General features: G+C 54.4%; 1 protein-coding gene across 1 annotated transcript; it reads left to right on the top strand.

The window, feature by feature from the left end:
• Positions 1–40,820: 40,820 nt before the first annotated feature.
• Positions 40,821–69,799, top strand: H6PD (hexose-6-phosphate dehydrogenase/glucose 1-dehydrogenase). Its single transcript, XM_028108617.2, has 5 exons — positions 40,821–41,076; positions 48,905–49,541; positions 50,637–50,754; positions 62,011–62,280; positions 63,460–69,799. Exons 1-5 carry the CDS (start codon positions 41,072–41,074, stop codon positions 64,821–64,823), a joined length of 2,394 nt encoding a protein of 797 aa, XP_027964418.1. The 5' UTR covers positions 40,821–41,071; the 3' UTR covers positions 64,824–69,799.
• The last annotated feature ends 336 nt before the right edge of the window (positions 69,800–70,135 follow it).

Raw genomic sequence — 70,135 nt, 5'->3', positions numbered from 1 at the left:
GGACCATCTTAGTCACACCCATGGGGCCCCTGCCCTGACCAACCACCTACACTCCAGGCTCCAGCACCCAATACCATCTCCAGTTGGGTGTCCAACAGGCAACGTGCTGGAGCCAAAACACAATTCCAGATCCCCATAAAGCCCTGCAGCCAGCTCCCCCGCTGCCGATTAATGATTCACCCATCTGCGCAAGCCACGGACGTCGGAGACATCTTTGTCTCCTCCATGGTGTGTCCTATCTCCCCGTGTCCATCCAGCAGTAGACTCTGTCGGTTCTGTCTTCCAACCCTCTGCCTCTATCCCCACGCTACAGTCCAGTCCAAGCCCCTGCGGTTTCCAGCCAGCCCAAGGAATAGCCTCCAGCAGGTCTCCCTGCTACCACTCTTGGCTCTGGATATTGTTTACACAACAGCCAGAGTGATAGTTTTATTTATTTATTTATTTATTTACTTTAAAGATTTTATTTATTTGACAGAGAGAAAGACAGAGGCTCGATCCCAGGACCCTGGGATCACCAGAATTTTAAAACGTTTAACATTTCTAAGTCCCAGGGCACACAAAGCCCTAGATGATCTGGCTCCTGCCTGACTGCACCTGCTACACTCACCTCCAGAGTCAAAGGCTTTCTTGCCAATTTCTCACAAATGCACCAAACACAGGACCTTAGTGCTTGTGACCCTTCTGCCCAGAGACCCTTCTCCTCGCCTATTCAGGTTTCTCCTCAATGACTTAAACCCTCCCTCCCTCCCCCATCAACACTAACAACCCCTTCTTGGCACTCTTCACCTTCCTACCCCTTCATAGCATTTATCACAACCTAAACGTTTCCAATGTTCATTGCTCGCCGGTACCACCTGTTTCCTCCAACAGAAGATCAGCTCCACAAAAGCAAGGATTTGCCTTTTGGTTCATTGCTGTACTCCTAATGCCAAAATAACATTGGCATATAGCAAGGACTCAATAAATATTTGCTGAAGGAATGAATGAATGAGTCCTGTGTAGCTGTTCTCTTAGAACCTATGTCTGATCTCCTGTGGCCCGAGGTTGGGCAGCCTACAACCAGGGGCAACATCCACTGCATCGTTCATACTTTCATCTTCCTACACGTCCTAGCCCAGGGACAAGGGCAGGTACAGGGCCAGGATGGCAATCCGCTTACACGACCAATGGGAAGTACTACCTAGCATGCGGGGATGGAAGGACCTGGGGGCCGGTGTATGTTTAGGATTATTGATTAGTGATGTGCACCAAGGGCATGGGGTAGGGAGTAAAAGTACAGTCTCGTGGCTGCCACATCTGTTAACCAGGGGATCCCTTCAGGCCAGACAAGACAGCGGGATAGGCAGGGCAAAGCAGGCCAGTCTTGGCCAGTCCTCAAGTTTGGGACGCTCAGGAGACAGGCAACTAACCCACATGGCAGCAGATGCCAATGGGCCCCAGGGTCCCCGCTGACGCTGCCCCATCAGCCCTCTGTCCCTGGACAGACCCTCAAGGAGAATGTTGGCGAGTACAGGAACCTCGCCTCCTGCCCAGATTCCCCCCCCCCCGCCACACACGCACACACACACACACACCCCCAGCCGACCATCTCAGCCGTTACTGCACAGCACTTATGCACATGCCACATGCCCGGATGCGGAGACTCAGGGGTGTGGCCCTTTGTCCCAAAGGCATCTCAGACTTGGGGGCAGAGGCAGAACTGGCCCCACATACAGCGGGCCATTCTGCTCCCATGATGTGGCTCTCAGCATCGGCTAAAGGGTTCCAAAGGCACAAATCCAGGAAGCCCAGCCACTCCTTGCTGCAGGAGACCAGCACGAATATACCCGGAGGGCAGAGGCCCTGGGTCTTTCTGCACAGCCATGCTGTCCCCTTGCTCCCTGTGCCCGAGCAGGCGCAGAAATAGTGAAGGTACAGGAGCATGGTTCCTGTCCCTGCTACCAGGCCACAGCCACCCTAAGCTGGCGGGGGGGAGGGGTGGGGTCCTCCACACTGCCATGTGCTGACCCAGTCTCCATTCTGACCTGCAGCTCCCAGCTGGGCCCGGCTCTGGCCACTAGGGGTTGGAGAGGAGGAGGGCTCACGTTCACCTTGGGGACCCGAAGGAGACCCCTTCTCCTGTTCTTCTCTTTCAAATGCAAGCTGGCAGACCGGACCCCCGTTATAACATTACTGTAGTGACCACGGGGCTTTTCATACCCGCTGAGATCTGTCACGGCCACCCTGGGCAGCTAGCTGGTCTCCATGTCCCCACTTTCAGGAAACCGAGGTATTTGCTCCCATCGTAGGTGGGGAAGCAGCGGCAATAAAACCAGAACCCCCATTTGCACTCCCGGACCAGTGAGCCCTCCTGCAGCCACCACGGAGAGCGAGGAAGAAAGAAATCACCAGCCACGCAAAACGCAGAAAAGGAATCCTTTCTCTCCAGAGATCATGGAATCAAAGGCATTTTGTTGCTTCTTGGAAATTTTTCTACTTATGACTCGGAGACCACACAATTCAACAGGGTTCCCATTATTATTATTAAAGTTCCTGCCTCCTTCTTTACGAACTTTCAAACAGACTGAGAACACAAGCGTTTACCTGCGCTCACCGTGGGACGGGGCGAGCAAGTCGCGCGGGCTTCCAGCCCCCTCCTCCCCGGGGCTCGGCTGCAGGGCTCCCGCAAAATCTCGAAATCCCCCCGGATCTGCGCGGTCACTGAAGGAAGCAGCCCGGCTCTGAACAAGCCCAGGCAAGCCCAGGCAGAGCCCGCTTCTGGGTCCTCCTCCTGCGCGCACCACCCGGCCCCGGGGCGGGGGACGCGGCTCTCCAGCCCGAGACCCCCGGGGTCGGCTCGCCCCAGACGGGTGGGGCGCCGGCCTCTCCCGCACCTGAAAAGCGAATGGGCCAGGTGGCGACCGGAGCGGCGCTGGGGGCGGCGCCAGCCTGCGCGGGCTTCGGGGCGGGGGCGCTGCCGGCGCCGGGGTCACGTCGGGGGGTGGGGAGGGTGCGCGCCGCCCTAGTCCCCGGCCGGGCGCCCGGGAGGGGGACGGCGAGCGCTCGGGCCGTGGAGCCGGCCCGCCCACCGCGGGGGCCCGGGCGCGCCTCCCGGAGCCCACGTGCCGGGCTCCACGGCCGTCGCCACCCTTCCGGGGTCCCTCGCCCCTCCGCGGCGGGACCGCAGCCCGAGCGGGCCGGGGGGGGATTGTAAGAAAGCAAACAGAAACCGCGGAGCGCTCGCGATGCCCAGCCCACACGGCCTCTCCCCGGGAAGAGGGAAGAAGACACCCTCGTCGCGTCCCGGGCGCCGGCGAAAGAGGTGGCCCGGGTCTGGACCTGTCGTCGCCGACGCTGCCGGCCCGGAGAGCTCCGAGTTCGCACGCAGCCCGGGATTTAAGGAGACGGGAAAGGACTTCCAGGGCCGGGACCCGGCACCCCCGCCGCAAGCCACCGCCCGCCGGCCCGGCGCCCCGCCCCCACTCACCGCGCCCCCAGGTTCCGGCGCTGCGGGCCACTGGGGGGCCTGGGTCCGGCGCGGCCTTGGGCGCAGGAGACGGGGGCGCGCGGCAGGCTTCGGCTCGGCGGAGGGGCCGGGCGCAGGCTTCCCGCACCCGCCTTCCAGGGTCCGGGGGACGAAAGCACGGACGTGCGTCGGGAGCACGGAGTTGCGGGGAGGAGCCGGGCCGCCCGCAAGGTGCGCGCCTGCCATTTCTCGCGGTTTCCACGCTGCCCTGCGCCTGGGCTGGGACGCCCTCGCGGTTGGTCGGAACGCAAGTGCACGGAAGGCTCCAAGGATCCCCCTTCCTCTCTCGGCTGTGGGGAAGGGGATCCCTAGCCACTACCCCGCTCCCAACCTTCAGATCCCACTCAGTCCGACCTGGTCGGGACCTCGGGGCCTTTGGGAGACAAGCTGCCCGGGCGCTCCCTCTGCAAGTGTTTCTGCTCTGGGGGTTGTTGCAGGACAGAGATCTCTTCGTGAGAAGCAAACCGTCCTCGCAGACCCACACTCACAGCACTCGCAGGACTCCACGGGATGCTCCTGTGACCTACCCAGCAGGCACCGGTCTCTCCCACGCGGACGAAACTGAAGGGCGAAGGTCCTTTCGGTGATGCAGCGGCTCCCTGACGCGACAGCAGAAGCTCATTCGTCTTGTACTGGGGAGAAAATGGCCCTTGTGGGGACAACTGGGAAGCGGCTGCTGCCCAGGTGGGTAATCACATCTGGGCACACTGGAGGGAGCAAGTGGAGGCCAGGTGTGAGCTGCTCCATTTGATGGATGAGAATCCTGAGGCTCACAGAGATTAGTCTGTGTGGAGCCCAATGTCTCCCAGACTTTTCCAGAACAGTCCTAGAAAAGGAAAGAGCCAGCCAGCAGGTGAGAATGCCCAGGTGCAGGAGGATGGCTGCAGGTCAGGCCGACCTTGCCCACACCAGCGGTGCAGGGGAGGGGACAGTTCCCCACCCACCCTCACCCCAGGATGGCCATCACCATGGGGGCAGATGGGGTGAAGATGGCCTTCCCAGATCCTCAAAGTCTCAGGAAGATTCAGTTGAGGCCAGTGGCTCTGGAGGCAGTGTGCATGGAGATGGAAAGGAAAAGGGGGTTCTACTCCTGATTTACTGATGGCCTTGAGCAATCATAATAACAGCCTTGAGCGCTCTCAGGGTGAGGGGCATCATTGTGAGCCCTTCCGCAGGCAGACTTGTTCAATCTTCAGACAGTCCTGTGAGATTGGTACCAGTACTGCCCCCCGTTTCCAGGTGAGGACATCGGGGACCACAAAGGTAAACCTTGGCCACCACCACGAGGAGGAGAATGGGCCAGAACTAGGACCCCATGCATGCCTTTGAGACCCCCAACCTTACTCCTGAAGCACTTGCCATTTTGCCTCAATTTTGCAAATTGCTTAGCCTCTCCAAGCCTTGGTGTCCTCCTGTGCACAGACGGCATCAGGTTCACGGTAAGGATTCAGAAAATCCTGTGGAACCTCTGCTCCTCCAGACAATTGGATGCACAGCACTAGAAAGAATGCCTGCAAAATGCACTTTGGTGCGTCCCTAGCTCATCTAAGGGACCTCTGGGGAGTGTCAGGCCCTGAGGATGCATTAGCTCTCCGCTCTATGCATATAGACACCTGGGAGCACCCTGTTGGAGAGCCTCTGCCCTCAGTGGCCCTTTCTCTTCTTGCTTTCCTTGAACAGCCACTGAAAGGCCTTGACCCGGGCAGCCAACAGTTGAATGAATTCCTTTTGGAGACACCAGGTTCTGGCAACTAAAGAATTGGATTCTTACCCACTTTTTCATCCAGAGAGGCCAAACTATATCCGGGCCTTTTTTTTTTTTTTTTCCGTTAAGCTTTTTTATGTAAGTGAGGACTGTTTTACAAAGTAAGTATATGCCAAAGTCTATCGCACCATGCCCCCAGTCCTACCAGGCTCAAGGACGCCAAGTCCATCTGTATTTCCCCTAGGACCCACCCAGCACCCAGACATACACATACCCCTAACTTACGGAGAGAGGGGGGCTACGGAAGTAGCGTGGACAAGCTTTGAGGTAAGTCCCCGGCTGCGCCGAGTTGCATCCCCAGACATGGCTGTGAAACAATGCGCCCAGAGGCCTTCAGGCCTGAAATGTAATCACAGATGCCCAAGGAGTGCCGCTCTCCGGTCAACCTATGGATCGATCTTGTCCAAAACTGTGAATAGAAAAAAAAAAAAAAAAAAGAAGAAGAAGATAACAGTGTCCTGGGGTTAGATCATGGTGATGGCTGCACAGTTTTGGGAATACACTAAAACCTACTGAACGGTACCCTTATAAGCGGTAAAATTTATGGCAAGTCAGTTATACCTCAGTAGAAAAAGAAAAAAGGAGTCACCATTCTTCCTTACTGGCTAGAAAGATGCGGCAAGAACCCAGCCAGTCATTTGAAAGTCCTGGCACTGCTGATATTCACTAACTGCTAACTCCCCCAACTTAGAAGATCTAATCCAGGTTGGGGGTAACACAGGAGCGTCAGGCTGGGCTATGCCAGGGCCCTGGCTGTGACCCGTCTCGGGCCAAGTGGCCAGGAGCCTGGGGCAGCCTGTCCATTATGCCCTCGAAGACAAGATGGCAAGGACACAGGGCCCCAGACTGGACCCTGCAGAAGAAGGGGTTCCTGTGGGGGAGGGGCCTTCCCCACTGCAGCCCTGACATGAATCAGCGAGTCGCTTGGGAGAATACGTTGGAGGGGTCTGCGTGCGTGCTTGCGGCCTGTGGGGGTGTCCCGGGGAGCCCACCCAGCACTACAGAGCCCTGTGTCAGTTGGCAAGCACAATTTTCCAGGCCCCGTCTCTGAAAAAGGAAGCCCAAGTTGACTGGTTGGGTTGGTGAAGAAATCGCCACCGGATTAAAAATAGCAAATAAATGTAAGAAGTTAAAATGCTGTACAAAGGGGAGAATTACTTTGAAATGTTTACTCATTGCTGTGCTGACGAGGCATTTCAACTAAACATAGTTTTAAGTTCTGTTTATTTTCCATTTCCTAAAGTCAGCCTTTGGCTTATGCATCAAATCAACCTTTTTCCTAATCGAAGACAGAGAGAGGTCAGCTTATTCTTAGGAGCTCTCTATCTATGGATTGATCGATCGATCCGTAGATATTTAATACAGATGCTTACACCATACGTTATTTACTACTGTTTATCAGGTCCTTATTATATATGTTATACGTTGCTATGTGTTTTATAGACTTGGTCTCTCTTGACCCCCAGCAGCTCTATGAGATCCTTAATATTATGCCCATTTAGCAGGTGATAAATTGAGTCTCAGAGAAGCTTCTGTCCCACATCCTTGTTTAAGGTCATACAGCTGAAAAGTGACAGACCTGGGGCGCCTGGGTGGCTCAGTTGGTTAAGCGTCCATCCGACTCTTGATTTCGGCTCAGGTCTTGATCTTAAGAGTTGTGAGATCGAGCCCCACATCAGGCTCTTGCACTCACTGGGGAGTCCGCTTGAGATTCTCTCTCCCTCCCTCTCCCTCTGCTCTCCCCCCCACCCCCGGCTCTCAATAAATAAATAAATAAAATCTTAAAGAAAAAAAAGGTGACAGACCTGGGATTTGGATGTTTGCTGAACCCCAAAGGCAGACTTAGCCTCAGAACACAGGGGCACTGTCTAACAAAGGCTGCAGGGACGGGGCGGGGTGGGCAGAGGGAATCCTCTCCATTTTTATTGGAGTGAGTGAAAACTCCCCAACCCTAAGTCCAGAGAAGTGAGACTTGCCAAGACCTGTTTGCTCTGTCTGCAGCTTTCATAAATACACATAACTGGTACCTCCCATTTCTCCAACTCAAAGAGGAAAATAGGGCCAGTCTCTGTCTTGAGGATTCCCTCCACTCTCCCCCTCAAAGAACCCGGGGAGCAGCAGCTCCCCCCAGGGCTGCCAGTCCTGCTGACTGCCCCATCATCCCTCCAGAATAGATCCAGGACAGTCAGGCGGAGGGCTGCTGGTTTCCCCAGGCACAGTTGGGTGAGGTGATGGAGGAGGATGCCCCATGTCTTCGCCAGGGCTGACCCACCGCCCTCAATGTCTAGCTCTTTGGAGACACGAAGTCTTGCCAATCCACACATTGGGTTACTGAACAAAGACTTACACTGGGGGTCTCCCTTGGCCAGGCGTGGGCCCAAGTGCTTAACAGAAATGACCTCGTTTAATCCTCATAAAAACACTAGACTTTTGTCATTCCCATCTTACAGATGAAGAAACCGAGGCACGGAGAGGTTAGAAAGCTCCCCAAGGTCATGCTGCTAGTTTGGGATGTGAGCCCAGGTGGTCTGGCTCCAGAGTCCTCCGCAACCCCCTGTATGTGCTACCATAGCCTCCTGGGTATCGGGGTGCAGAGTCTACCCACTTCTCTGTGTTCCTCCCTGTCAACTGATCTCATCAGGGCCATCCTGGTCCATCCCAAACAGTGGAAAGGTCTAGATTCCCCCCTCTCCGTCCCCAAGGCTTACTGGCCCACTGCAGGCTTCCAGGCACCTTTCCAACCATCTTCACTCACCTCCACTGCGGGGAGCCACACAGATCTCCCTGGCTACAGCCCTTCCTCAGCCAGACGTTTCTGGTCTTACCCTGTTTCCTGAAGCCAGTGAGTGCCAAAGGGACCCTTGACTGGTTCCTCCCAGTTCAAGACCACTCCAAGACGGCTTCATGACTTCACTGCCAGAAATACGAACAGCACACAACACTGAAAGGGCAATTTCTCTGGTTAAATAAACCAGCTGCCACCCCGCAGCATACATGATAATATATATTACATAAGGTGTACCCGGCTGGCTCAGTCGGTAGAGCATGTGACTCTTGATCTCAGGATCATCAGTTCGAGCCCCACATTGGGTGTGGAGCCTACTTAAAAAAAACAAAAGGGGCGCCTGGGTGGCTCCGCCGGATAAGCATCTGCCTTGGGCTCAGGTCATGATCCCAGGGTCCCTGGATCGAGTCCCGCATCGGGCCCCCTACTCAGTGGGGAGCCGGCTTCTCCCTCTGCCCCTCCCCTTGCTCATGTTCTCTCTCTCAAATAAATAAAATCTGTAAATAAAATAAGGATAATATATATATATTATTATTATTATGTACATACTACCTATGGCTCCAGATTGATGGTTCTTAACCTTTTGGGGGCCCAATAATCCTTTGAGAATCTGATGAAAGCTATGAATGCTTTCCAAGGAAAAAAACCAACAACTCACCTCGCACAAAATTTTACCTACAATTTCAGAAGCCCTCGGCTGCCTCCTCCCCAGCCCTTCTGCCCCTCCAATTTTTTAAAAAGTTAAGAAAAGCACTGTGGTGCTGTCCAATAGAACGGTCTGTGATGGTGGGAAAGTGCCACGTCTCTGCTGTCCACTGCAGTAGCACGAGCCTCACGTGACCACCGGAATTAATTAAATAAAAGGTAACATTCAGTTCCTCATTGCGGAAGCACAGGGCTAGCGGCCGCCGTCTTGGACAACGCAGTTCTCGAGCCCATCCTGCAGAAAGAGGGTCATCCGGAGCATCAGGAAATGGCACAGCTGGGCTGCGCCATGGGTTGGCTTGCTGTCACTGGCTTACGTTGAGGGGCCTCCGGTGAAAGAGCCCGAGCACATGGCTTTCTCCCCGTGCTTCCTCTAAGACACTGTCCGTTATATGAAGCATACCAGGTATTAGAAGGAGTCTCCATGGCAATCCACTTTTGGGGCCTGGGATCCCCAAATGCAACATGGTAAGGTGACTTTTCTTTGGTCACTAAATTTTAGTCCTTTAAATTAGTTGAAGGCGGATGGCCTTTCCATATCAAGGCAGGCAGTGTGTTCTGATTATAACACAGCTGTGTGACTGTGAGGACAGGGACGGTGTTTAAAAGGTAGCAGGTGACTGAGTTTGGGCAGAAGATTTTGCAAGGTCTGATGGGTCCCTTGTGCTGAGCAGCCCGGCGCTGCGTGCCCAGCAGCTCCCAATAGGACCAGAAGTAGAGGTGGTCGGCCCCACACACTAGCGGGCTGGAGGCTGTCTCTCCGTAATCACTGGAGACGAGAGGACAAGCTCTCGTGCTCTGCAGCCTGCGACTGTCCCTACTGAGACCGAGGGCAGAAGGAACCGGCTTCCCCTGAGCCCGTGGCGTCCTCAGAACCTGAAGGCTGCCATGAGCCTGCGTCTGACAGATCCTCTTTCTTGCCAACCGCGTCTAGGGAGGCAGCACTGAAGCTTGCTTTTTTTCTACTCATACCTGGTCAAGGTCACCGATGACCTCTGTGTTGCTAAACCCCTTGGCCCCTTCCCAAGTCCCCATTTTGTTTGACCGATCAGCATCATCTGACACAGCTCATCCCTCCCTGATCCTGGAAACTCTTTCTTCCTTTCCGTTTGGATTTTTGGATGCCACTCTCTTGGTCCTCACCTCCTTTGCTGACCACTCTTCAGTTTCTTCTGCTAGCCCCACCCTCTTTCTGTTGGGGGACCCCAGGACTCAGTCCACTTACACTCCCTCCCTGGGTGATCTCATCCAGCCTCATGGCTTATCACTCTCATCTGTACGCTGCTGACTCGCAAACTATTATCTGCAGCCATGACCCTTCTGCCAACCTCCAGGCCCTGATAGCCAGTAGCCAATTCAAAGTCTCGTGGATGTGTAATAGGACTCTGAAAATGGGACACATCCCAAACTGAAGTCCTGACCCACACCTGGCCTCCCTAGGCTGCTTCTCCGAAGTCTCCCCCCTTTCTCTGTGCACGGGAACCCCATGCTTCCAGCAGGGAACCCCATGTTTCCAGCGCTCTGGCAAAAATCCTTGAGGTCCATCTTTGACCCCTCTCTCTCTCTTCCCCCAGCATCTAGTCCATGAGCAATGCCTGCTGGTTCCACATACAAACTACAGCCAGAATCCAGACCCTTCTCTGCGTCTCTCCTTCCAGTCATCGCTCCCACCCTGTCCAAGCCACTGTCATGCTCTTGCCTGGCTGACGGTCGCTGCCTCCTACCCGGCTTTACTGGGCCCTCCCTCCCCAAAGCCCGTCTTCAGCACGGCATCCAGGAGTGACCTATTTAGAACGAAATCTAGTCACATCTCTCCTCTGCTCAAAAGTGGCTCCCCGCCTTGCTCAGAGTCAAAGTCAAAGTCCCTACTGTGGCCTAAGAAGTTCAAATGAACCTGGCCCCAGCTGACTCCCGACCTCATGTCTTACTGCTCTCTCGCTCACTTACTCTGTTCCAGCCATACCTGCCTCCTCGCTGATCTTGGAACAAAGAAGTCCTCTCCCCTGCCCAGGAGGCCAGAGGAACCAGACCGGGGCCCTGCGGTCAACACTGTCACCACCTTCATCATCACTAATGAGAACCAGAGGCTGTAGCCAGTTAACCCGTGTCCATCCTGGTCCCCCAGTGAGACCTCAGAGGTGACAGTACTAAGGAGCACCCTGGGCCCTGGTTACAACACTCATCTCTTACAGCCAAAGGGCCGTGGAGGGACAAAGTGGCAATTCTCTCCTAATTCAGAAAATAGTAACATAAGCACTTTATTTCTGATGCAGATAACTACATTATTCTACTGATTAATCAAAAAGGAAAAAAAAAAGAAGAGTGACCGCATGCCAGTAAGAAATGTGGATTGTTCTATAGGAGAAAGAGTCATCCCAACCCATTAAAGGGCAGGGTGAGAGAATCCCACAGCTGGGCTTGACAAGGCAGAGTGGGAATTGCCGAGCATAGGCGGGACCCTGGTGAAACAAGGCAGCTGGTAAAAAGACGCGGTCATTGGTGGAATGGGCTGCCCACCAAAGGTAAATCCATCTAAAGGATAACAGCTCAACAGAAAGCCGGAAAGAAAGTCACCCACATCCCAGGATATATATGTGTTTCCCACATGAGGACCATGGGGATGACTCCCATGAATGGTGCGTTAAATGGAACCCCCTTTTCTCGACTCAGCCACACCAACACCCATCCTCAGTCGTTTGACGGATCCTGCCAAGTTTATGTGTTTGCGGTCATGGCCCCCACCATCGTAGTTAGCTGTGGATTAGCATCACCCATGGCTTTCTGTAAATAGGCAGAAGTCTTAGCGCAGCCCTCAGAAGACTGTGTGTGGCAAGCATCTGGACTTCTGGCTAGAAGAGATAAAGGCACTCACCGGACTTCTTTGCTGGAGCTGTGTCCCTCCATTTGCCTGGAAGGAATGCCTTGGGAGAGCAGTTGGGCTTCAGGGACCTGGAGAAGCAAAGACATTATGAAAACCAAAACAACGGCAGCCTGTGGGTACCTGGCAGGTTTGCTCAAGCGTCCTTCGCCAACCTTCTCTCCCAAGGGCGCTTTTGCTAGGAGGGACTTCTCCCTTGAGTTAAGGCACTGCAGTCCCCAGGAAATGTCTGAGAGCGTGTGTGCCTTCCAGAGACCTGCATGCACTGGTGTCCCCAACAGAATTTGCAAACTTCTAAGGTGAGAGAGAGAGAGAGATGGGTCAGACCTAACACAAGCATGGAGCTCAGGCTGCGAGGCTGAGCGGAGGCACCAAGGAGAGGCTCCATGGTGACCCGCGTCCCTTTGGGGTAGGCTTGTGGGGTGAAGGCAGTGGGGGGGGCATCAAAGGCAAGTTTGGCCCTTTTCACAATTTTATCATGAGCCAGCCTGATCTGACCCCTCCTGTTTAGAAGAAAAACCAAATTAGTACTTTAAAGAAAACAAACAAACAAAAAACACTGGAGCCTTGTCTACTCCCAATTGTGAAATAAGCACATTTATGACACAGAAGGAAGCCTGATATCTCTGAGACCTTGAAAGAACTATTTGCAATATGTGGGCTTCGGGGCAAGGTGACCTTTAGACCCCAGAGCGGCAATGCCTTGCGTGTGGCCCTGCCTTTCAGGGGACACGAGACACCCAGGTCACGTCCATGTTGTAGGGGACCTGGGAGGTTGCAAAAGGAAGAAATGTCAAAATAGGGTTTAAAAATGCATATTTCAAACATTTACTATTTTAAACAGAATACTTTTAACACCCCTCCCCGAAATACAAGAGAACTGTTTACTAGAACTGATACAAAAGGTCTGAAGGGGGCGCCTGGGTGGCTCAGTCGGTTGAGAGTCTGCGTTGGGCTCAGGTCATGATCCCAGGGTCCTGGGATGGAGCCCCGCATCGGGCTCCCTGCTCAGCGGGGAGGCTGCTTCTCCCTCTGCCTGTCTCTCCCCTGCTCATGCTCTCTCTCTCTCTCAAATAAATAAATAAAATTTAAAAAAAAATCTGAAGGTTCTTTTGAACCTGGAGCCCAGGCCAAATGTCCCACCCAGAGCAGATAAACCCCAGAGCAAGATACCCCGAAAAAGCAAGCCATGGGCACTGACCCAGGCACCAGAATCTGAGCCCCAGGACTGGATGGGCCCACTAACCGTGCCTCTGAACTCAAGTGATCTATCACACTGGCACAATGTCCAAGTGTCCGTTCCTGACCAGGACCTGGTTCGGGGAAGAGAAGGCAGAAACGGAACTGTCAACTCTATCGCTAAAAAGTGACTCCACCCCTTGGTGCTTTGCCACCATATCGTCATACAGTGAAATTGCTATTGATTATTAAAGGCAGGGACTATATCTTATTCTGTTTGGACCTATTCATAGCCCCGGTTCTTACGTCAGTGGATGCCTGATAAATACTTGTTGGGTTGAGTCATATTATCAAGGAAGTATTATCAAGAATTCCTTGGGAGATACACAGTAGTCCTCCCTTATCTGCAGGCGATACGTTCCAAGACCCCCAGTGGGTGCCTGAAACCTTGGATAAACCTATATACTCTATGCATGTGCACCTGTGTTAATGTTTCATTTATAAATTAGGCACAGCAATAACTAATAATCAAGCAGAACAATGATGTATGGGAATGTGGTCTCTTTCTCTGTGTCTCTGCCTTATGGTATTGTACTCATCCTTCTTGGGACAGTGTGAGACGATAAAATGCCTACGTGACCAGCTGAAGGCAGGTGGATGACGGGGCGTGGTGCGTAGCCTTAGGCTACTATTAACCCTCTGCCGATACCTTAGAAGGAGGATCTTTTGCTTGGGGACCGCGGTTGACGGTGGGAAACCTGGGAGAGCAAAATCGCAGATAAGGGGGAGCACCGTGATAATTGTACGCTGTCAGACAGTCACCAGGCTATGCATTGCCTATCGGTGCCATCTGAGACAGCCCTAGTCAAATTGCTTGGCCAACTGTCCCCATCTCTGTCATGTTGACACAAACACCACCGACATCTTAACAAGGGGCCCGGCAGCTCCCCCGCTCTGTGGCCCATTCTCTCCATCAGCACGTGCCGTGCGCACATAAACACTCACAACAGTCTTAGACTTGCCTTCAGCTGGAGAACGGAGAAGCTACCACTTAGGTGTGATAACGTGCAATCTACTTGACCTACTCTATCCCAGAGAAGAGAGGTAATCTCATGACGTAGGAACACGGGCTGTCTTCTACATAACTGCACTAATTCACCTCCAAGCAGCTGAAGGTCACTAGTGCACAGCATTTTCATTTCAAGGGTATTCAGATTGGGCCAACTCACAACACCACATCAGCACTAAACAAGTGGAACCTCGGGGAGGACCTAAAAGTGAGCTAAGACTCTGAATAGACGCCCCCAACCAAGTGACAGAAAGGCGGGTCATCAAGAAGGGCTGGTGGGATGAGAACGAGCAAGCCCAGTGGCGGATCCATGTGGACCCCTGTCTGGGTTTGCTACGGCCCTTCTGTCACTTCCCCAAGCAGGGGTGGGTGTAAGCCCTGACCTGAAACCCAAGGGTGTTTCATCCCTCCGCCTGAAGATCTTGCAAGAGGACCAGGAGGCTCAGTTTAGCGTTGCTGGTGGGCAGTCCCATCTGTCCTTTGCCACCTTATTCGAGGATGGCCAGCCCTCCCTTCTTTTATTAGTGGAAACAGAATCCTGAACGATTCTTTTGCCTGACCGCGTGGAACGAAATAAAACCGAAAACCCCATTCCGCAACCCTCCCGCCCCGCAGTGAGCCGCGGGTGGCTGGGCTTCCTTCCTGCGTCCTCGGGCTCCCTCTGCTGGAGGAAGCCTGAGTTACAGCTCTGATAACAGCCCCTGGACTCAAGAGGCCCGATTTCCCCAAATTGAAAAAGAGAGGCAACTATAAAGAAGCCACATGTTTCCCCAGCCCCCCCACCCCACCCCTCCCCGGCACTTCACCCCATGAGAACTGTAAGCCACGGGGGCCATAAAACCTGCTCAAAGGCAGCATCCAGGTCCCAGGCAGAACTACCTGATGGCCAGTAAGTTTTGCCCATGGTCCCCAAGAGCTCAGGTCTTGAGCTGAGCTCCCGGTCCCCACTTTCCTTACCTTGTCCTATTTCACCAGAGTTGGGGTGGGTCCAGTGCTGAGGATTTCATCCTTGTCCCACATGCCAGGTCCAAGCGTGTCCCCGGGACTCCCAGGTCTGCCCTGAGCCTCCTGTGTCCTGGGGCAACTCGAGTGATCTCTGGGGCTCCCCGTCCTCATCTCTGAGCCCAGGGCTTGGACCAGATGATTTCTCAGTATCTTCCATTTGTGAGGTTAAAGTTTACTTGTACAAAAGGAAAGACAGGTTCTGATCCTTAGTCAGATTTGCAATGAGAACGGCAGAGAGACTGCTGACTCTGCCTTGGCTGGAAAGCAAAAGATGGTCAGTGGGACCACCATGGGGTCAGGGTCTGGCACTTTAGCCCCAGGATCCCAGCAGCACCGTGGAGCCTTTTCCTGCCATCTGCCACCGGCCTCCCCGGTACTCCCTGCCTTCGGGATTCTGGGGTTGCCGCCTCGCCAGGTGGACACCACCGGCATCCCCTTCCCAGTGGAAACCCAGGCCCTCCATTCGTTCTCATGACCTTTTCCTCAGACCTAGACCCTGGGGGAGCCGCAGGGACTTGGCTGGCCAGTTGGCTCTGCCTGGAGGGTGCAGGCAGTCCCCTGGAGAACCGCCTGTCCCCGTGTCCTTGGCAGGAAGACTGGCAGCTGCAGTGCCTGTCCCAGGCTGAGCAGGGCTCCTGGTGTCAGTGCTGGGGCAGCCATGGGCCTGGACAGGCCCCCCCCCCGCAAACTGATGGCATCAGCACAGAGCAGGCTCTGTAGCCCCTGACCCCTGCCATCTCCCCCGCCACCTCCCCCTTCTCCCAACTGCATCCTCCTCCCAGCGCAGTGCAGGCTCCCGGGGCAGCCTCCAGAGGTGGGCACACTGAAGAGAGTGGTGGCTGCCAGCCCCAGGGCTCTTCTTGTGGAAGTCCAGGGTCCAGGACCGTGAGAGACACCAGTCTCTGAACTGTCTCACGACCACGACCAGCCCCCGAAGAGCAGGCTCCTGTACGCAGCGTGACATCACTTTCCATCTTGCCAGGCGATGGGGCGTCTGCCAGGAACAGGCCCCTGGGGACAAGGAGAGCAACGCTTTCATGCTGCAGGTGTAAAGGACGGCCTGCACCCCAGGCTGCTATTCCCGGCAGAAGGTGTTCTCTAAACCCCCTGGGGCGGCCCTCTCTGGGCCCCAGACCCCTGGCTCCTGCCACCTAAGCCCCTCACATCACCCAGGAGGGTCAGCGGCTCTTGGACCCCACCCGTATTTGCTGGCTCGGCATCCCTCTGCAGGGGAAGCTGGACTTCCTCCGTGTCCAACTTGAACCTTCGGCTCCTGGCTCCATGACCCTGGGGAGAAAAGCCTTCTCCCATCGTCTCCGTGCCTCAGTCTGTCTCCACGGGCTTTTCCAGACATCCTGAGTGGGAGCATTCAAGAATGTGGTCCGAGAAGGTCCCTCTGCTCACACCCAAGAAGACGCCCGAGTTGGGGAGCCTTTCCTTACCCCCCAACCAGAAAGGCAGCCTCGCTTTCCAGCCCGGCGAATGCGATTCGGAGCAGGAGGTCCAAAGCCAAGGGCCCAATCACAGCTCCCCCCGGCTCCTCTCAAAGCCTTCTCCCTCCTAATCCTTCCGAGGGGCCGTCCGCTTCCGAGCAGGTTTCCAAATCGCAGCCGCCCCCCTCTTGGTCGGTGCTCAGGTTCCAAGCGCCTGTGGAAATGGCTGGTCCGAGGATGCAAGAAGCCCGTCAGGGCAGGAGCCCTGGTTGTCATCCTCTTCGCCGCCAGGGAAGGCTGCCTCCTGACCCAGCCGTCAACTCGGATGAAGTCGAGTCGTGAAGAAAAGGTGGTATAAATAAAGCCAGAGACTCAGTCGGCGCACCAATCAGGACCGGGTCCTGTCCCGGCGCCGGCTGCGCGCAGCCGCCGGGAGGTGGCCGTCGGGACGCGGAGCGAGGCAGAGCCGCGCCGGCCGCCCGCCCGAGCACTGGTGCAGGGCCTCTGCACCGCCCGCCGCTGCAGCCAGCACTGCTGACTTGGCCCCGGCGGCGGGGAGGGCGGGGGAGGGCCTGCGGCGGCTCGGGGTTCCAACTGCCCCTGCGGAAGGAGCCCTGGGAGAAGCAGCAACCAGGGCTGGGCTGGCCAAGGCTGGGGCGGCGGGTGTGGTGGGAGAGGAGCCCTGAGTCAGCACTGGTGCATTGCGAGGTGCCCCGGAGCCTCCGACCTACACGTACCACGCCCCCCCCCTTCTCCCCGGGCACAGCCCCCACCCAACTTCGGGACCAGCCCTGGCCTCGTTTCCCCCTCCACAAAGACCCGACCTCAGCGTGCCCGGCGGCTCAGGAGGACTCTGGGGGATGGAAAGAGTTTTCCATCTATTTGCAGAGCAGTCAAGGCCCACGTCCCCCACCGAGATGTCCCTGTGGGGTCAGGCACAAGGCCGTGGGGATCTGCCCCGCTGGAGGGCAGGGGAGGGTCTTTTCCTCACTCCCACCAAGACCGTGGCTAGGGGGTCTGCCATGGGGGTCCTGGGGGTGGGCGGTGGTCATCACGGTCTGGTTCCTTGGCTTTTCCGCCTGACGAAGCCTGGGAAGCGCTGGTCCCTTGCTGTCCTAGGCCACAGCTCTTTGCCTTACCAGCTCCTCAGCAACTGGCACCCCTGTCTGCTGCCCGAGGGACCAGACACCAAGGCACCCGGGGCCCTGCAGGGGCTAAGGCCCTGGCCCCCGCCTGTCCATCCCTGAGGGTCTCCCGTCACCTTGACTGCTTCTTCCCTCCGCTGCCTCTCGCAGCTGCCACCACTCTGGCCCAGATGGCGCCTGCCTGCAAGGAGGGGCCCCTCGCGGGGAGAAGCCCCTCACTCATCTTACACTGGCAGTGAGTGAAGTTCACTCTGCAAACCCCAACGGAGTCAGAGGGCCTGGGCTCAGGGTCCCCCGCTTCCCCTCATAGCGCAGGGGTGAAGTTCCGGTCTCTCCACCCTGATCTCCCTGAGGGGACCAGAGACAGCACACTTGGATGGCAGACCGGGGGGGGGGGGGGACACAGTGACACTGGCTTTGCATTGACTAGAGGCTTTTCTCTTGGCTAATTCCAGAAGGAAAGGAATTAATTGCAGCTATGAAGGAGGCTCGTTTGTCATCTGGGCTAGGCGGGGAGGTCCCAGACGGGAGAGGAGTTGGCCCGAGCCTGCCAGCTCTGTTCTCATGCTCCCCAGCGTGGCAAGGCCACCGACACCTCTGTCCCATCGAAGAGGGAAAACTCATCAGGGTTTGTCCAGATGGCACATTCTAGCAGCTTCCAGGATGGGGGGTGGGGGAGGAGGGCAAGTTCTGCCTGCGGCACCAATGAGGCTGCACTTCAGTTCCACCCAAAGCTGACCTCAAAAGCCCCTAGAACGTGGGACCCCAGTGACTGATTTGGCTCGAAATCTTGCACAGCCAAGGATGCCTGTCTGGAAAGATAACGTTGCTGCGTATCACCAGGGGGTCCTCCAAACACCCTCCCCATCGCCCCAGATTTGTAAGTCGTGGTCAGAGATGGTTTTTAAATATACAGGGAATGTATAAATATGGCTCCAGCACAAGAGAGGGCTCTGAGGGACGGAATGGGGACGGCCAAAGTAGAGGAGTAGAGAGACACTCCTAACTTGGGGGTGGGGTGCTTTCACCGCACAGCGCTGTTCCAGTCTGGGTGATTATGCCGTCTAACACCCTATAAAGTATTTGTCTACGAGCATGCAGTTCCCCAAATGCCTACAGAAGCTTCCATAGGAGCGCCTGCTGTGGCCCAAGGAACTTTAGCCCTAGCTCGGGACGAGCCTTCCAGTCTGGCTCCTGTCTACAGCAAGAACCAGAACACGACGCAGGAACCCACGGAGGTCAGGGCACAGTGCCAGCCTTGGGCCAGTTGCTGTTGCAGGGGCTTGCGTGGGTAATTTAGAGCTGAGACATTAGCTGCGCATCCTTCGTGCCGATTTATTGTGAGACCAAACGTGGTTTTTTGTGGGGTTTTTTTGGCTTTTTTTGTTTTCTTTTTTGGTAAAAGGACACCCTTTGCTTTGGGAGAATAGGGAGAAGCTCAGCCCTTCCAGTGCCTGGGACCACCTGGGCAGATGCGGGCGTCAGCCCTGCATGACATCGCTCTCAGGGCAGACCCAGATCCCAGCACTGCACGTCTGGGAATGCCATGCCAGCCTTGGAGCCCCTCCAGTCAGCACCTACTGAGGCAGCAACTGGCTTTGGGGTGGCCCTCGGGCCGGGTGGGGAGGAGTCTGGTCCCAGAGACCAGAGCTCGGGGGCCTTAGGCTGCTTGCTCATTTCCCCAGCAAGACCCACTGTCCAAAGTGTGCTTTCTGCTGCTGCTTGTACCCTCCCACCTAGAGGAGCCCCTCATGGACAACCCCCGCCCCAGCTGCCTGGCGCCCCATGCATCATCATCCAATACCTACTGCTAACACAGGGGGAAGCCATCCGTGCTTAAAGGCTGCAGCCTCGGCTCCTGTGATCGCAAATAGTGATTTGCATTTCGAGTTTCCCTCCAAAGCTCGCCTCAGTTTACCCAAAAGAAGAAAACCTCCGCCCCCACTGAATAAGGCTGCATCTGTGTTCCCAGGGTTCAAGCCAGGCTGGGAAACATCACAACAGAGACCGGATGCCTCAGCCCCGAATCCCCATAACTTAAGGAGCCAGCTAACCAGACACAAACGCGCACCAAGGCGGGGGACTGAGCTTAAACTCATCAGTAAGTCTGTGGGGGTCCCCTGCCCCAAGCATGTGGGAGAGGGAAACCAACCCAAAGTAAGGTCCTGTCGGGGCTTTTGGATTTTGCCCTGGGGCCAAGTGCTCCCCAGGCTGAGGTACCCATGGCTGACTGGAGAGTGGGTATCCCTTTCTCTTTCCCCTTCCCCTCCCTCGCCCCCTTCCCTTCCCCCCTCCTCCCCCTCCAGCACCCCCCCCCCAGCTGCCTCCTCCCATTGCCGCTGAGCTTCTGCAGTCACTTGAAGGAGAAAGATTTCGCAGTACGGCATTCTTAAAGCTGCAGTACCCAAATTCTCCTTCAAACCCCAAGTGTCACGGACACCAGCTCACTTACGGGGTCCTTTGCAAATGGTGGGTGGGCAAGGAGATGGGGGACAGGGGGCTCAGAGAAGCCGCGCAGGTGGGAATCAGAGACTCAGACTCTAGCAAGGGTAAAGAGGAGAGGCAGACCGCACCATGAGAGCCTCTGCAGCTAAACCAGGTTGCTGGGACTGCAGCAGGACTGCAATGGAGTAGAATCTTTTTTTTTAAACCGTAAAACCCCCACCAAAATTTCCTCCGCAAACTTAACATTCTTCGCAGCTTAATTAACACGCAAGGTGCAAACATGAAACCAACAAGAGAAAGAAACGCATGAAAAAATAATAATTCGAACAGCATTTTAAAATTATTTCGAAAAATGTGCCCCTGTGAGCGACTGACTCAGCTTTCCCTGCGCTGCTCAGCTGGAAAGCCATGCGGGGAAGGACCTGGAAGAACTTCATTGAGCCCAGAGTTTCCATAAAGTGCAGGGAGAGGGCTGAAGCTTCTCAGAGGAGAAAGCTTTCTAAAACCCAAAGGACAGGGGATCTTCCTGCTGGCTGCCTAAGGAGCTTGTGAAACGAGCTGATCTAGCATCAAGAAACCAACACACCCCTCCCTGAAAGTTACCTCTTTCCTCTGCTCATCAGCTTTGCTGTGCTGCCCGGATGCCGGCAAGTTGCAGACTGCCGCTGGGGAGGAAGGACCCGAAATAAGAAGTGTCAGCTGGGTCCCTGCACCGAAATGATGCCCCGAGTCAACGCTGCAGGCGGCGGGGATGGTCTCACCTCCTCCCCTCCGTTTAATTTAAACCCCTGACACTGCAAGATGCCCGCTCCTACATCTCCAAAGAACCTCCTCCCTCCCCACACTTCCTCACAACCAGATCCACGCATTGCTCCACCTCCCGCATTTGTTCACCTGAAGATGCTTTTCTTGCAAAAAAAAAAAAAAAAAGAAGAAGAAGAAGAAGGAGAAGGAGAAGGAGAAGAAGGAGAAGCCTGGGACTGCAGAATCCCTTAATTCCTTCCTTTCTGGGACCACATTTTGGAGAAGGTGGGACTTGTTCTGAAGTTTGGGAATTGGAGTCTGGTGCCCGGGAGGGAGCAGAGTGACGGTCTGCTTTGCCTCAGACAAGTCTACACCATCACTTTACTGAAGAAGGACAGAGGAAGACCCAGGGTAAAAAGAATAGGAAAATTCCTCTCTGTCCACTGGCAAATTTTCAACATTTGGAAATGTCTATTTTTTGCTTTCCTTCAAGAAAATCCCATTTCAGAAATTTTGTGTTCACATGAAATGTACAAGATGGCCACAAAGTGTAAATTTCGTCCTGACATGTCTGTGATTCTTAAAAGTTTTTCTCCTGCCTCTCTGCAAGTTAGTATCATTGGAGGCTGAGACAGGGATTTAACTGGGAAAATTCCAGGAGAGAGAAGCACTTTAAATGCAGATCCGGTTAAAATAGCGCATCCTAGTCTAATCCACAAGAGATAATGCAGGATAGACGAACCCAGAACTTGAAGAGGGTGCGGGGAGCAGTAAGTATTCCCAGATTTTGAATTTAATGCCAACTCAGAGTCTGAGAAAGGACAATAAAGGAGAAAGTGGGGGCAGGCAACTCAGACTCATAAATAAATAGTTCAAAGAGACCAAGTGCATCATCAAGTCCATGTACATTTCATTACTAAAGGAAGACGCGGTGTGTGTGACTTGCGTCTCAACAGACTGGGAGGGAAGGCTCTGCTGCCTGCATCCTGCCTGGGATACGCTCCAGCCACACTGCTGCAGGGCACCACGGCCACCATGGGCACCGCGTCATGCCCGCCGCCCTCACCCACCTTCCTCGTGCTAGGGCCTTGGCAGACAGGTAGGGCTATGCTGGTGGACAGAGCCAAGGACCAGCCGCAGTCAGGCTGTTGGCATCGTCCTCCATGCTGCACCCCTGGCGGCCATGGGGGGCAGCCGCAGAGTCGAGTCGTGGAGTGTCGTGGCAGAGAAGGACCCCCAGATCGCACGCAACGCAATCCTTCCATTTCACAGACAGGAAAGCCAAGACCCAAGAAATGGCGGGGCCTCACCCACAGTCACCTGGCTAGTAAAGTACAGAACGTGGATTAGGATTTGGATCTTCAGATTCTTCATCCTGGGACCCTCCCCCTGTACCTGTCATCACCCTCCCTTAGGTGAGCCATCTGCCGCTGCCACTTTCTCACGTGACCTTGAGGATTATTCTCTGCTCTGTCCATCAGTTTCCCCTCCCTAGATGATAGGTGGACTTAGGCCAAGTAATTTCAAGTCTTTGAGGTGGTGGTGGTGGCGGTGGTAGGGAATACCGTCACTTTCCTGGTGCCAGAGGCAAGACCATGCATAAGGCTTAGGAACTCAGGCAAGCTCTCTTCGGCATCCTCCAGTTTTGAGACCCAGAATATCATCTGCATTAGTCTGCGTAGGACTGCTGTAACAAATTGCCACAAAATTGATGGCTTAAAGCCATGGAAATGTATTGTCTCACAGTTCTAGAGGCCCGAAGTCTGAAATCAAGATGTTGGCAGGATTGGTTCCTTCTGGAGGCTCTGAGAGAGCATCCGTTGCATGCCCCTCTCTGCTGGCTTTTGGTGGTGGCCCGCAATTCTTGGCATTCCTTGGCTTATAGACGCACCACGCCGATCTCTATAGCCCCTTCTTCACACAGCCTCCTCCCTGGGCATCTTTCCTTCTCTTTTTGTCTTCCCTCCGATAAGGACACTTGTCATTGGCTTTAGGGCCCACCCTAATCCAGCACGGTCTCATCCTGAGATCCTTAATTATACCAACAATCTTCACAGATTGCAGCTGGCCAAATCTTTGGGGGGCCCATCACTGAACCCACTACCTTGTCCGATGAAGGTTTTCCTATGAGAACCAACAGTGATGAGATGTGATGCCTGCCTATCCCATCTCAGTCTTTAAAGACGCCGTAACGTGGGGCCCTTTGCTTAGAAGAAGTGAGTAGCTACATCTGCGGAACGTTCGGCCTCTTCCCAAGGGCTCTGCTTTTGTTGACTTCCTTAATTCTTACACCAACCCTCTGCGGCAGGTACCGCATTATCACCCCCATTTCACAGTCAGGGAAACTAAGGCACAAAGAGGTGTGGGTCACACAGGTACTCAGTGGCAGGAGGTAGGCCACCTGGCTGTAGAACGTGTGCTCTTAACCGCACTTCTTACTGGTGTTGGGGCTGCAGAGCCCTCTCTCTCAACCTGATGCCATTGATTTTCTATCCAACCCACATCTCGGACTTGTTTCTTTTACAGATACTTATTGGGCATTTTTGGCTGTGTGCTCTGTGCTGATCTACCGTTGGACACCATTCTTTGCCATCCCTACCTAGGGTGGCTGCTGCAGCCTTTCCACACGCGCAGTTGTGCCGAGGAGCATGCGGGGTCATCTTAAGAATGGAGGGGTGATGGGCGCCTGGGTGGCTCAGTTGGTTAAGCGACTGCCTTCGGCTCAGGTCATGATCCTGGAGTCCCGGGATCGAGTCCCACATCGGGCTCCCTGCTCAGCAAGGAGTCTGCTTCTCCCTCTGACCCTCTTCCCTCTCGTGCTCTCTATCTCTCATTCTCTCTCTCTCTCAAATACATAAATAAAATCTTTAAAAAAAAAAGAATGGAGGGGTGATGACTCTGCACATCTCACTTTATCTCTAGTGATGAGCAAAACACCTGCCAGGTCAATAACTAACATGAAACGTGTGTTCATTTTTAAATCGATAGGAAAGGAGCACCTGGACGGCTCAGTCGGTTAAGCATCGGCCTTTGGCTCAGGTCATGATCTCAGGGTCCTGGGATCAAGCCCCGCATCGGGCTTCCTGCTCAGTAGAGCCGGTTTCTCCCTTTCCCTCTGCTGCTCCCCCTACTCATGCGCGCGTGCTCTCTCTTTCAAGTAAGTAAATTTAAAAACCTTAAAAAAAATTAAGTCAATAGGAAAGAAGAAACTTAGGAACCACGGTAGTTTTTTGGAACTGCCGACATTATGGGTCCCACGTTTTACCTCGTCTTTCCAATGCTGTTTTAGCAAATCCTCTAACTCTTTCCCTTTTTTCAAGAACGAGCTCTAACACAGAATAGATTTCTTCTTAGCCTCTAAGTCCTCATATCTTTGGCATACAAATGACCCTGTCGACTGAGACCTTGGGAAAAAATACGTGCAGGTCCTTGTTGGGTCTCCCATGCTGGCCTCGAATGGTGTGCATGCACGGGGGTGGAAGGCTGATGCAGCCCGTTTTCTTCACTGGCCGCCTCATGTGAGGTTAATACGCAAAGCTCTCTTTTATGTCCTGTAACAACAGGAGAAGACGGGGTGACACCTAGGGAAAGTGTTCTAACCAGCCGTTGTTCTAAAATTACTTGAGGTTGATTTCAGGGTCTTTCCCTTTTTAGGGATGAGGTAGAACCCATGAAGGCCCGGGAGTGGGGCTAGCTGGAGATAAGCTCCAGATTGCTATCTGACTCAGGAGATTCCCTACATCTTAACTCATAAAAAGTCCCTCGACCTTTGGATAGCGAAACATCTGGGTTGGGACCAGGGATGTCGAATGCACCACAGTGGTTTTCCTTTCTGGATGAGTAAAGCCTTCTGTGATGACTTCCATGTGCTTGGGCCCTTTCTTTCCCAAAACAAAACCACCATCACCAGGGAGAGGGTAATGAGAGGGCGGCTTCTGTTTTCCACAGGAGATAAAGACTTTTTCCACCTTGACTCTCTTACTCCATGTATGCTGATAACCGTGCTGTGTGGAGTTCATGCACCCCGAGCCGTGCCGTGTGAGGGCACGGGGACGACAAAGCCGAAGATGTTCTCTTCTTCTGATTAGCACCGACCCTTCCACCCCAAATAGGGACATTGTCTCTGCCTCCTGCTTCTTCGTTGTCAGCGATCCTATGGCAACCTCCTACCCTCCCGATCCGCCTCTGGGTTTGTTTGAACAGAATCATAAATGCTCGAATATCAGATCTGCCGGCTTACAGAGGCACGCTGTGGGTATTCGCACTTGTTCGTTTAAAAAGTGTTTGTTGAGCACCCACTGTGTGCAGAACGGTGGAGAGACACAACTTCTGTCCACCCTGGGCTTGCGGGTGAGCTTGCACGGCACGGGTCGTTAACCTAACGCTGCTGGAGGTTCACCGGCTGAGGCTGAGATCCTTCCCAGGGGTGTCTGTGTTGAACAGGCGAATGAAGACCAGAGCTGCAGAGGGCTGACAGGGGCATTTACAGGCCCTGGAAGCCAGAGGAAAAATATTTCCAGTGCAAGGAAGCATTCCTGGGGTGACCACCCTGGTTATGGAACCCACATCGTTTGGTCTGTGCCTAAATGTCCCCTATTGGAGGGTCCTTCCCTTCTTCCAAACAGCACACTAGCACCAGCCGCTCACTCTGTTCCTTGCCCCGCATTACTTCTCTTCTGAGCTGCTATATTGTGCCTGGCACCGTACTCTTATTGATCTGTACTGACACTGCACTGGAATGCCACCTCCTCCAGGGAAGCAGGGAAGTTGGCTGTCCCCTGACTGCCATGTCCTCAGCCCCAGAGCAGCGCCCCGCCTGCAGGAGAGGCTGCAGACATATCTTCTTCCATCCGTGCCTGGTGAAATTCTTCATCAATTCCAGGCAAACCTGTGACCTCCACCACGTGGGGACTTCCAGTGTTCCTGCGTAAGTGAACATTGGCTCCCCAGGATCCCGAATTCTGGCTGCTCGGATCATGCCCTTGGGAGTCACCCCTGCCGTTCCCAACGCGACCGGGAGGAGCTCTCCTTCTCTCAGGGTACAGCCGTTCTGAGCTGCCCCTCATCTTAGGGTACATGGGAACACCGCCCGGGGGCCCAGGCCTACTTCCCCCACCCCTGGCCTCCTCTTGGCTCTTCCCCTTCATGCTGGGCTCCAGCAGCACAGCCTCCTTTGGATTTTTTTAAAATGCCCCTTTGCAGAGGTGCCTGGGTGGCTCAGTCGGTGAAGCGTCTGCCTTCGGCTCAGGTCATAATCCCAGGGTCCTGGGATCGAGCCCCGGGTCGGGCTCCCTGCTCAGTGGGGACCCTGCTTCTCCCTCTGCTCGTGCTCTCTCTCACTGACAGATGAATAAATAAAATCTTTAATAAAAATAAAGAAAATGCCCCTTGCAGCTTCCTCACCTGGAACTTCCCCCAGCTGGCCCCTTCTCAACTGCCCCCCACCCTTGGAGCCTCTCCCAACCGGTTCCCTGAACCGGCACCTGTGTCCCTGCTCCTCTCCCCCTCCCAGACAGTCCCCCAACCTGGCACCTGCCACTCTGGTCTGTCCTTCGCTTAGGCTTCTGTCCCCCTCACAGGGAGGATGGCGTTCGGTGCTGAGCTCCCTGACGTCAGGAAGGGCAGCAGTAACAACAAGAATACCTACGGGAGAAAGGGACCAACGGCTGCATCCAGACACTCGGCCTGCCGCTGTCATTCCCCGGCCTTCTGCCTTGACACCTCTGTTAATTTGCTGGGGCTGCCATAACAGAGCACCGTGGACGGCGCCACTCGAACAACAGAAATTTATCTTCTCGGTTCTGGAGGCTGGAAGTCCGAGATCAAGGCGTCGGCAGGCCTGGTCTCTGCCGAGGCCTCTCTCTTCGGTGTGCAGACGGCAGACCTCTCTCTGGGTCCTCGCGTGGTTGTCCCTCTGTGTGAGTCTGTGTCCTAACCTCTCGTCTTCTAAGGCCACCAGTTAGATTGGATCAGGCTCCATCCTAATGAGCTCCTGGTAACTTAATCACCTCTTGAAAGCCCCCCTCCCCAGTATAGTCACATGCTGAGGTGCTGGAGGTCAGGGTCTCAGCGTGTGGATTTGGGGGGAACAACACCCCAGCAACACCCACGCTCTCCCCTGGCACCACCCACCCTGGCTGGGTGCGTGTCCTCATGCATTCCCCGTGACCTCAGCGCTCAGCCCCCCAGCCGCCCTCCTCCGCATCCCTGTTGCTCATATTTTACTCATAGAAGCTTTCTCCTTAGATCTTTTTTTCTCCAGTTTGATAATCCAGTTGCTCAGCCCACCACACAGCAATTAGTTTATTTGCTGAGGGCGTATTAAGGGCCAGGCACTGCTCCATCACTTCTCCCATTTAAGCCTCCCATAACCCATGAGGCAGCTCTGACCGCCCCCCTATTATGTAGGCAGGCATCCAAGCTCACACAGGTCCGTTGAGTTGCCCAAGGTCATAGGGCTGAAAGTGGGGGGACCTGGGGTAGAACCCAGACTTCCAGCTGCAGGGCACACGCTCTGAACGCTGTTTGCCTGCAGGTTACCGGGGCACGTCATCAAGGGGGGAGAGGGGCAGGACAGACAGGCCTGCTCAGAGCAACGGACAGGGCTACTGACAGACAGACAACCAAAGAAGATAAGGAAACGTTATGAAGACTGGAATAAGAATGAAAAGCACAGCCATCTGGGTCCATTTCACAGAAGGGCTAATAGCCCTACACGCCTCTGGAGGCCCCTAAAGCATCACTATACACATCATCGTGAGTAACCGCAGGAAAAATGTCTGTTCTGTTAGCGCTGGCAGAGTTAGCAAATAAAAATGCAGGACTCCCAGTTAAATTTGAATTTCAGATAAACAGCGAATTATTTTTTTAGGATGAGTTAGGTCCTGGCAATATCTGGGACGTGCTTATACCAAAAAGTTATTTGTTGCTTATCTGAAATTCAGATTTCCTGGGTGTCCTGTATTTTATCTAGCAACCCTATATGTTCACTACCTGCTTGGTTTAGAAAGGCAAGAGAGCGTGTGATGTGTTCGGGAAAGATTTTCTTCCAAAATGGGTAAAAATAAAAAGACTGGTGCTTAAGTGATCCTTTATGACAGATGTGACAGATAAGAACTGTGTAAATGACAGAAGCTGTAAATAAAGAGACGAATAAAATGGAAATTTCTTTTTCGCATAAAAAAAAAAATTCCAGAGGTCAAAGGTTCTGGGATATCTTGGCTCTACTGGGTGACCAGGGACCCGAGCTCCTCCTACTTTTCTCTTCCACTCTTGCTTTCCAGTCTCACGGTCGCCTCATGAGCCAAAAGAGTTGCTGAAGCCCCGGTTGTCACATCAGCATTCCAGGCAAGAAACAAGGACGTGGTGGAGGAAGAATATGAAAAAAGCACATGCCCGCAGTCTGTCCCCCTTTTCATCAGTTCTGACAACTTCTGCTTACATCTCATAGGCCAGAACTTAGACATATGGCCATATTTAGCTGCAAGAGAAATTTTAAATGCAGTGTTATAACTGTGGATGTTGCCACACTGAATAAAATCAAGGGTCTGTTACCAGAAGAAAGGGAGAAGGGATAGTGGACAGGCAAATAGGCTCAGTAGAACACTGAACACTGTGTCCTTTTCCCTCGTTCATTAGGGCACCTGGCCTTTTCTGCGGGAGGATGTGAAAGGCCTACTTTTTAAAAATATGGGCATTTTTAACATGCCTACTGTTTTGTTTTATAGACTTTCCTGGTTACAGTTCTAAGCCACCAAGGGCACAATTTAATATATCAGAAGAGTAATAAAATAAAGCAGCAGATTGACTTTTTTTATACCTAAAATCTAATTTAAAAAGCATGTTTTTAAGGAAAAGAGTAAACTCCTTGAAGAATAAATACCTGGTCTCTGTGGATCTCCCCACTTTCCATCCTTAGACTACAATTCCACTGGGGCTGTGTCTAGATCTTACCATGTGCTAGGCAGGGTGCTAGGATGGGGGGGGAATAGAATGATGGGTGAGGGGGGCCCGCCTTTGGAGTGCCTGCTCCCGGAGTTGGTACATGTGTGTGAAATGGTCCGGGAGGGTGCCTGGGTTGCATTCTAATTAGGTTGTATCTGCGTTTCAGTACTTGGGAAGGAGGCGCAGGAATATTATTAATATTCCTGACAAAACTCATCCATCGGAGGAGAATTCCAGTTTGCGGATGCCCTGCGTGGGCCGTGAAGACCTTCACGAGCTGCTAGAGCTCTTACCCATGACTGGTATTTTGGAGCAATTTTCTGGGCCCCCCCCCCCCGCGAAGTCACTCAATAATTCGCATGGGTCCCTGAACTTCTGCTGCGAATTTTTCACCTTTTAGATTTAGTGTTAAGCAAAACTCTTAAAAGAGGAAAGAAATCCTTGCTTTGCCTTCCATCTTTGGTCATGAAAAGCGCGTGTAGAGGGATGGTAAACGGGAGCCCGGCTCCCCTCTGTCTTTAGAGGCCACGATTCCCCACTCCAGAGTGAGGGGTGGACAGCTGAACCACTTTGCTCCCACCACTTTGAGGGAGAAAAAGCAGGCCCCGGATCTGAGGTCAGGGAAGGAATGTTTTCAGTGGTCAGGGTCTTGTGAGTATCGCCCTCTGGTGGAGGAGTAAGGGTTGTTTTCCCCTTCCCTCCCGCTGAACGGAAGGATCTCTCGGAGAGGCCAGGAAAGTCAGATCTCATCCGTCCCAGGGTGGAGTTAGAGCCTCCCAGCAGGTCGGCGACAGGAAGTTGTTTTCTTTTGCACCCTGAGAGTCCCGCTGTTCGCCAGCTACACACAAAAGCTTTAAGACATGTCCAGGTTGATGTCCCAATTGCAGGGAAGCACGATTAGCACGTGCATTAAGTAGGGCTTCCCTTTACGCGTCCTGCCTCACCTCTAAATACCTGTTTACGTGGAGCTGCACTCATTAGGGTTCTATTTGCAATTTGGATTTCTTCAAGTACCTGAGAGCCTCGCTCTAACATTACCTAACGTCCTGGAACTTAATACAGTTAAATTCATTTGGGGGGGGGGCCTCATCCACGTGGTGCTTAATTCTAGGAGAATTAGGAGAGCATCATTGTCATCTTACCCGATTGCACGGGTTCTGGGAATGTCATGTTTCGGAGCCCCTGGCATGTGTTTGAATTTCATATGCCTTTTCGTTTTTTGGTTTTAAAGATTTTATTTATTTATTTGTCAGACAGAGCGAGAGAGAGAGAGAGAGAGAGAGAGCGCATGCCCAAGCAGGGGGAGTGGCAGGCAGAGGAGAGAAGCAGGCTCGCCGCCGAGCAAGGAGCCCCGATGTGGGGCTCGATCCCAGGACCCCGGGATCATGACCTGAGCTGAAGGCAGATGCTTAGCCGACTGAGCCACCCAGGCATCCCAACTTTTTATTTTGTAACAGGGACTTACATGTACTCAACACTCTCCCTTACTGGACTGGTCATCAAGGCAAAGTGTCTGACTTAAGCTAACACATAATTATCCCTTACAATAAAATCGCAGCCAGACAGGCGTTGTTGGGGCATCGGGAGGAACAGGGAACAGTGGGGACAAAGTCTGGTCCCTTGAAGAAGTTCCTGTTTCTGCCACATGAACACTGGCTGATATCCCAGCTCCGGCAGATGTCAGCCTCTGGGATAAACCTCCATGGTCCAACCCTCCCAGACAAAGGTAAAAGGATGATTGGCTTGTCCAAATCCTGGGGTGCAGCAGAGACACGTGGCCCCCTGGTTAAAGGATGCTATCCAAGCCAAGTGCCTCTCAGCTCCTTGTCCGTGGGATGCTGCCCCGATGTGACTTAATGTTTCTTTTTGGTGATTTTTTAAAATTGTGACCAAGTATACATAATATTTACCATTTTAATCATTGTTGAGCGTACAATTCAGTGGAATTAAACTTTCATGATGTTGAGGAACCCTCACCACCATCCATCTCCATCCATCTTTTTTCGTGTTCCCAAACAGAAACTCTGTCCCGATTAAACGCTACCTCCCCATCTCCCCTTCTCCTGGTCCTGGCAACCATCATTCTACTTTCTGTCCCCTTGAATGTGCCTGTTTTAGGTATCACGTGCAAGTAGAATCATACAGTATTTGTCATTTTGTGTCTGGCTTCTTTCACTAAACATAAACGTCTTCAGCATTCATCTGCGTTGTAGCAGGTGTCAGAACGTCATTCCTTCTCGCGTCCGAATACCATTTCGTTGTGTGGACGGACCACATTTCATTTATCAGTTCATCTGTTGACTGACACTCGGGTTGTTTCTACCTTTTGACTGTTGTGAATAACACTGCCGTGAACGTTGGTGTACAAGTATCTGAAGCTATGCTTTCAGTTCTTTGGGGTATTTACCTAGAAATGGAATCGCTGGATCATATGGTAATTCTTTTTTTTTTTTAAGATTTTATTTATTCATTTGTCAGAGAGAGAGAGCACAAGCAGAAGGAGCGGCAGAAGGAGAGGGAGAAGCGGGCTCCCTGCTGAGCAGGGAGCCCGATGTGGGACTCAATCCCAGGACCCCAGGATCATGACCTGAGCCGAAGGCAGACGCTTAACCCACTGAACCACCCAGGCATCCCGTCATATGGTAATTCTATGTTGAACTTTTTGAGGAACCTCTAAACTGTTTTCTGCAGCAGCTGTTCCATTTTATATCCGTACAAGAGGCTCAGGAGAGTTCCGTTTTCTCTACATCCTTACCAGCGCTTGTTTTCCCTTTTTTTGGTTGGTTTGTTCGATGATAGCCTTCCTAGTGGGTGTGAGTGGGCTCTCACTGTGGTTTTGATTTGCATTTCCCTAAAGACTAATGATGTTGAGCATCTTTTCATGTGCTTGTTGGCCATTGTATACCTTATTGTCTGTCTTCTTTTTGGGAAATGTCTGTTCGTAATCCTTTGCTCATTTTTGAATTGGGTTGTTTGGCTTTTTCTTGAGTTGTAAGAGTTCTTTCTATCTTCTGAATATTGATCCCATATCAGACACATGATTTGCAGAATCTTGTCCCATTCTGCGGATTGTCTTTTCATTCTTTCAATAGTGTCCTTTGATGCACAACCAAATTGACTTTTTGCATATGTTAAAAAAAAAGTTGGTCGACTAAGATCTGCCAGAGGACAGCTATGTTATGTTAATTAATTCACCCATTTATACATGTATTATAGAGAGTATTTAACACAAGTATATGCTAAGGAGGGGTGCCTGGGTGGCTCAGTCATAAGCATCTGCCTTCGGCTCAGGTCATGATCCCGGGGTCCTGGGATCAAGCTGAGTGTTGCGGTGGGGGAGGGGTGCGGGGAGGGTGTCTCCGCTCAGCGGGGAGCCTTCTTCTCCCTCTCCCTCTGCCTCTCCCCCCCAACTTGTGATCTCTCTCTCAAATAAGTAAATAAAATCTAAAAAATACCCAAGTATGTGCTAGGGAGAGCTTGGTGCTGGGTGTTGCCGAGAGATTTGTGTTCATTAAGATATAGTTGTCACCAGACAGTTCACTTTCAAAGTGCTCATAGTGTAGCTGACAAGACACTTCCCATAAAACAGAGGCCAAAAAACAATAACAATAGATATTTGCAGGTGCTGTATGATCATTTCAAATGTGTGAATTCCAATCGATGTGATGGGAGTGTTCCAGCATCAAGGGGGGCTGGTCAGGGAAAGCTTTCAAGCCCTTTGTCACTTGCCCCAAACCACACAATCAAATTTCTCACCAGTAATCAACATTCCCACCCTTACAGCAAACGCTGTGTGACATCTAAATTAGCAAGCACTGGAGAATGTTAACTTAGGTGTTATAACATCCCCTGCTCATCTGGTCCCTTACCAGGTCAATGTTATATTCCAGGGAGAGACTTCTTTATAGCTTTGTGACAGATATAAATCTATCCAGTAGTCCCATCTCTTGTGGAGCCTATGCCATCAAATTGAATCACACAGAAATTATTTTATGTCATGGGTGCTGTTGCTGAAATCTTGATTCAAAGTAATAATAGAAGTTATTTACTGTTATATGTAATTGGATTTAATGAAATAAGATCTTACAAAACAAGGAAGTTAAAAAGCAATTATTTACATGGAGTAAAAGAGCATATATATTTTTTACATTTTTATTTTTTTAAAGATTTTACTTATTTATTTGAGAGAGAGCGAGAGAGAGCATGGGCAAGGTGAAGGGCAGAGGGAGAAGCAGACTGTCCGCTGAGCAGGGAGCCTGATGCGGGGCTCGATCCCGAGTCCTGGGATCATGACCTGAGCCGAAGGCAGACACTTACCCGACTGAGCCACGCAGGCGCCCCTAAAAGAGTATATTTTTGAAAGGCTTCATCTTAAATTCCTAGGAAGAGATTTTCTAAGACAGATAAGGAGGGTTTAGGGGAAGCATCACATTCCTGGACTATATCAGCAGAGCTCCTCATCATGGAAGTCACGGTTTCCGAAATGAATGTTAAGTCCACAGAGAAATAGGACTTCTAAAGGGTTACTATGAATGTTTGCATTATGCAATACTTTTTAGCAATATTTCTGTGATTTCAGGCAAGGTCCACTCACACTTCAGGGAGCCTAATGCCACTGACTTGACTTGCCAAACTTCCCTACTTGCCGCTGGTCTCCGCTACAAGAGTTGAAGCTCCCTGGGGAGAGCTATGTCTCCTGACCCCCCAAAGACTTGCTTCGAGAACGAGGGACCCAGTTGCTTAAGCCAAAACCTAGGCGGCATCCGGGTGATTCCTCATCCCTTGTCCCTATGTCTGACCCATCAGCCAGTCCTGTCAATGTCCTCTCCCAAGCTTCTCTCCATGAAATCAGGATCCCGCCCCCCCGCCCCCGCCCGGAAGCTCTGACATCTGCTGGCTCTGGAGGGACTGCCCTCTTCCTAGAGACTGTAAATGATTTACCCTGGAGTGTGCATTTCATACACAAACCAACCAATCCAGAGCCCACACTCCCAACCACCTCCTCTATGAAGCTGTCCCACTCAGGGCCACCTGCCCAAATCACCCCGAACCAGGTACAGACAACTAGGGGGCAGCTCCCATGCCCCAGAGCCTGCTGAAACTATCCAAATTAACGAATCCTAAGCCTTCTTACCCTGCCTTGCCCATGCTTTCTCATGGAAACCACAATAAAGGGCCTTGGGCACAATTTCCCTGGCTCCCTCTACCTTCTGGCTGACGCTGGGGCTTCCCCATATGGCCCTGGTGGGTGGCGTGGCGAGTCCTCCTTCCTGGGAACGGTCACAAACCACCTTTCCAATGACAGTGTCTCCTGATCTGTTGGCCTTGCTGTACCCGAATAATAATAACACATTTTAAAACACCCTGGAGTTGTGCGCCCCCCCCCCCCCCGCCGCCTGTCTGGGCCCTTTGATAACTGCCCCACCCTCACCCTCTCAAGGTGCTTTGTCCTATAAGCCTACGGCCCAGGACCCCCGGGACCTTCCCAAAATGAAAACTGATTGTGTTGCTCTCTTACTTATAATCCCCCAGAGCCTTCCACTGTAAGTTAGAATAAAAGCCACACTCCTCATCGCCGCCTACAAGCCATCTTGGGCCACTTCTGGCTCTGCACTCCGGCCCCACGGGCCTCCTCTCGCGCTTTCCCGCCTTGGGGACATTCCACCCCCTCCTTCTGTTTCGCTGTGGTTGTTGCGCTTGTCACTCTGTACTCATTCTTTCACATCTCCCCACTGCATCCCTCCACTTGGAGTCGAATGGAAGCTCCTTGCGAACAGGGGCCTTGTCCACAGTTGTGTCCCCCGAGCCGACGCGGCCCGGTGTGGAGCACTGGAGTCGTGAATGAGGGGCACCTTACCTGTATTTCCACGACTGAAGAGGCGAGGAGTGGAGGGGGCTGATGACCCCGCAGCTACCTGGGGGCTGCTGGCTCACCAGAGGCTCCCCAACTCCCGGCCCCAGACCAGACTACTGCAGTGTCAGGGCTGGGAGAGGCAGACTGTGCCTGCTTCCTGGAGAAGCCAACGGCAAGCCAGCCTCTGTCTCGTGAGGTCCTGCTGACCGGCCCACTTCCCCTGCAAGAGTGCCCTGTCCTTCCCCAGACCCCAGGCTCATCCGTCGTCTGCTCCAGAAGCTTGGCTGTCCCCAAGCTGCGTCTCCACTTGGCCCGAAGGATGCGATGCAGCTTTTGCTGGTGCAGAGATGTCTGGGGTGGCTGCCAGCACTTTTATCTTTTCATTTCATCTGCCAGCCCAGAGCTTTTCCCTGCTTTTGACTCTTGAAGCTTAAGGCAAGAAACATTGACCTTGACTTATGGGAACCTCTTGCTTGGTTACTCAAGGTCCCCTGTCCTGGTTCACATTCCAGGCCAGCTGCTCCCCAATCTTCTCTCTTCTTTTCCCTTGACTCCTGACCTCCTGGGGCAGCCTCAGAACAAAATTTGGGATTTTTCCCCCCTGAGATCTGGCTCGCACAGTAGTGGCCTTGCTGGTTTACCTCTCCTACCCAAGGGCACCAGTGCACCTCCTCAGACTGCTGCCAAGTGGCCGCTTAGAGAAAACACTCTCGGAGTGACTCACAGCCACATGCAAAGCGAGGGGGACTCCCACACCTGAGCCCAGTAACCCTGGCTCCCCACCTTCCACGACATTCATTTGTCAGCATTTTTTAAGAGTTCAGTATTTTCCAGGCATCGGTCTGTTAGTGTCTGTCTCACTGGATTGGGCAGGGACTTTGGTCACGTCAGTGTTGCATAAGCTATCCAAACAGATGTTTCCAGAGTGCATTCTGTAGATAGTCCAACAAAGCGTCCTGGGCCAACCGGATAGCCACATGCAAAAAATGAAGTTAGACCTGCTTCCTCTCGCATCATATACAAAAACCAACACAAAATGGACCAAAAGCCTAAATGTAAGAACTAAAACTGTTGAACTCATAGAAGAAGATGCAAGCATAAATGTCCACGACGTTGGATGAGGCAAAGCCCCCTAGAATATGACACCAAAAGTACAAGAAACAAAAGAAAAAAATAGATCAGCTGGACATCATTACAGAATTACTCTTATGCTTCAAAGGACACCATCAAGCAAGTGAAAAGACAGCCCACAGAATGGGAGAACGGTTTTGCAAACCAGCCACCTGGGAAGGAACTTCTATCTAGAATAGATAAAGAATTGTAACAACTCAATAATAAAAAGACAACCCAATTGAAAAATGGGCAAAGAACCCAACTCGACATTTTTCCAAAGAAGATAAAACAAGTGGCCAATAAGCCCATGAAAAGATGTTCAATGTTAAAAGCCATCAAGAAGACGTAAATCAAAACCACAGTTAGATCCCGATTCACACCCATGAGGATGGCTAGAATCAAGATGTCAGTTAATAACAAGTGTTGACAAGAATGTGGAGAAATAGGAAAGCTCGGACATTGGCGGTGGGAACCTAGATTGGCACAGTCACTGTGGCAAAGAGTCTAGCTGTTTCTCAAAAAGTTAATTGTAGAGTTACCATAAGACTGGCCAATTCCACTCCTGGGTGTATATCCAAGAGAAATAAGAATGTTCACAGAAAAACATGTATGCATGTATTCATAGCAGCATTATTCATAATACCCCCAAAGCAGAAAACACCCGTAACACAGATGTGTTGATGAATGGATAGACAAAACATTGTCTCTCCGTCCAGTCAAATACCATATAGCAAGAGAACGAATGAAGCATTGATACACACTACAATGCGGACGAGTCTTGAAAACATGTAGGCACACATTATATGTGTGTGTGTATCTAACGTATATATACACAAAAAGGTCAAATGTTATATGATTCCATGTATATGAAATGTCCAGAACTGGCAAACTGCAGAGATAGAGAGTAGATTAGAGGCTGCCTAGGGCTGAGATGGTTGGGGAGAAATGGGGAGTGAGTGCTAATAAGTACATGGTTTCTTGTTGGGGTGATAATAATATTCTAAATTGATATTGGGGATGGTCGCATCACCCAGTGAACGCACTAGAAATGGATGATTTTTACACTTTTTTTAAAGTTTTTGTTTATTTATTTATTTGAGACAGAGAGAGATAGAGACAGACAGCAGGAGCGGGGAGGGAGAGGGAGAAGCAGACTCCCCACCGAGCAGGGATCCCAACATGGGACTCGATCCCAGGACCTGGAATCAGAACCTGAGCTAAAGGCAGACGCTTAGCCGACTGAGCCACCCAGGTGCCCTGGATTTTACACTTTAAGTGGGTGAATTAGACAGTATGTGAATTATATTTTAGTAAAGCTATTAGTAAAAAGTCCTCAAGATCCTGGACAATCAGGAGGGTTGAGAGGCTAGAAAGTGATCATTTGTGGTGGGCAGAATAATGACTCCCTGAAGATGTCCAGGCCTTGTGAAATGTCTGGACCTTGTGAAAATGTCACCTTATGTGGCAAAAGGGACTTTGCAGATGTGACTAAGGATATGGACTCTGAAAATGGGATATTATCCTGGTTTATTGGAGTGTGCCTAGTCTAATCATGTGAGTCCTTAAAGGAAGAGGGCTTAAAAAAAATGGGGTGCCTGGATGGTGCGGTTGGTTAAACGTCTGACTCTTGATTTCAGCTCAGGTCGTGATCTCAGGGTCATGGGTTCAAGCCCCATGTCGGGCTCCGTGCTCAGCAGGGAGTCTGCTTCTCTCTCTCTCTCTCTCTCCCTCTCCCTCTGCCCCTCCCCCTGCCCGTGCTCCAAAATAAATAAATAAATCTTAAAAAAAAAAAAAAAGCAGAGGCTCTTTCTCAGAAGGGTCAGAGAGATGAGCCCAAAAAAGGAGGAAAGATCAAAGCACTCAACCTTCTGTGGCTGGCTTTGAAGACTGAGGAAGGGGACCATAAGCCAGGGAATGTGGTAGCTTCTAAAAGCTCGGAGTGGCCCTCAGCTGACAGCCAGCAAGGGAACAGGGATCTCAGTCCTAAGCCACAAGGAACTGAGTTCTGGCAGCATCCACATGAGCAAGAAAAGGGCTGCCTAGGAAGAAACACAGCCCTGCAGCCCCAGAGTGTTAGTCCACTGAGACCCTTGCTGGACTTCTGATCTATAGGGCTGTGTGAGATAACACGTTTGTGTTGTTTAAGTCACTAAATGGTGGTAAATTGTCACGGCAGCAATAGAAACACAATGCGGAGCTACTTCACGTGGACTTTATGAAGCCAATCTTTAGGTGGAAAAAAAAGTGCTGAGTTTTCTCATGTCTGGGGATGAAAAGATCTACTTGTAGCTGAAAATCCACAACACCTGTTCTCCCCCCTCCCCACCTGGTGCAAAACACCGAGTGAACGAGAGGAGCTGACTTAGTGAGTGGTTCTGAAAATAGAAACTGCAACGTGATTTTATTTCTAACTCCACAGACATCTCTTGTGAGTCATTCATCTTTCTGGGTCTCACTTTCCATGTCTGTGAAGCAGGCTGAGTTAACCCTGACTTCTGCCTACCCCACAGTTTAGGAAGATGAAAAAAATCAGCTTCACGAAGAGAGCCGTAGGGTGTTCCTTGAGAAGTGGGAAGCCACAGACACAGTCTGGGTCTCAGGAGGCCCCACGGGGCATTGCTCCTTTCTTCTGACTTCCTTCAGAGGGTTTGGGGCACAGCTGGTCCCCCGTGGTGTAGGCTGGAGTGTCTTGTAGCTGCTGGGAGCACAGAAATGAGAAAAGCTCCAGGGAGGCAAATGTGCAGAAGCCAGTCACAGGCCCAAATGGAAAAGGTTTTAAATTTGTGTTTGTTGGGGGGGGGAGGCAATAGTCTTGCACCTGGATGAGACCAAATTGTTTTCATGATGGAAAGAAAGCAAAGCAATGGTCCAGATCGGACTAGAAGGTACAGAGTCAGGACAAGCCTGAGATAAGGACTTTGAAAGTGAGGGAGGAGGGTAGAGAAATGAAAACATCTCAGGGATGTGTCGGAGTGGAAGGACCAATGGGTAGATCAGTTGTGACATCTTCGGCTCATTTCACATCACTCCTCAGACCCTGTCCCACTGACTTAAGAGGACACACGCATTTTCTTAATAAGCTGCTTACAACTGGGGCACCTGGGTGGCTCAGTCGGTTAAGCGCCCGACTCTTGCTTTCAGCTTGGGCCGTGATCTTGGAATGGTTGGATCAAGCCCCTTGTGTATTTGGGCCAGGGCGGGAGTGGGGGGGGGGTCCGTGCTCAACGGGGAGTCTGCTTGAGGATTCTCTCTCCCTCTCCCTCTGCTCCTCCCTCTGCTGGTATGTGCGCGCACTCTCTTAAGATAAATTAATATATCGTTTTTAAAAAGCTGCTTACGATTGACTTGGCTATGGGATATTATTTATTTATTAAAGATTTTATTTATTTATTTGAGAAAGAGAGCACAAGCAGGGGGAGTGGGAGAGGGAGAAGCAGCCTTCCCACTGAGCAGGGATCCTGATGCGGGGCTCAATCCCAGGTCTCTGGGATCATGACCGGAGCCGAAGGCAGATGCTTAACGGACTGAGCCACCCAGGTGCCCCCATGGGATATTTTTGAAGACGCCCTCAAGGTACCCACAGACCATCCTTGTGATGGCTGTATTAGGGACCTGGGAAACATCCCCTGGGCTCATCTCAGTCTTGGAGCACCTGCCTTCTCTCAAGTTTACACAGTTGTACCAGGCACAGTGCACCCAGGGTTACAGAACATGGGAAGGGCTCTCGGCTAACAGTCCTAGCATCATCCAGACTGGTTTGGCTGGCCCCTGCCCCAGACCCTCCTGCCTACTTCCAGCCCAGTGGGTACTTGGCTCCTTGACCCTCTGCCCAGGTCCCACCCGGTATGGCCTTAATTCTTCCTGAGGCCTGGCAGCTCCCTCCAGGCCCCCAGATGGCCCCCTGGGCTTGGTGAAGTGGGGCCCCGCCCCCTTCAGCTTCCCAGCCTTCCTGGAACCCTCTTGCCCAATATCCTGTGTGGTAATCATGCCTTTTGGCCCCACTCAGTTTTGCTGGCCACTGCCAAGTTCCCTCTGTCCGTTCTCAATGCTCTACCTCTAATGCAACCTTCATGAAATAAAAAGCTGCTACAACTTTTCCTCTCCAATCAGAATCCCTCTCCTGGGTGGTCTGCACTCTTCAGCAGAAGTGACCATGCTTCCTCCTGTGCCTGTGTTGGGAGGAAGGTGGGTCTGGAGAAGGGACAGAGCTAAGATGCTCCAGGAGTAGGGACGGGGGTTAGGGGGTCTACATCCAGGAAGTAGTGCTGGGTGGCGCTGCCTTCATTAACCCGAGGTCACTCAGGATCTTCACTCGGGAAGGAGGAGCTGCTTCTCTCATGGCGGGGCGCCACTAGGGGCACTGAGAGCCCAGTGGGGCTGGGAGAAAAGCAGGCACGAGGTTGCTGCGGGGTGAGGGTCAGATGCCGCACGACATTGGTGAGGACAGAGGTAGAGGACGGCATGCCATCCACTGAGCGCCGAAAGAAGCAGCTGACCACGTCATCTCCTGTACACACCCCACCACCACCCTACAGGGAAGGCCTAGGCCCATTCACTGTCTTGCAAATAAAGCCACACAGGGGCGAGCTCCCATTTGCTGAGTACTTGTCACAGGCCGGGTCACGGCTGAGGCACACCGTCTCCTTGTCCCTACTGTACAGGGTTGGATCTGCAAGGTCACCGGGGTGTAAGCAGAGACGGCCACAGCGCGCTCTGCGACCCCTAAGTCCCCTCTTCGGGGCGCTGGAAGTGGGGCGAACCCAGCGGCTCTCGTCGTACAGATGCAGAAAAGCAAGGCCTGAGGAGGTCAGGTAACCTGTTCCAGGTCGCACAGCTCAGGCCAGATCCTGGGGAAGACCCAGCCACCCGGCCGCCCGGCTTCCTCCACGACACAACCACTTCCCCCGGCCACTCGTGTGTCTCAGAGGGCAGCCCCTCAGAAGCTCCGCGGGAACCCAGCGCCGCCGACCGGACGGCGGAGGGCCGCTTGCCCGCCCACGTGGCTCTGAAGTCCCGCCCTATCCACGCTAACCAAGAAACCATTCGGGAGGCCCCGCCTCCCCCCCCCCCCCCGGACGACCCCGAACTAGGAGGCGTGGTTTCGCGTGCGCCTCCGCCCCGCGCCCCTCGCCGGGGAGCCGACTGCGCGCGCGCGCGCCCGCGCGCGCCGAGGCCGCGGTGGTCTGGGGCTTAGGCCCACGGGCCCCCCCCCCCCCCCCCCCCCCCGCGCTGCCGGGCCCGACGCGGCTCGGGTCGGGCAGGGAAGGGGCGGCCGGGCGGACTTGGCCCCGCGCCCTCCGCACCCGTCGCCCCCGGCTCCTCTCGGCGAAACCCGAGCGCGCGTCCGACGCGGGGCCGCGTGACGCGCACCTGTCGGGGCGGGCCGCGCCTGCGGAAGAGGATGCGCGGGGCCCCAGCCTGGCCCGAGCCCGGCCCGCAGCGCCGCGCGCCCCGCGCCGCCGCCGACATTTCCCGGAGAAGCGGCCGGCTCTGACGGGCGAGATGAAGTAAGCTGCCTCCCCCGTTTGGTCTCCGGCTCCTTCGGCCGCGGGCGTTGGTGGTAGGCGGCCGGCGGCTGCGCGCCCGCGCGTGCCCAAGCCTGAGATCCGTGGGCCCCGCGGCCCGGGAGGCCGGCCGCGCGCGCGGCGTGAGCTCCTCGGGCCTTTTGCTGGGAATCGTCTCGCGTCTGTGCTCGGACTCCGGCGGGGGCCAGAGTCCGCCCGAGTTCCCTCCCAGCCCCGCGCCCTCAAAATGAGTCGTTCACTTCCTCCCCTGCAGATCCCTTGGCTGCAGGGGGCAGCCAGGCCCCTCGAGGCCAGTTCAGAAGGGCGAGCGGCGGCGTTCCTTTCCTAGGCTTTCTGGAAGTTGGTTCAATGAGAGGAGGAACTCCCGGTGCTTTTTTCCCCCTGGGATCAGCTTAATCTTTGGCATTAGCCCTCAGGTTCCAGTCAGCGTTTGCAAGACACCCATCCAGTGAATAGTTTTCCAGAAGTGAATCTATCTGCATCTCTGAAAATCAGCTCACTTAAACTTGAATGTAGTCGGAAATGAGAACTTCTGGAAAGATCACAGACCTAAATTCTTTGTCCACCCAACCCCCTGTCCTCCCAACGGGGCCCGTGGCTCATGAAAGGGAACAAATTAGGGGAGACTGGTGTAGAGTGGGCATATTTTAAATTATTTTCTACATTCTCTGCAGTGATGGAGGGTGGATAGACTTTTTGAGCTTATGAGGCTAATCTTTTGGTAAGTTTTAGGACCACCCGAGATAAAAATGCCCCCTGTTTGGCATGAACAGAGCTCATTTTTTCAGAGAGCACTTTGTGTAACTTTTCTTTGAGGTACATGACTGCCCCACAAATAACCACTCTAGGCGAACATTCAGGTTATTTTTATCCAAATACTGGAGTTCACGAAGTTACTCTTACAGTCAGATGGTTTTAGGTCATCTTAAAGGGAAGCCAAGAGGCACCTTTGGTCATCAGTGGCCTAGCCACTTCTCACTTTATTCATGGAATTTAAACAAGGTAAGATGTCATTGATGCCAGATTTCCCCGTGGATTCTACCAGACCCTAACCCAGGGGCAGAGCAGGAAGTCTGGTTTTGCTTTTTGCTTCCTTGAGTTGGGAGCCAGGTGGTTCCCTGGGAGAGCTCTCAACACTATTGCCCCCTAAAGTATTTTCGCAGCCATGATCTGGGTTTTTTTTGGCCCAGTGTTGAAATGAGGGGAATGGATCCCCATTTCACAACTGGAGAAGAGGCCCTGGGTAGTTAGGGGAAAGGCCTATGGCTACAGAGTGAAGGAGTTTATGCCCCTATTCTTTAGGCCAGATTATAAATCCCTAAAGGGCTGGAGTGGGGACTTTGAACCTTTTTAGCGTGATATTTCTTTGATTTTTCATCAGTATGATTGGAAGGTCATGAAGCTGTTAATGAGCTGTTCCTTGGCATTTTTTCTGTTGCGGGCTGCTTAATTCATCTTGTAGCACTTCCAAGAAGCTAGCAAGAAAAGTACCTTTACCCATGATGCTGTTGGTTTAATAATGATAGAAGCTAACATTTCTTGGGCCCTTGCTGTATGCCAAGTATCCTGCCACGTGCTTTATACGGATTGCCTCATTTTGTGCTTCTTATCGACTTGTTTTCCTACTCTGTGGTTGCAACACGTGAGAGAAGTAGACTATATACACCACTGTTGTTCCAGACTCTTAGAGGAGCAGAATCGGTGTCCACACCAATACAGTGTTTTAAATTTCACCGCTTGGGGTTGTGGTCCGCGTTTTCCTGGTAAGTGGGAGGTCAGTACTGAAGCCAGACTGCCTGTATTCACATCTGATCACCTCTGAGCTGCCGGCCCTTCAGTCATTTTCCCCTCTGTGCCACCTTGGTTTCCTCTGTACTCATTCTAAAAATGGGCATAATAGTGGTACCTATCTCATAGGTGTGGCAAAAATTTAACTCCAGTGATAAATGTGAAGCTCTCGTATCCGGTGTATAGTGAAATACTTGTAAATGTTTCTTGTATTATTAATAGTGTGATGGGAAGCTGTGTACTGTGTCACAGCACTTGAGGTCCGCAGTAGACATGTCTTCCTTCATGCCACCATTCGGATGCAGATGGCGCCTACACAGGTGGCAGGGGTCTACTACAGATGGGATTTATCTGTTCATTCAGCACATATTTAGAGTGCACCTTCTGTGTGCCGGGCCTTGTTTTGGATACTGAAGATAAGCACAAAGCCCCCTGCCCTCGTTGGCACTTACATTCTTGACGGGAGGGGCAACAGAGAATAAACCAAACAAGTACACTTTCCACAGACAGTATATTAGAGACTGATATGTACTGCGGAGAGAAAGCAGGGAGTGAGATGGAGGTGGGAGGTTTGCAGTTTTACAGAGTCGGCTGAGAAAGCCTCACGGAGAAGGTGACATTTCAGCAAAGAATTCAAGTCAGTGAGGGAGTGAACCGTGTGGACATTGGCAGGGAAAAGTAGGCCAGGCAGAGCAAACAGCAAGTACAAAGGCCCTGAGGTAGGAGGACGGGAGGCTGGAGCCCAGAGAGGGGCAACTGGCAGAAGAGATCAAGGAGGTAATGGGTAGGAGGCCATAAAAAGGCCACTGAACGATTTGTTCAGGGAAAGGCAGAAACGGGAGGCCAATTAGGTGGTTCCTACAGTAATCCAGACAGAGGTGATGGTGGTTAGAAGCAGAGTGCGGTTGTGAAGGGTGGTGAGTAGTTGTGTTCTGGATAAATTTTGATGATAGAAATTACAGGATTTGCTAACAGATTGGATGACACCCCCTCCCAAGTTTCTGCCCTCAGCACCTGGAAGGATAGAGTTGCCATTGACTGAGGCTGGGGAAATCTGCATTTGGAGCAGGTTGGCAGAGAAGTCCGTTCTCCGTTCAATTTTGAACGTAGTAAGTCTTGTAGGCATCCAGCTAATGGTGTCAGAGTAGCAGTTGATTGGATGAGCCTGGAGTTGGGGGAGAAAGCCCAGAACGGAGATGAAGACCGGGTGTTGTATGCTGGTAAATGTGTAACGACTCTGTAGGGTGGGGGTTGGTGATGGGGAGGGAGCCTGATTCACAGCATTTGCCAGTATCTGTGGCGCAATATTCCTGTACTGGCCATTGCAAACACCCCAGTACAGAATATCTTCACCTTACAGATACAATAGATGTCAATAATGTCAAGAGCACAGGTGGAGAGTAAAATGTAGTCAAATAATTAGGAAATGATGAGCAATAATAAGTATTTATTGCTTTTGTTTTTAATACAATTTATTTGGTTATAAATTTGTGCGATGTGGTTTTTAATAATGGCTGTGTTTAATACCTGGCTTGAAAAATTCCTGAAAATGCAGCAGTTGAACCTTGTGTGCTGGTACAAGGTGGCTGCAGCACACCCCCGGGGTCACAGGGACCCAAGACACCTAAAGAGGTGACCGGTACAAGGATTCTCTGAGATCAGGGAGGGAAACGGCCCCAGAGCCTGATCTTGCAACTCTTGTCCCCAGTCTAGCCCCGAGGAGAACAAGTAGGGAAGGGGTACAGGTCTCATAGCAGCTGAAGGGCTTGACTTGCATGGCTGTGTTTGGTGCTGATGGGCCCGAACAAGGAGAGTGCAGGAAAAACGCTTGGGTGAGTGATTATAGAGGGGACTGGGCGCATCCCCTCCCGCTTTGGTTAGAAGTGATCTTCAGTTTGAACTCTTGTTTTACTCCCACACATTCTTTCAACAGTTCCAAACTCCCAGGCTGTGATTTGAAGAAAACTTCCCTCCTTCCTGCTTGGCAAACAAGGTAGAGGACAAAGGTGTCAGTGTGGCATTGGGAAAGGGAACAGGGCTGCAGCAGCCACTGACCTTTAGCTCCCCGCTCCTTTCTCCTGCCCCTTGTGTGCTGGGAAGAGACGACCAGAGCTGTTTCCTCCTGTGGTTTACCAGACACCACCCTGCCCCCGGAGCCCCAGCACACGCTGCGGCCGTGCTAGGACGGGTCAGGCCCGGCTGCAGGGTTGCTCCCCATAAACAAAGACTGGAACCCTGATTCTGATCCAAACCCTCTGGCTGGCCAGGTCAGCGCTCCCAGCTTTGGGAATGTTTGGCACAGCTGTACTTTAAAAGGTGAGTCCCCCAGGATGCCTGATGGGCACTCCTCCGGCTGGGTTGGGGGCCGTGAAAGATGCCCTGGCCTGTGGCCATGTGCCCCGTCAGGCCTGCTGTTAAGATGAGCCTGTCCGAAGAAGGTCTTTTCTCCTCCCCAGAGGCACCTGCGCTTTCTGGGTGTAGTGTGTTTCTGGCAAGTACCTTGAATAATAATTGTAAAGGAAATTGCACCCTCCACAGGCTTAAGTTAAGGCTTCAGAGAGTTTTGTCTGAGCTTCTGAGTGACACGTAGTTATCAGCGCCTCATTTCCTGTTGAGTCCTCTTTCCCTGGCCCTGCCGCCCACCTGGGTCTAAGGTGCTAAGCCCCGAAGCGGAGCGCTGGCATCTCCCTGATAATAGAGGGCTTGTCCCCCTCCCGTGGGAAGCACGCGATCTGGGGGCAGCGAAGGGGCGGTCCTCTGGCGAAGTCTCTTCTGTCGCAGACGAGGAACCGAGGCCTAGGCCGGGCCTGCCGTCCGTCCGGGGCCGGAGCTCCTCCAACTGTTCACCAGTGGTTTTCTTATTTACTTACTCATTAAAAGCAGAAGCTGTTCACGGCAGTGCCAGGGCCAGTCCTCTGGGAGCCGGTGCAGAGATGGGAGGCCGAGCCGCAGAAGGCCCTTCGGCGCTAGAGCCTCGCAGCACGAGCGGCCGAGAGCCCCGGGGGATGCGTGCGAGGCATCTGTTTTCCCTGTTGCCTCACCCCTGCTTGTGGGCTAGGGCCCCCGTTCTTTTTTTTTTTTTAGATTTTTATTTATTTGACAGAGAGAGACACAGCGAGAGCAGGAACACAAGCAGGGGGAGTGGCAGAGGGAGAAGCAGACTCCCCACTGAGCAGGGAGCCCGATGTGGGGCTTGATCCCAGGACCCTGGGATCATGACCTGAGCCGAAGGCAGACGCTTAACCGACTGAGCCACCCAGGTGCCCCTGGGGCCCCGTTCTTCACTTGGGTGGGCGGCTTCTCTGAGCCTGTTTGTGTCCCTGTTGGGGCTGCAGGGAGGACAGCTGTACCCGTTGCTATCCGCCCCCTCTCAGGGCAGGGCATCGGGACCGGGCTGGGGAGTGGGACGTGAATGCCAGTTTGTTCTCAGCGCTGCCTCCTGCAGCCCCCGAGACCAGGGGAGTGCACAGGTTTTCCTGACAGCAGTGGCGTTGTGCCCCCCCGCCGTGGAGCCACGAGAGGCCTTCCGTTTAGCGAAGGTAGTTAACATCTGCATATAGGGAGTTGTCACCTGTGTCACCACAGCTCATCCTTCCAACCCCCCCATTTAGTTCGGTGGTATTGGCCCTGTTTCATAGTTAGGAAACGTGGGCCCAAACTGAGTAGGTGACTTAAGTAGATCCCACAGCTGGGAGGAGGTCTTGAGCCTGGTCCTCTGTCCCAAATGCCACGTTCCCCCGCTTGACTGAGGAAGCTGCTGAGCACAGTGACTGGGGGCTCCAGCTTTGGGACATGCCAGTTCTGCAGTCTTCTGGGGTGGGGGTTGAGGTACTGGCCCTTGGGGCTCCCTCGCCTGCCTGTCCGGGCTCTCTGAGGTTCCTGAGCTTCTCCTCTTGTGCCCGGTATGTCCAGGGCCCTGGCTGCCCATATCGGATCAGGAGCTCTGAGATGCAGCTTGCCAGCTGGAGGCTCCTCCTTCTCCAGGCTGTTCTCTGGGCTTCAGATTTCTCGCTGCCTCTTTCCCGCACTGACCTTGCAGCTTTTTCTTCCCTCCAGACAGGGGCGATTGCCAGTTCAGGAAGAAATGCATGAAGGGCCAAGGACGGGGATTGGGAAGCAGGAGAAGAAAGTAGAGTGGTCCTGCGGCCCATCTGATTTGGGAGTGAGTGTGCAGGTGAAGGGAGGGGACGGGGAAGCGTGGGAGGCCACGCAGCTGGTCCCTGGATCCTCCGGTTAAAGCCCCAGTAGTGGAAATGTCTGGTAGACAGATACTGCTGTTGGACCCTCACCTTGGTTTGGCTGCTGACCGAGAGAGATGAGGAAGAGGCAGAGGGAGAAGTGGGGTGCGGGGTGCTGCTGTCAGTCAGAGGGCCGCTCTGGTCCCTCAAGATGGAGGACAGTATAGGAATGCAGGAAGGTAGGCTGGCCAGGTATCTCTCTAAACCTCAGTTTCCCTACCCGAACAACAGATCAGAGCCTCATCGTTGAGGATTGTGTTACTCCTTCGTCTGGGAACGCCTGCTGTCAGTAATCTTGAATCCTCCTTCCCTGCTCCAGTGCCCCGGGCCGGGCTCCGTTGTCCCACTATTTCTGAGAGCCGAGTTGCTGACCATGATTACTTTCCCCGTCACCACTTCTCCCTTTCCCTCAAAGCACGGGCCTTGCTGGGAAATTGGAACAGGAGAGCTGTGGAGTAAGGATGGAGCACATTAAGCCCCACAGCCTTGGTCAGAACAGAAGGCAAGTGAAAGCAAGTCCTCGGGTGCATTTGTGGCAGGTCCGAGGCCTGTGGCCCTTCATACGTGTCAGCTGCTTTCAGTGAGGCTGGAAATCAGCCAAGATGTGAGGCTCCCCTTAGGGAGGCTGCGGCATGCGTTTGCGGGGTGGCAGTGTGGGGGCCAGAGAGCCCGGTGCCTGTCCGGCTCCCCGCTTCCTCTCCCGGGCCCCTTCACCACCCAAGCCTCAGCTTTGCTCCCTGCAGAAGGGAAATGATCATAGTATCCACTCCACTGGTGTTTTTTCAGGGCTCTTCCCTGGACGCACTAGATCTTCTGCGCGTGAGGACTTAGTTCGGTGTTGCTGTTGTCATCGGCAGACCGTAGGGACAGCTACCGCTTCCGTAGTGCTTCCAGGGTGGTAGGCGGTGTCCTGAGCATTTTATAAATATTAACTCATTTGTCCTTAAAATAACCGTATGGCGCAGGTCGCCGTTACCCCCATTTCAGATGAGGAAACTGAGGTGTGGAGAGGTTAAATACTTGTCTAAGGTCCAACAGTAAGGAGTTGAGCTGGGATTCAACCTCAGTCGGTTCCAGAGACTATGTTTTTATTTTATCATTTTATTTTAATTAATTAGTTAATTTAAAGTAGGCCTCACACCCAGCGTGGAACCCAGTGTGGGTCCTGAGCTCATGTCCCTGAGACCAAGAGTCGGTCGGACGCTTAACTGACTGAGCCACCCAGGCGCCCCCAGCGGCTGTGTTTTTAATCACTACACTGTAGCAGTTACTAGTAATTGTTTTGTGCTTGGAGCCCAGAGGACATGGGAAAAGCGAAGGGAGGAGTGAGTGGAGGTGAGCATATCTTCTCGTAGTTCCAGCCATCACCAGAGGGCCTGCTACCTATTCCTGAGCTGCCCCGATGGTCCTGGCGCCCTACGCTCATGGACGAGACTGGCCGTGGTCAGAGAGTGGACAACCGCAATCCCGTGGCCACGCTACGGGCCTCCCTGGTGCTTCCTGCAGCACAGTGGCCCGTCTCTAGCAGGTGGCCTACCACCTTCCCAGCCACAGTCCCTGCTTACAGGGTAGGCTCCCTACCCACCAGCTTCCTGGCACAGAAGCCAAGCTGCTGCGGAGGGAGGGGCAAGCTGTGGGATTATAACATTTTTCTGAGAGAAAACACGTGGTGGTTTTTTGCCAGGCAGGAAATGTTTGATAGCCCAGAGATGTGTTTACCTCCACATCCCCGTCACCTGAACCATGTCTGATCCTTCCTTGTTCCTTGTCTTACCTCTGCCCAGGTGCCCTGGCTGTTGGAAGATGCTCACAGTGGCAGTGTGCATGGCCCTTGTGGCTTGCCTGCAGGCCCAGGAGCTCCAGGGACATGTCTCTGTTATCCTGCTGGGAGCGACTGGGGACCTGGCCAAAAAATACTTATGGCAGGGACTGTTCCAGCTGTACCTGGATGAGGTGGGGAAGGGCTACAGTTTCAGCTTCCATGGGGCTGCTCTCACATCCACCAAGCAGGGCCAGGAGTTCATCACCAAGGTCCTGGAGTCCCTCTCCTGCCCTGAGGACATGGTGCCCAGGCGCTGTGCCGAACTCAGGGGCCAGTTCCAGCAACTGAGCCAGTACCGCCGCCTGAGGACGAATGAAGACTATATGGCCCTGAGCAAGGACATTGAGGCACAGCTCGAACACAAAGGCCTCCAGGAGGCCGGCAGGGTTTTCTACTTCTCTGTGCCACCCTTTGCCTATGCGGATATTGCTCGCAGCATCAACAGCAGCTGCCGCCCGGGCCCGGGTGCCTGGCTGCGGGTTGTCCTGGAAAAACCCTTTGGCCACGACCACCTCTCAGCCCAGCAGCTGGCCACGGAACTTGGGAGCTTTTTCCAAGAGGAGGAGATGTACCGGGTGGACCATTACCTGGGCAAGCAGGTGAGCTTCAGCGGGGCGCTTGCCAGGGTTGGAGTGAGCTGGGAGTGGGTAGACCCCATGGACAGAGCCACACTGGTGCTTGTGGGATGAGGCCTGGAGCCATTGTGAAAGCGGAGCTCCCGTGGTTGTCCTAACCGTGCTAACCCCTGGAGTGCCTGCAGGCAAAGCCCCTGAAGGTGGGCAAGTGGTGAGAGGCTGAAGGAAAAGCCGAGCAGTAAGGGCAGGATGCGTGGCCCTCGTGCACGTGGCCAGAGCTTTGTTTCTCATCGCCCTGCGTCCTCTGCGCAGGTGTTGGCCTGGCTTCCAGTGGGTCATGGTGTGGGAACTAACTTACTCCACACCCATCTGCCCTTTTTCAGTATCTCCGTCTTCCTGAGTTTTGTTTTGAGCCAGAAGGCTGGTAACAAGATCCTACAGTGAGCAGGGACCCTAAGTCCATGCTTCCCAGCCAGGTTCTGTGGCAGAGCCTGGGGCTGAGCTCCTGGGTGATGCGGGCCGGCTGGCCACTTCACTCTGAGCATGCCCTCCGAGTGCCTCCGGAACATCTCTTCCTAGAAAGCGCAGCAGAGGGCGTGCTGCGCGGTCTTCTCTGGTACGGACCAGGCTGGTGAGCCCAGGGCCCTGTGGGTGGGCACCTCATAGTCTTCCAGGACAGAGGCATCGCTTTCTAGCCAGCCCTGTTTGGAGCTGCAGGATTCCCAGAGTGCCCCTCAGACCTGCGTCTGACCTGGTGAGGTGTTCGCTTGTTTCTGGGAAAATGAGAAGAGAACACTTCCAGAATGTATCCAGTCTGAAGTTGTTCTTGCTCCATTTTTGGTGTTAAAATATCTTTTATGAAAAGTTGACAGTAATAGAAGGTAAGTAATCTTAAATATTTTTTTTTTCCTTGCAAAATAAAAAGCTGGAAACCCTTGTGGAGGTCACTTAACAGATTTGGAGTCTGTATGGAGCTGTGAAGTCCTAAGGCCCGGGGACGATGGCTCCTGAAAGCATCTTCTCCGAGCAGGGGGTAGAGAAGTTGGGGCCCTTCCTTAGGGTCAGGATTCCTTCTTCACCCTGAGAACCGGCAGCATAACCGGTCTCCTTCCCTGGCAGGCCGTGGCTCAGATCCTGCCTTTCCGAGACCAGAACCGCAAGGCCTTGGACGGCCTCTGGAACCGGCACCATGTGGAGCGGGTGGAGATCATCATGAAGGAGACCGTGGATGCAGGGGGTGCGTGAGTGAATGGTCCCCCGCTCCGAGGCCTCCACCTGCCCTGTGCCTGGTGAGGTGTTGGGTCAGGCGGGGCTGGAGGATCTCTGCCCAGCGTCTGCGCCTTGGCTGGTGCTTCTCAGAGGGAGGTTTTTGCTGGCATGTGGTCTCCCTCCAGGGCCTGCCGTGTGCCCAGGTCTGGACCGTGCTAACCCCTGGGGTGCCTGCAGGCAAAGCCCCGCGTGGTCCTCCCTGCCTTCAGGGAACGCCGACCTGGCAGTTAACCTGAGTTTTACGTGGACGTGGTGCAGACAGTCCGAGCTGCATGAGGGCTCCTCAGACTTTGTGCAGGTGGCACCGTCTGCCTCGAGGCTTCTCCTCACCTGCTCCTCACCTCCCATCCCTCCTGTTTGTCGGTTGCCAGCTCGGCCGCCGCTCTCTCTCGGGGAGCTTTGCTTAGGGGCCTGCTCGACAAGGTCCACTCCCCTCAGGCCCGCACAGCACCATGTGCCTCCCTTCTCCGCCCTCCAGGCTTTCCTGGGTCTCCTCCGGGCCCAGTGCGCCTCTCTCACCAGACCGTGGGCGCCGGCCCTCCCCCCTCTGGCTCCCGGCACCACGTCAGACGTGCCGAACAAACACCGAACGAAAGAGCGGTGGTGACTTGGGGGGCGTGGGGCCTGTCCCCGCCGGGTGGCCTCAGCCTGTCACTCGCCTTATTAGTGAGGTGGCGTGTAGATGCCAGCAGCAGCTCCTGAGGCTCCCCGGGGCTCGCCGCCTGTTGGGAGCGTGTTGTTAGGGCCAAAGCGTCCGTTCTTACCCAAGGCAGTAAAAGCTAATTCTTCTTATGTCAGTGCCCCCAGTGGCCAAATGAGGTGGGTCCTGTTGTTAGCTCCTACCTACGGATGCGGTTTGGTGACGTGCCCAAGGTCCCGGGGCAGGAAGTGCTGGGGCCGGGTCCTCGGGGTGCGGTCTGGCTCTGCACCGCTGCACCCGGTCCGCCCCGCTCGCTGCTTTCTGCAGTCTGAGCTAGAGTGTCCGAGGCCACTGTCCCCACCCCACAGGGTGCCCCTGGGCGGATTTGGAGGGCCCCAGAGCCTTCAGACCCGGATGGGGGTGTGGGAGGTCTGTCTCCTTCTATTTGCCTTTTCCTCTTCTTCTTTCCCCTTCCCTTGGTTGCTCTCTCCTCCAGCTTCTCTCCCTTCCTCTTCAAGTGTGTATCCAGTGCTGGAGGCTCTGTGTGAGGGTGTGAGGTTCACTGGGGGAGAGGCTATCTTGGTACAGACTCCAAAGTGAATGACACAGGCAGTGGGGGGTGGGGGCCTGGGCCTGGGCTCCGTGAGCCAGGCCTCTGAGGGCATTGGTGTCCTTGAGAGGAGCTCGCTTTCTCCGATCGGGAGCCCATACCGGAACAGAGGCCCTCTCCCCACTGCACTGAGCCTTCGTGGGTCTCGGAACCCGCCCCAACCCTTCCATACTTCCCTCCTGTCCTCAGCAGGGGCTCAGGGGAGAGTGTCTTCGTGCTTGTGTCCTTGTGGGGGTGAGCGCTGGGCCTTGCTCTTGCTTCATCTGCAGAGAGGTGAACTTCAGATCCGGCGCTGAGAGCGTGGGGCGGGATGGGAAGGTGCTGCTGTCACCCTCCGCAGGCCGGCACCAGTCTCTGCCTGGACTTGGCTCAGCCACCGGGACTCCCCCCCACCCCCACCCCGTTTCTGGCAAGTCCTTCCTGTGCCCACCCTGGGCTGGGGAAGAGCTGTGGTGTCTGGAGTTACCAGTTGTACTGTGCCCCTTACTCCTTCCAACCCTCCCAACCCATTTCCCTTTTGGTTTCTGATGTCATTTGTAGGTTTTTGGTTGTGTTGTTGTTGTTGTTGTTTGGCGGGACCCCTGCGGAGCCAGGGGCCAGGCAAATTGCAGGCCTGCTTACCCCAGCAAAGGTACTTCGGGATTTTGGAGAAAGGAAAGAGGAGGGCACGACAGAAAGGCAGGCAGTTGGCCTGGGCAGGTCTGTTTGCCAAGGCCTGGCCTGGGGCAGGGAGAAGCTCAGGTTTGGGTAGCAGGAGTCAGCTGCGGTCACAGTGGCTCTGCCTTCAGGGCTGCTGTGTGGGACCAAAGCAGAGGCCCAGCTGCCTGCAGGGTGTGGGTTCTGAGGGGAAGGTCTCGCTGCTGCCATGACCCAGAGCACAAGGCTTTTTTCACTTCAGCCCAGAGGCACAGAGAGACCCAGAGCAGGGAGGCAGCAGGGGACCCCCTGGCCCCTGAGGGGCTTGGGACCAGTAAGGGTGTGGCCAGCCGGCTGGGTCAGCGGCCTGTCCTTGTTGGAGGCGGCCGGTGGGACAGCAGCTGTCCTGGGGGTTGGATCTCCTCGGTCGGCCCGTGTGCCCGCCAGTTGCCTGCTCAGGCCCAGACCAGGGTAACAGGGGCTGACTTGCTGCTACTGTGCTCATCCCCATAGCAACTAGGGCCTCTGGCAACAGTGAGTTCTCCCTGTGGACTGGGCCTTGGGGGCCCAGAAGGACATGCATTCTCTGCATGCCGAGGAAGTGGCCTGCTGCAGCTCTGGAGGCCCAAACACTGACCTCACTGTCCCCTCGGGGTGACGCTTTGGAGCCCCTCCCTCAGGGGGCCCCTTATAGACAGACTTTAGTTCAGGCTGGAGAGAGCAGAGCGGACAGGAGATGTGGGCCCTGCAGCCGCCCCGCCCTGGCCAGGGAGCCCTGTGACCGGCACATCAGGGCCTGGGCTGTGCCTTCTCCTGGGGCTGGGGGTGGGAAGTGGGCGGGAGGAAGGCCTGCCCTCCTGCAGGGCGTCACGGCACCTTGCGGTGGTTCAGGGTGCTCAGCGGGCCAGCTGCGGCAGTGAGACTGGATGTGGCCTGGAAGTTTCTGAGGCGGGATTTAGAGCCCAGCAGTCTGACGGGAAGCTTCAGAAGGGCCGATGCCCTCCCCGGATCCCCCACCCCTGCCAGGGCCTGCGCAGCCCTTGCAGGCTCCTGTGTGGGGAGTCTCCGGAGTGGCCCGGCTCCTGGTGGCACGCCAGGCCTGGGGAACGGAGCGCTCCTGGCCCTGAGCTGCTGCAGGGCCCGGGAAGGGGACTTCTGAGCCGCAAGGTCACCCCCCAAATTTCCGAGTGGGTGAGGCTGGCTGCCCCTCCCCCCATCCCCCCCCCCCCCCCCCCCGCCGCGGCTGTGTGAGCCCGGGTGAGTCTGCTGCAGTGTCCCAGCCACGCACAGCAGGAGGGAGACAGCGGGGAGGGGAGAGCATCCTTCCCTGGTCCCAGGGCGCCGCCCCCCCGCCACCGCTCCCCTCAGTCTGGTCTGGAGCACCGCTCTCAGCGCCACAGAAACCCTGGGGGGCCGGGGTCTCCTGAAGCTGCAGCACCCTGGGCTGTACGAGGAGTGACCTTGGCTGGGCCACTCAGCCGTGGGGTAGAGATGACCCCTGCTGGCCCTCATTGTGGCCACTGGGAGGCCCCGTGGGAAGGAGGGCTGTGTCACGAGTGGCCCGAGGGGCAGCCGTCCAGGCTGGGCTGCCCTCTCTTCTGGGGGCGCGGGAATGTGATCCAAGGTCTGTGGCCCCTCCGAACCCCAGCTTCTGACCACTGCGCCTGTGGCCGCAGGGTCTGTACAGACCCTTGGCGGCTGGCTTCCTGCCAGGATGTGCTCGGAGCGTCTCTGCATCTCTTTGCTGCCCTACTTTCCCCTCTGGGGGGAAGGCTTTTTTTTTCTTTTTTTTTTCTTTTGGCAGGAAGAAAGAGGGAGACTTCCTGAGGATGGTGTAGCTGTCCCTGCCTGGGAGGGTCCCTGTTCCCACACTGGGGAAGGAGCGTGGTGCATGCTGACCCCTGAGGGTCAGAATGGCCGGGTCGGGCCTCTCACACAGGGACCAAGGCAGCCTGGGTCCTCCCAGGTGCCTGCCACCTGTCCCATTGCCCAGCCTGGTGTGTCCCCTCCTGCAGGGCTGTCTGCAAGGTGAGCTCAGGGCAAGCTGGCTGGCCTCTCTCCTCGGCCCTCCCCGCTTTTTATTTTTAGTTATCCCGGAAGGTATTGGGAGGGATCACAGCGAGCTTTCGGTTTTGTTGTTCTTAACTCTGTGTTTTCCTGGGAAAACCCGGATCTCCCACGGCATGGAGGCAACGGGGAGGGGGTTTCTGGTCCCAGTTGTGAGGGGTGCGTCCTCAGCACATCTCTGGATAATGGTGCTAACCCCCATTACCTCTCTCTGTCTCTCTCTCGGGGTTGTTTTAAGGATTAAACGAAATGACATACACAGAAATACTTTACAAGTGGAAATGCTGTTCTTCCAAGCCAGCAAGGAGAGGAAGTGGCAGTGTTCGCCACCGTCCCCATGACTTCTCTGTGACTCGTGCTGGCGGATGTATAGACCCCTAGTTGGTCCGAAACACTCCTTTGCGTCCATTCTTCACCCAGTATCGTCTCTCTGTCATAGACGTACGTGAATATGTATGTAAACTTCCATGTTTCGACAGCCTGTACAATGTATAAGCTCTGCATTTCTGTTCAGTTCTGTTTGTATCACGGAAAATGAATTGCCCTATTATGAGGCACTTTGGCTGTTTTCACTTTTTGCTATTTTAAGTAGTATGTTGCAAGCTTTTAAAAAATTAGGTTATAATTCACATATCATAAAATCTGTCCTTTTAAAGTGTACAGTTCAGTAGTTGTTAACATATTCACAAAGTTGTTCAACCACTATCATTCTAGAACATTTATGAGCATTTAAAAAAATATTTTTCCTTTGAAGATGGTTATGAAGTGGGGTTACTAGGCCACAAGGTGGAGACGACTTTATAGCTCTTATTACATCTTATTAGACTGTTTCCTAGAACATCTGCAACAGTTTTCCTATAGCTTTGCCCGCATCAGGTGCTACTGTCCCTCCTGTCCTTGCCTTTTTGGGGGGTTTGTGGGAGTCCTCTTTTTTTTTTTTAATTTTATTTTTAAGTAATCTCTGCACCCAACGTGGGGCTCAAACTCATAACCCCGAGATCAAGAGTTGCACGTTCTACTTTCTGAGCCGGACGGGCGCCCCGTGGGAGCCTTCTTCAAGGACGCGGGACACGGCTTCTCTTGCCTTCCATGGGATGCCACCCCATGAAGGTTTGAGGGGCAGCACAGCCGAGGGGCAAGCCGGTGGGTCTCCATGCGAGTGATCCTGTGATCCTGTGATCTTGTGATCTTGGGTAGCATTGGACTTGAGCCGTTGGGAAGCCAGGTTTATGGGGGTCTTGCTTCCAGTTGTCCAACCTGGTCGAGCTTTTTTCTGTCCTTGTTTATACATCGAGTTTTTCATCCTCAACTTTCAATCTAGGAAAGGATACCAGGAGTCAAAATAGATCATTTTCAGGAAAAATCAGTCCACAATAATTGGTGGTCACTAGGGAAAAAATGGAGTGGTTGGCATCGTCAGGAGAGCCAGGCCCGACTCGACTTCCTGCCTGTGGTTGGCCGCATGGCTTCTCCCAGAGAGGTGAAAAGGCAGAAGGAACCGGGAAGGGACGGGAGGCTGTGCTAAACATGGGCACCCCCTGAAGCTTGCAGTTAAGGAATAAAGGAAGCTCTCCTTTACACAGCGGGTAGCAAACCTGTGAAATGCAGTCTCCCCAGGGATTGAGAGAGGATAAAAATAGGAAGAGGGCTACTGAGGGGTTTGCTAAACTGATGAATAGTAAACAGATAACAGGGCTTTTAAGGACTTTGCTGTGTTCTCTCCCTCAAAAATTCATCTGTTCAGGGCGCCTGGGTGGCTCAGACGGTTGGCGTCTGCCTTCGACGCGGGTCGTGATCCCGGGGGGTCCTGGGATCGGGCTCCTGGCTCAGCGGGGAGCCCGCTGCTCCCTCTCCCTCTGCCTCTCCCCTGCTCATGCTCTCTCTCTGTATCTCTGTGTCTCAAAGGAATAAATAAAATCTTTAAAAAAAAATTCATCTGTTCGTAAAGCTTTAACTATCCCATTTATACTCTGAAACCTGTAATTCACTGATTCCAGGACTTTTTTTTTTTTTTTTTTTTACATTTGAACATCTCTGAAGTTGTGTGTACCACTGATGGGGCGTTGTGGTCGACAGGGTCGGCGGCCTGTTTCTTGGTGGTTGTAAAACAGTGATGCTTTCGCCGTCGTGGGCATTTTGGATTTGATGAAATCCAGTACATCTCTGGCATTCGTTGCCTATACAAGCTCGAGGCTTCTACCTCTAGCCGGCCTTCTCAATATCGTCACGGATGTCACCACTGCAGACTCAGCAAATTTTGAACGTAAACCATCATTGAATTTCTCTCAGGAAACACCAGCTACATTTTCTGACTTCTTTATTTCCAGATGATGATGGAGCCCCTCTCTTGCAGGTCCTATAATAATACAGATGCTAGCCGGGATCTACCAGCCCCTCCTGTGTCCCGGGCATCGTTCCAAGCCCTGTAGATGTGTTAACTCATTCATGCTCACGGCAGCCCTACAAGGGAGGGGTGCCACTAGCCCCCATTTACGTGTGAGTTAGGGCTGCTCACGTGGGGCCACAGAGCTGAAAGGTGGCAGAGTGGGTCCTTGAACCCTACACCCTGGCTCCAGAGACCGCACTCCAGGTCACGACTCCGAACGGCCTCTCAGATCCAGCCAGGCACCACACAGCCTTTCCTCATCCCCTGACTAATGACTGCGTTTCGCCGTTACTTCATTTGCTGTGGCCCTTGTTACTTCCCGCGTTTGCCCCGCATGCTGTCTTGCCGATTACATCACCACCGGCCCCCTCGCTGGGAGCCCGTCTTGTAGGTAGATTGGAGATGGCCTCGTCCCACGGCACCTCTGGCGTGGTTCCCCTTCCTGCTCTAACGCTTGCTTTAAAAAGTCTTATTTGAAATACAATTCCCCTGTCAGACAGTTTACCCATTTAAAGCATACAATCCAGTGGATTTTAGAGCATTCACAGCCGTGCATCCACCACAGTCGATCTTAGAAGGTTTCTGTCGTCCTCAAAAGAAGCCCTGTACCCCTTATCCTTGTCTGCATTCCCTCCCGGCCCCACACAGCCGCCGACCCACTTTCTGTGTCTGTGGATCTGCCTGTTCCTGCCACGTCGTCCGAGTGACCTCACATAGCAGGTGGCCTTTTGTGTTCAGCTCTCGCTGAGCGCACGGTGTCAGGGTGCATCCCTGTGGCAGTGCACACCAGACCTTTTTTTCTTGTGAGTAATATTCAACAGAGTATTGGATAGACCACATTTTATTCATCCATTCGTCAGTTGGCGGACATTTGGGTTGTTTCTACTCCTCGGCCGTGGTGAGTAGTTCGCGTACTTATGTCTGGGTGCACGTAGGAGTGAAATTGCGGGATCACACGGTACTTCTGTTTAACCGGTTGAGGTGAAGAACTTTTAATAGCCCCCTCAGACTTCGCAGCCTAGTTTCTAAGGCCCTCTCCACCCGTTCTTGATTTCTGCTCTTCTGAATCACAGACCCGCTGCTTCTGCCAGGCCGGGCTTACCGTTGTCGGACGAACTGTATGTTGGGGTCTCTGTCCTCTGGTTCATGATATGCACCCCAGCTAGGATGTGGCCCAGGACAGAGTCTGCTCACACATGTATTTCTTTGAGATACACAGCATTAAAAAAAAAAAAATCAATTATTTGTGCGCACTTAAAAATCACGAGATTTCTGGGGCACCTGGGTGGCTCGGTCAGTTAAGCGTCTGGCTTTTGGTTTCGCCTCAGGTCATGATCTCGAGGTTGTGGGATTGAGCCCCGCGTCGGGCTCTGTGCTCCATGCAAAGTCTGCTTCGGTTGCCTCTCGACCGTACTGTAAGAACTCTGAAGACCAGAACCCCGTGGGGCTGGGGGAGCTCAGTCATTGTTTCAGTGGGGGATGCTTTGGGCATTTGGGCTGGCACCATTGGCTGGATTGTCCTGCTCTTTCAAGGTTTAGTGTGGCTGCCCAGAGCTGCACCCCCAGGTTCTGGCTGAGAACACAAGAGTCAGACGCCTACTGAGGACAACGGTGCCTTTCTACAAGTGGGCTCCTGGCTCCGTTTCTTGCCCCACGACCCGGCTGCTCCATCAGGCATGACTTCATGTTGGGCTGCATTCAGGGCACACTGTGCCAGTCATGGCTGCTCCTGCTCGTCATCCAGCCGGCGTGAGCGAGCACCACGGGCCTGGTTGGCGCAGGTGGCTCAGGACTGGTGCTGAGGACCCTGGGTGGCCCCTGTAGGGGAGTGTGCGGGCCCAAGCAGGTCTAAACTAGGGGCCGCTTCTTTTTGCTCCTTTGAATTAGATATTGACTAGATAAAAAAGACTTCTTATTAAATATGTGTAGCATGAAGAAGTCCGATGTAACGAACACCAGTGTACGCACCAAGCCATTTTTAAAAAAGAGCTTTATTGTGTCCTTCCCCAAATCTTACCCTATTTTCTCTCCTTTACTATTCCAGATTTTGGGTGGGTCACTCCCTTGCTTCTCTTTATTGTTTCTATGTAGGCCTGACTTCCTAGACAATATGTTGTTTAATTTTGAAGAAGACGCATACTGTGTGTGTGCGTGCGTGTGTGTGAGAGAGAGAGAGAGAGAGTGGGTCTTTTTGTTCCTTTATCCTGCGTTCAGGATAATCTCTTCAGATCTGTCTTCCATTGACTGACTCTTTTCACCTGTTTCTAATCCATAAAACCCATCCATTGAATTTCTGATTTCCAGTTGCATTTTTCATTTATCGAAGTTCTGTGTACACCGGTCCTCTTATATCCTCTTTTCAGAATTAGTTTTTATGTTATCAAAGCGAGCGTGTTTCTTTCTGTCCACATTATGATTTTGTGAGTGTGGATGTTCCTGTTCTCTGCCGTCCGGTGTCCCGTGGCGTGGCCGTGCAGCTGCGTCAGATGCCGGGCGTGCAGTGGTGGCAGACCGGTGAGCTCCCACTCTGCCGGAGCTTCGGGTGTGGCAGGGAGAGGACAGACGGACACCAAGTCAGTCAGCTGGGCTTGCGGAAGACAGGGCCCCCAGGAGTGCAGGCCAAGGGGTCCGTGACACCCTCTAGAAACCGAGACCTGAAGGACAGGTAGGAGTTACTGGGTGAAGGAACCAGGCCCGAGTTCCAGCTGATCACACAAGGCCTTTGACAGATGATTACTCCTCCTGCTATGGTGTCCGGCTCTCTCCGTGACGCTCTGAGTTGGCCTGGGTGTCGGCAAGCTGGCCAAGTACGACCCATGCCCTGTGCCCTGTTGTGCGTTTGAAGCCTAAGCTGTGAGACTGTGGGATTGTATGTATTTGAGTCCCTGCCGATCAGGCCTCATGCTGAGTTCTGGAGGACGCGGCGTGCTGTCGCACGTGCTGGCCCCGCTCCTGGCTTGGCCTGTACTGGCCTGAGACGTTTGACTCTGCCGTCCGGGCTGGAACAGGCGTGGTGGTGGGAGCTGCCCTGCGGGATCCTGGGAGGGCGAGTGGGAGGGGTGCGGTGAGCACCGGGCTGCCACCGCGGGGCTCTGTGCCCTGTGTCCCCGGTGTCATTCTCCCTCACCCGCGCAGTGAGCCTGTCCACCTGCCAACCTACTGTCTTCGGCTTAGACACACACAGAACGGAACTCATGGTTCCCCTCCACTGGTCCTCTCCCGCACCCCCCCCCCCCAGCCCATCCTTTGCGTAGGCCCCAGTTCTAGCCCCTCCCCTGGGCTCAGGCTCGTCACCGGCGGGCAGCAGCCAGTGACTTCCGATTCCACAACAGATCGTCCACTCCCTCCGGCGCTGCTGCCCCTTCAGCGCCAGCACGGTTGCCTTCCCTCGGGGCCACTGGCGACTGCGGAGCCTCCTCCTCGGGGCACCGCACAGCCACCTCCTTGGGTCACCGCATAACTTCCTCCTCGGGTCACCGCATAGCCGCCTCCTTGGGTCACTGCATAACTTCCTCCTCGGGTCACCGCATAGCCTCCTCCTCGGGGCACTGCATAGCCGCCTCCTTGGGGCACCGCATAGCCTCCTCTTCAGGGCACTGCATAGCCGCCTCCTTGGGGCACCGCATAGCCTCCTCCTCGGGGCACTGCATAGCCGCCTCTTTGGGGCACCGCATAGCCACCTCGTTGGGGCACCGCATAGCCGCCTCCTTGGGCGGCTCGTTGCTTCTGCATCTCTTCTTCCCCCAGCAGGAACATACACCAGATCTTGTCTTTTCCTGCCTCAGATTCTCCACTCGCTTCCCGGAACATAGAACCTGGTGCCACCAGCCCCTGCCCTGCTTGGCCTCTCTGTCTTGCTCACCTTCCCATAGACCCCCACAGCCGAGCTCTTTCCTGTCTCGGGGTGTCTGTACCCGAGGGCTCCTTCAGCACAGTCTTTCCCTGGCTTTTTGCTGTGCTGGTTCTTCAGCCTTCAGAGGGCCCTCTTCTCTCTCTGTACTTTTTAATTTTTTTAAAAGATTTTATTTATTTATTTGACAGAGAGAAAGAGCACAAGCAGGGGAGCAGCAGAGGGAGAGGGAGAGGCAGACTCCCCGCTGAGCAGGGAGCCCAGCGAGGGGCTCGATCCCAGGACCCTGGGATCATGACCTGAGCCGAAGGCAGCCACTGATCTGGCTGAGCCACCCAGGCGCCCCTCTTTTTTCTTTTTTTTAAGTAGGCTCCATATCTAGCACGGAGCCCAACGTGGAGCTTGAACTCATGACCCTGAGATCAAGATCTGATCTGAGACCAAGAGTCAGACACCCAACCGATTGAGCCACCCAGGCGCCCCTGTAATTTCTTTACTGACTTACTAGTGTTTTCCTTCCTTCCCACCAAAAGCCGAGGGCAGGGACCTCCACACCTGCTCGCGGCCTGCACAGCTGTGCCCTTGGTGTTGCGGTGGCCGTTGTCAGCCCCATTTAATGGCAGCGTGCAGAAACAGACCAGATGTCAGGGAACGCCCAGGATCACACAGTACTAAGCGGCACTGACACCTGCCGACGGATGCCTGGGGAGGGGCAGGAGTCTGGCCACACATCTGCCAATAAATGTCCTCTGGCCTTTGCTGGCACCAGACCCTTCCCCATGCAGATTCCTGGGAAGGCCCAGGGAGTTTGACAGCTTTGCTTAGAATGCTCAGAGACACCCTCCTTCCTTCGCTTGTTAATGCTCTGGCATAAGTCGTTTTTGTAAGCTCTCTGGCCCTGGGGGATGAGGACGCCGGCTGCAGGGTGGGTGTGCAGGGCAGGGGTGCGGGGGAGGGTGTCCAGGTGCGCATCTGGGAGGTGGGGCATCTTGCCCATTCTTTACAGCCCCTGCTCCCCCTCCTCCTCCTGTGTAGGCCGCACCAGCTTCTATGAGGAGTACGGCGTCATTCGCGACGTGCTCCAGAACCACCTGACAGAGGTCCTCACCCTTGTGGCCATGGAGCTGCCCTACAACGTCAGCAGCTCAGAGGCTGTGCTGCAGCACAAGCTTCAGGCCTTCCGGGCTCTGCGGGGCCTGCAGAAGGGCAGTGCCGTCCTGGGCCAGTACCAGGCGTATGGCGAGCAGGTTCGCAGAGAGCAGCAGAAGCCAGACAGCTTCCACAGCCTGACGCCGACCTTCGCAGGTGGGCCCTGGGGCCGCGCAGGGGCTGTCCCCCACCGGAAGCAGCTTTCCAAGTCCAGACGCCCTTTGGTTTGGGTTGGAAGAGACCTCAGGTGGGACATTCACGAGGGTGCTCGTCGCCAGGGAGGAAGGTCCTTCGTTTCTCTGGCCTTCCACGGTCTTTCAGCGGCAGCTCACCTGTTGGGTTGTTCTGGGTGAAGGGTGGTGACCCCAGTGGTGGTCTCAGTTCAGTCTGCATCCACACACGCTTCCAGAGCCGGATTCAGAGCTGGCTCCCACCTGCGGCCAGCCCCCCACCCCCACGCCCACCCCAAGTGAGGCTACAGATCTGCCCGGCCACAGCCCAAGGCACCTCCGGCAGGCAGTCTCCCTGCGGCTCAGACAGATGTCCTCTCAAGCCATGCTATGGACAGTTCCCCGGGCCCAGAGCGTTCCCGGAGAGGGCTGGCCCCCTAAGGCTGCAGGTAATAAATTCCGCTACAAGAGCAGCGGCTGTTTATGGGGCACTTATGACGTGCTAGGCACTTGATACACGCCACCTCACGTAACCCTCAGGTGCACAAACGCATGGCACAGGTGTGATTACTACCCCCATTCAAAGGTCAGGAAACCAGAGGCTCTGTGAAGTTCAGAAACTTGCTCAAGGTCATGCAGAGATCGTACATGGGAAAACCAGGCTTGGAACTCAAGTCAGGAGTGCACTCAGCCCTTGGTTCCTACCACCATGCACCCGCCCGCTGCAGGCCCCCTTACCCGCACACCACCCTGCTGTTGGCTCAGAGCCCCAGCCCCACCCCTTCTCCGCTGTCTGGCTTGCCTCGGGCACGTCTGGGTGCTCTACGAGCAGGAGGGAAGCACGGCCCCCTCCCTACCATGAGACTTCAGTTCTCTTTGCTTGGGGCAGGGGAAGGCCAGGCCTCTAAGGCGCCTCACGGGGGAGGTGGGTGTCTGAGGTGGCCCCGAGGCTGAACTTCAAGCACCGACTTGGGGGAGAAGATGCTAGAAAGGCTGAGCATAGCAAGGCTGGGGGTGCTCCAAAGGCAGTGGGCTGCCCAGAGGAGGGGCTCAGAGAGGAGAAGGGCTGGTGTGGAGGGGAGGGAAGGAAGGGAAGGCAGGTGCACTGGCAAGTCCTGGGTTCTCTGTGCTCGAGTGTCACCTCCGCTGTCCCCTGTCACCTCAGGCATCCTTGTTCACGTAGACAACCTTCGCTGGGAGGGCGTCCCTTTCTTCCTGATGTCTGGCAAGGCCATGGATGAGAGAGTGGGCTATGTGCGGATCTTGTTCCGGAACCAGGCTTACTGTGCCCAGAACGAGAAGCGCTGGGTGGCAGACCAGAGCCAGTGCCTGCCTCGGCAGATCGTCTTCTACATCGGACACGGTGAGCTGGGCAGCCCTGCTGTGCTGGTCAGTCGGAACCTGTTCAGGCCCTCTCTGCCCTCTGAGAGCTGGAAGGAAGTGGAGGGCCGGCCCGGGCTCCACCTTTTCGGCCGCCCTCTGTCGGATTACTATGCCTACAGCCCCGTGAGGGAGCAGGACGCCTATTCTGTCCTCATGTCGCACATCTTCCACGGCCGCAAGGACTCCTTCATCACCACGGAGAACTTGCTGGCCTCCTGGGTTTTCTGGACCCCCTTGCTGGACAGCCTGGCCCACGAGGTCCCGCGCCTCTACCCAGGTGGAGCCGAGAGCGGGCACCTGTTGGACTTCGAGTTCAGTGGCACCCAGTTGCGCTTTTCCCGGCAGCAGCTGGAGCAGCTGGTGCCGGGCCCAGGTTCCGCTCCAAAGCCCAGCGACTTCCAGGTTCTCCGGGCCAAGTACCGGGAGAGCCCGCTGATCTCGGCCTGGCCTGAGGAGCTGATCGCGAAGCTGGCTGATGACATCGAGGCCACAGCTGTGCGGGCGGTGCGGCGCTTTGGCGAGTTCCACCTGGCGCTGTCCGGCGGCTCCAGCCCTGTGCCCCTGTTGCAGCAGCTGGCCACCCGGCACTACGGCTTCCCCTGGGCCCACACGCACCTGTGGCTGGTGGACGAGCGCTGCGTCCCACTTCGGGACCCTGAGTCGAACTTCCAGGGCCTGCAGGCTCACCTGCTGCAGCACGTCAGGGTCCCATACTACAACGTCCACCCCATGCCGGTGCATCTGCACCAGCGCCTCTGTGCCGAGGAGGACCGGGGCGCCCAGATGTACGCCAGCGAGATCTCGGCCCTGGTGACCAACAGCAGCTTCGACCTGGTGCTGCTGGGCATGGGCACAGACGGGCACACGGCCTCCCTGTTCCCGCAGTCGCCCGCCGGCCTGGAGGGCACGCAGCCGGTGGTGCTGACCAGGAGCCCCTCCAAGCCGCACCAGCGCATGAGCCTGAGCCTGCCCCTCATCAACCGTGCCCGCAAGGTGGCGGTCCTGGTCATGGGCAGGCTGAAGCGTGAGATCACCATGCTGGTGAGCCGCGTGGGCCATGAGCCCAAGAAGTGGCCCATTTCAGGTGTCCTGCCTAGTTCTGGCCAGCTGGTTTGGTATATGGACTATGAGGCTTTTCTGGGATGATGGTGCCTTTGGCCTTTGCTTGCTCCCATGCTTGCTTTCCCCTGTACTTTCCCCTTCCCCTAAGACCTGCCACCTGTCCTGGCTCTCTGGAACCTGATGCCTCAGGATGAAGCCCCCAGAGAGGAAAGGACAAGGCCTTATCCCAATCCCTTTGACAGTCTGTATCTAGTTGTGGTGGGCAGACGCAGACGCAGACACAAGGAAGAAATGGAGTCTGCTCTTGAGAAGCTTCCAGTCCAAGTCAGGAGAGAAATACCCACCTTAAGAACATACCAGCAGCAGTTACACAATAACACCAGCCAGCCCAAAACAGGACGGTGTGAGAGCTCCCAACTGCAGTAGAAATGCAATGGCTAGGGTGAATCAGGGAAGTCTTCCTGGAGGGGGTGATCCTTGAACTGGCTCCTGTGGAAAAGAAGACTGTGGATAGTAGAGAGAGGGGAGCACGGGTTCCAGCAGGTACAGAGCCCACACGAAGCAGGTGCTAGAAACTGTCCAGAGACCTTGAGTTGGCTGTTTCTTCTGTCCCTGTCCTTCTTCCCGAGCCTCTGACATTTAGCCTACTGTCCTGGCCTCTGTATGGTTGCCTCCGCTCTCTCTGGGTTCCCTTCCCCTCTGTCTCCCTGCTGTCCCCCAGACGGATGAAGGACGGTAGCAGGAACACAGCAACAAACACTAAGAAGTTCCCAGAAATCTTGCAGCTGTTGTTTGGAGCTCCCTTTCTCAGTAGATGGACTTCTCTGTGTGCGGGGAGGCCCCCTGCCCACTCTCCCTTCTCTAGCCAACCCCCTTCGTGATACACAGTGGGCATAGATGATTCGGCCATTCCAGGGATCCCTCACTCCAGAGGGTCCTTTACGCCTCAGGGGAGGTGGGCGTTTCCACTCTCCGTAGACCCTGTTGCTTTACCAGGAAAGATCCGGTTAAGCCTTTCTGAGATGGGGACATGTCATTTGTGGGGAGAGCCGTGATGGAAATGGTCCAGACCCTGCAGGTGCTCTGATCTGATCAGACAGGAGCTGGGCCGCCAGGCAGCGCTGGCTGCCCACGAGCTTCTCAGGGACCTGGCCGGCCCCCGCCCCCCTCACACTACCCCTCGGGGGCGTGGAGCCCACCTGCTTGCTGTCTGCTGGCCTCTCCTGTCACCGCGGACACACCGACCCCCTGGGAAAACAACAGGTAGCTTCTGTTCAGAGGAGGTTGGGTGCTCTGTTCTTGATTAGCGCCGGGCCAGTAATAGTGTGTGGGGGGCTGTCTCTCTGAAATTCTTTTAAAAAAATATTTTCACACACGTAATTAGTATTTCAACTTCCCACGTCTTCGTGCTCCCAAGACAGGGCTGTAAAGGAATGAGACCCGATTTTTCCTGTGTGACTGCCTGACAGCTTGTATCAGGTGTTGATGTCACCCTGAGGGCTTTCCTTGGTGAGGGGGAGCATCGCCAAATGTATTTCTCTGCTTCTGAGTGTTGACACTTTCTGCAAGGCTATGGATATAAAGCATTCTGGGGCCTGAGCTGAGGGTTCTCTATGTGAAAGGCACTGCTGTTGAAAGTCCCCTGGTCTCCCACGACCCGTCTGGACAGGACATCTCTCCTTACACCGAGAGAGCTAACCTCGGCAAAGCAGAACGCCAGTGCCCGGGTCGGGAAGTCTCTCTCTGGGGGGGGGGGGTCTGCGTTTTAGCTTTTTTTTTTTTTTTTTTTTTGCCTCTGGGGGCCAGCACTCACGAGGGGACACGCGTGGTTGTGTGGCCACGTGGGGGCGCTCTTGCACCATCCCGGCCCTCCCTGCGCGAGCCCCTGGCCTTGAGCTCTCCCCCATGTGTTCTTCAGGAACTTCATCCTCTGTGGTTGCAACACTGACAGAAAGGGACCTCCACGCGCCCAAGAATCACTCCAGCGTGTGGGCCAGCAGGCCCTTGATGTCACCATTTCTGAATAACAGTGAGTCAGTGTGGGCCTGAGCCCAGGACCTCCCGTCTGAGAGGAGGACCTTGCCTCAGAACCCAGCCTTCATCTGTGGAGCATACGTCAGGGGCAGGGGTGGGGCAGAGGTGCCAAGTGCTGTCCTGAAGTCACACCACAGAAGTCCCCTGTGTCCCGTAATGAGAAGGAGAGTGTCAGAACTGGGCCACCGAGACTGATGGTGTTCCACCTTTCTGGACCACGATCCATGGCCAGAAGCACACCTTACCTCAGGACTCCCGGCATCACATTCGTGTGTGAGTCTGCCTCACGCACAAGTTCCGTGAAGGAATTCTTAACCTTAGAACGTGAGATACCCTCCAGTTTCTATTTTTCATGTTTGAGAAATGCTGCTTAGAACCTACTAGATTGATACATGGTTTGAAAAATGCTGTTCTAATCCAACTTCACCCCGTGTCTGAGCCGAGGGCCCGAGGTGCGGAAGGGAGCACGTGTGTCCAGCTCACACGGGGGCCACTAGGGAGCACGTTGGGACGGGAGCCTGGGCTTTCCATCCCTGCGGCTTCGTGCCGCGGGCCCATCTGGCGCAGCGAGGCTGCCGTGGCCCCTGGGGTGGGTGCTCGGCTCCCTTCCCCACGGGGTCGATGAGGCCGGCGCGACACGCTGCTCGGTCTCCTTACTCTCTCAAGCACCCTGTGAGGAAAGCGGAGGCGTCCTTGTTTACGGATGACTTTGACGCTGGAACTGAGGTTGTCCGACGACAACAGGCCAGGGTACCAGCCCCGTGGGTGCCCCCGCCTTCCCAGGGACCTCTCCGTGCCCGGAGGAGCTGTCACGGAGCGGCGGGCGGAGGCCCGTGTGCCCTCGTGGACCTGGGAGAGGTGGGCCCCCCCCCCAGCGATTTAGCATCTCTAGAGCGAGCACCTCACCATTTGTCATGGGGAGAGGACGGAGGGACTTTCCAGGTGGTTGTAAGCTAGGTTCTGAGTTTGATCTGGGAGCACAGTTCTCTGCTAACCGCAAGTTAAAATAGTCGCGTTGACCTTCCCTGCTTCTTGTTTCTCTGCAGACAGAGCTTTATTCCCACCCTGGGGCCTCCAGGCTAGCGGCCTGGGGGTGCAGAGTGCTCCCCCAGGGTCGTCTCCCCGGAGGCACAGGCCTGCTGTCCCCGGGCCCAGAACTCACTCCTGCTTTGCCTCGCGCCCTGCTTTCCCCGTTTGTACAGAGCGCTGAGGGCAGTGTGACATAGAAAGGAGGGGAGAAGCTTCCACAAGACCTTAAGGGGTGGTTTCCTGCAGTTTAGTTTTCAGGAATAACAACAGAAAAATTTATTTTCAACAAAAACACATGCAGCCTCACATAAGCACACTCTGTCAGTTTTATCCGGTTAGATTTTTATCCTAAGCAGACGGGACCCTGCAGACCTTAGGCCACTTGTGGGGAAGGTGCCTGGCGGTGTGTTCGAGAACGCACAAGGCACAGGGCCCGGGGCGCCCGTGGTGGCCGGCCAGCGCCATCCCGCCCGGCCCCTTGAAAGACAAACACGGAAGGCCGAGGGCCTTGAGAGGGCGGATCACGGCGGGGGCTGGGGGGGACGGCTCGGTTGGTCCGCCTGGCGCTCAGAGGCTCTGCGCACACAGCCGGTGTCGCCTGTTGCAAGTGTGGGTTTCTGCCCGTGTGCGCCCTGCCTGCCCTTGTTTCCCTCCGCCGACCGGTGGCTCACCCGCGCCGCCGGCTCTGTCCAGCTTCCGTCTGGTGTTTCCAGCCCGGTGCCTGAAGGGGGCGCTAGCGTGCGGCGGGGCTGGCCTATGTCACACCCTGTGCAGTCTCCATACGAAGCGACGGTCCCTTCGTGCCCTGTCAACCACTAGGGCAGAGCGCCGCCCCCGTTCAGAGCGGTCTTTCCGCCACACAGGTCTTCACCGGCTGGAGCGAGCGGGGTCTCAGCCCACCATGTGTTTCTGGGGACGTGCGGTGGCAGAGGTCTTCTCCAGAGGCGGCACTTGGTGGCCTCCAGGGGTGGGTTGTGAGCGCGGCTTCCACGGCTTGTGGCTAAGCGAGGTGCCAATTCACAAGTGCCGTCGCCAGCACAAGACAGAAACAGCAAGAGATTGGAGGAGGCATTTCGGAAATTCTAGGAGATTCCGTCGGGGAAACTTCCTCCCAGGGCAGCTTCAGGAGCTCCTGTTTGCAAAGCAGACCCCTGGGGACCGTGTCTGTGCGTGACCTGAAGGCGGCCAGGGTGGGGGTCTAGGGGAATCATGTTGATTCCCTAGGATGGTCTCTGTCCCAACCCCTTGCCCTGCTCTGGGGTGTTTTGCAGGAAGTCTCTGCATCTTTTCTGTCCCTCTGGTATAGGGCCAGGCAAACACATTTTCATTTGCTGAGAGCCCAGGGGAGCATATTTGGATGGCTAGTAGTTCGCTTTGAAAGTGGAAGTGTAAACAGACACTTCATAAATTATAAACGTTACAAAACGTCGTGAGATACTTAACTAGGAAAGGACAGGACCCTGGGTTAGCTCCGATTGAGGGTCCAGAGCGCATCCAGCTCTCCGAGGTGTGACCTGTACGGTCCCCTCCTCCTGGTCCCGCAACCAAGGGCCGAGTGTAGGGCCTTGTCTCCAGCCAGGAAGGCCGAGGTGGTCCAGAGCCAGCAAGAGACCTAGATGGGGCGTGGAGCCAGCGTGGAAACCAGGGTGTGTTGCAATCGGGACCGTGTCCGGGCGGTCTCTGTCCCGTGCTGGGACACTCTGTACTGGGCTTCTGCCCGGCGAGCAGAGTGGCAGGTAGGCTCCTTTCTCAGAGGGACTGTGTCCTTTGTGTGGTGCAGTGGGGAGACTGTAGGCGTGAGCCCCCTCTCTGCCAAGCGGCAGTGATGTGCCTTGTCTTCTTGCACAAAGAGAAACTGCCCCTGGTTTTTATGGAAGCGGCAGATACTTAACGATGTCTCAGACAGTGAGACTCATTCAGAACAGAGTTTTTAAAAATGACTTTTTGTATGTCAAATGTAACATTTATTTTTTAAACAATAAAATTGTTTTGCCAAAGTCCGTGTTTTCCTTTTTCTTCTGGGAGACGGGGTGCGTGGGTTACGGACCTGGTTGTTGTGCTGTGTGTGGAGCTTGGCGGAGGGGAAGGGACAGTGAGGTCCCGAAGGGAGGACCCGCGAACGTCCCACTGCGCACACAGGGGTGTCTGGGCAAACCAGCCACATGCCATTTGCTTGAGGCCCACAGGCCTCCCAGGAGAGACCGCGGTGGGCCAGGTGACCAGATTCATGTCCCTCAGCCGTCCCCCCAGCATTGCTGGCAGCCTACCAGCTGGGGAAGCCCTTGGCCGGAGGGAGACACCAGGAGGGAGCCTCCCCTCCGAAAGCCGCAGGG

Source organism: Eumetopias jubatus, unplaced genomic scaffold (genome assembly GCF_037043125.1).
Source record: "Eumetopias jubatus isolate StellerSeaLion01/CBP00866 unplaced genomic scaffold, mEumJub1_p1.0 scaffold_4, whole genome shotgun sequence".
NCBI classification, from domain to species: Eukaryota; Metazoa; Chordata; class Mammalia; order Carnivora; family Otariidae; genus Eumetopias; species Eumetopias jubatus.
The sequence above is the reverse complement of the archived record's forward strand: the minus strand, read 5'-3'. Positions and strand labels throughout refer to the sequence as shown.

Coding starts and splice junctions, on each gene's coding strand:
- H6PD (XM_028108617.2), top strand. Junction 49,542..50,636: donor ACCATTACCTGGGCAAGCAG/GTGAGCTTCAGC, acceptor CTTCCCTGGCAG/GCCGTGGCTCAGATCCTGCC. Junction 50,755..62,010: donor GGAGACCGTGGATGCAGGGG/GTGCGTGAGTGA, acceptor CCTCCTGTGTAG/GCCGCACCAGCTTCTATGAG.